Source organism: Schistocerca gregaria, unplaced genomic scaffold (assembly GCF_023897955.1).
Source record: "Schistocerca gregaria isolate iqSchGreg1 unplaced genomic scaffold, iqSchGreg1.2 ptg000156l, whole genome shotgun sequence".
Lineage (NCBI taxonomy): Eukaryota > Metazoa > Arthropoda > Insecta > Orthoptera > Acrididae > Schistocerca > Schistocerca gregaria.
This window is the reverse complement of record NW_026061720.1, coordinates 6,499,155-6,571,243: the sequence shown is the minus strand read 5'-3', so window position 1 is coordinate 6,571,243 and position 72,089 is coordinate 6,499,155.

Below are 72,089 nucleotides of genomic sequence, written 5' to 3'. Positions count from 1 at the left end.
GATGAAACACAGAAGTCGCTTCGGGATTGAATACAACAGTCACCATGCGCACTTTCCTCCATGGGACTAATGTCTCAAACAGTCTACGCTTTGATCTTTCCCTGGAAGACCAGTAGCAGTTTCCGATGCACATCTGGAAGCATTCTGTAATCTGTGTACTATCAGAGTGTTGATGCAACACAGAAATTGCATCGGGATTGAATACAAAAGTCACCATGCGCACTTTCCTCCATGGGAGTAATGTCTCAAACTGTTTACGTTTTAATCGTTCCCTGGAAGACCAGTAGTAGTTTTCGATGCACATCTGCGGACATTCTGAAATGTGTGGACTATCAGAGTGTTGATGAAACACAGAAATTGCATCAAGATTGAATACAACAGTCACCATGCGCACTTTCCTCCAAGGGAGTAATGACTCAATCAGTTTACGACTTGATCGTTAACTGGAAGACCAGTAGTAGTTTCCGATGCCCATCTATGGGCATTCTATAATGTGTGGACTATCAGAGTGTTGACGAAACACAGAAATTGCATCGGGATTGAGTACAACAGTCACCATGCGCACTTTCCTCCATGGGAGTAAAGTCTCAAACAGTCTACGTTTTGATCGTTCCCTGCAAGACCAGTAGTAGTTTCCGATGCACATCTTTAGGCATTCTGTAATCTGTGGACTATCAGAGTGTTGTTGAAACACAGAAATTGCGTCGGGATTGAATACAACAGTCACCATGCGCACTTTCCTCCATGGGAGAAATGTCTAAATCTGTTTACGTTTTGATCGTTCCGTGCAAGACCAGTAGTAGTTTCCGATGCACATCTTTAGGCATTCTGTAATCTGTGGACTTTCAAAGTGTTGATGAAACACAGAAATGCATCGGGAGTGAATACAACAGTCACCATGCGAACTTTCCTCCATGGGAGTAATGTCTAAAACTGTCTACGATTTGATCGTTACCTGGAAGACCAGTACTAGTTTCCGATGCACATCTGGTAGCAATCTGTAATCTGTGGACTTTCAAAGTGTTGATGAAACACAGAAATTGTTTCGGGAGTGAATACAACAGTAACCATGCGCACTTTCCTCCATAGGAGTAAGGTCTCAAACAGTCTACGCTTTGATCGTTCCCTAGAAGACCAGTAGTAGTTTCCGATGCACATCTGGAGGCATTCTGTAATGTGTGGACTATCAGAGTGTTGATGAAACACAGAAATTGCCTCGGGATTGAATACAACAGTCACCATGTGCACTTCCGTCCATGGGAGTAATGTCTCAAACTGTCTACGCTTTGATCGTTTACTGGAAGACCAGTAGTAGTTTCCGATGCACATCTGGGGACATTCTGTAATCTGTGGACTATCAGAGTGTTGATGAAACACAGAAATTGCATCGGGAGTGAATACAACAGTCACCATGCGCACTTTCCTCCATGGGAGTAATGTCTCAAACAGTCTACGCTTTGATCGTTCCCTAAAAGACCACTAGTAGTTTCCGATGCATATCTGGGGGCAATCTGTGATGTGTGGACTATAAGAGTGTTGATGAAACACAGAAATTGCATCGGGATTGGATACAACAGTCACCATGCGCACTTTATTCCATGGGAGTTATGTCTCAATCAGTTTACGCTTCGATCGTTCGCTGGAAGACCAGTACTTGTTTCCGCTGCACATCTGGGGACATTCTGCAATCTGTGGACTATCAGAGTGTTGATGAAACACAGAAATTGCATCGGGATTGAATACAAGAGTCACCATGCGCACTTTCCTCCAAGGGAGTAATGTCTCAAACAGTTTACGCTTTGATCTTTCCCTTGGAGACCAGTAGTAGTTTCCGATGCACATCTGTGGGCATTCTGTAATGTGTGGACTATCAGAGTGTTGATGAAACACAGAAATTGCATCGGGATTGAATACAACAGTCACCATGCGCACTTTCCTCCATGGGAGTAATGTCTCAAACTGTCTACGATTTGATCGTTTCCTGGAAGACCAGTAAAAGTTTCCAATGCACATCTGGAGGCATTCTGCAATCTGTGAACCTTCAAAGTGTTGAGGAAACACAGAAATTGCATCGGGATTGAATACAACAGTCATCATGCGCACTTTCCTCCATGGGAGTAGTGTCTCAAAGAGATTACGCTTTGATCGTTTCCTGGAAGACCAGTAGTAGTTTCCGATGCACATCTTTAGGCATTCTGTAATCTGTGGACTATCAGAGTGTTGATGAAACACAGAAACTGCCTCGGGATTGAATACAACATTCACCATGCGCACTTAACTCCATGCGAGTAATGTCTCAAACAGTCTACGCTTTGATCGTTTCCTGGAAGACCAGTAGTAGTTTCCGATGCACATCTGGAGGCATTCTGTAATCTGTGGACTTTCAAAGTGTTGATGAAACACAGAAATTGCATCGGGAGTGAATACAACAGTCACCATGCGCACTTTCCTCCATGGGAGTAATGTCTCAAACAGTTTACACTTTGATCTTTCCCTGGAAGACCAGTAGTGGTTTCCGATGCACATCTGTGGGCATTCTGTAATTTGTGGACTATCAGAGTGTTGATGAAACACAGAAATAGCACCGGGATTGAGTACAACAGTCACCATGCGCACTTTCCTCCATGGGAGTAATGTCTCAAACAGTTTACGCTTTATCGTTCCCTGCAAGACCAGTAGTAGTTTCCGATGAACATGTTTAGGCATTCTGTGAATCTGTGGACTATCAGAGTGTTGATGAAACACAGAAATTGCCTCGGGATTGAATACAACAGTCACCATGCGCACTTCCCTCCATGGAAGTAATGTCTCAAACAGTTTACGCTTTGATCGTTCCCTGGAAGACCAGTACTTGTTTCCGATCAAGATCTGGGTTCATTCTGTAATGTGTGGACCATCAGAGTGTTGTTGAAACACAGACATTGCATCGGGATTGAATACAACAGTCAACATGCGCACTTTCCTCGAAGGGAGTAATGTCTTAAACAGTTTACGCTTTGATCTTTCCCTTGAAGACCAGTATTAGTTTCCGATGCACATCTGTGGGCATTCGGTAATGTGTGGACTATCAGAGTGTCGATGAAACACAGAAATTGCATCGGGATTGAATACAACAGTCACCATGCGCACTTTCCTCCAATGGAGTAATGTCTCAAACAATTTATGCTTTGATCGTTCCCTGGAAGACCAGTAGTAGTTTCCGATGCACATCTGTCTGCATTCTGTAATTTGAGGACTATCTGAGTGTGGATGAAACACAGAAATTGCGTCGGGATTGAGTACAACAGTCACTATGCGCACTGTCCTCCATAGGAGTAATGTCTCAAACAGTCTACGCTTTGATCGTTCCCTGCAAGACCAGTAGTAGTTTCCGATGCACATCTGGAGTCATTCTGTAATGTGTGGACCTTCAAAGTGTTGATGAAACACAGAAATTGCATCGGGATTGAATACAACAGTCACCATGCGCACTTTCCTCCATGGGAGTAATGTCTCAAACAGTCTACGCTTTGATCGTTCCCTGGAAGACCAGTAGTAGTTTTCGATGCACATCTGGAGGCATTCTGTAATCTGTGGACTTTCAGAGTGTTGATGAAACACAGAAATTGCATCGGGATTGAATACAAGAGTCACCAAGCGCACTTTCCTCCATGGGAGTAGTGTCCCAAACAGTTTACGCTTTGATCGTTTCCTGGAAGACCAGTAGTAGTTTCCGATGCACATCTGGTTGCATACTGTAATCTGTGGCCTTTAGAAGTGTTGATGAAACACAGAGATTGCATCGGGAGTAAATACAACAGTAACCATGCGCACTTTCCTCCATAGGAGTAATATCTCAAACAGTCTACGCTTTGATCGTTCCCTAGAAGACCAGTAGTAGTTTCCGATGCACATCTGGGGGCATTCTGTAATGTGTGGACTATCAGAGTGTTGATGAAACACAGAAATTGCATCGAGATTGAATACAAGAGTCACCATGCGCACTTTCCTCCATGGGAGTAATTTCTGAAATCAGTCTAGGCTTTGATCGTTCCCTGGAAGACCAGTAGTAGTTTCCGATGCACATCTTTAGGCATTCTGTAATCTGTGGACTATCAGAGTGTTAATGAAACACAGAAATTGAATCGGGATTGAATACAACAGTCACCATGCGCACTTCCCTCCATGGGAGTAATGTCTCTAACAGTCTACGCTTTGATCGTTTCCTGGAAGACCAGTAGTAGTTTCCGATGCACATCTGGGGACATTCTGCAATCTGTGGACTATCAGAGTGTTAATGAAACACAGAAATTGAATCGGGATTGAATACAACAGTCACCATGCGCACTTTCCTCCATGGGAGTAATGTCTCAAACTGTCTACGATTTGATCGTTTCCTGGAAGACCAGTAAAAGTTTCCAATGCACATCTGGAGGCATTCTGCAATCTGTGAACCTTCAAAGTGTTGAGGAAACACAGAAATTGCATCGGGATTGAATACAACAGTCATCATGCGCACTTTCCTCCATGGGAGTAGTGTCTCAAAGAGATTACGCTTTGATCGTTTCCTGGAAGACCAGTAGTAGTTTCCGATGCACATCTTTAGGCATTCTGTAATCTGTGGACTATCAGAGTGTTGATGAAACACAGAAACTGCCTCGGGATTGAATACAACATTCACCATGCGCACTTAACTCCATGCGAGTAATGTCTCAAACAGTCTACGCTTTGATCGTTTCCTGGAAGACCAGTAGTAGTTTGCGATGCACATCTGGAGGCATTCTGTAATCTGTGGACTTTCAAAGTGTTGATGAAACACAGAAATTGCACCGGGAGTGAATACAACAGTCACCATGCGCACTTTCCTCCATGGGAGTAATGTCTCAAACAGTTTACACTTTGATCTTTCCCTGGAAGACCAGTAGTGGTTTCCGATGCACATCTGTGGGCATTCTGTAATTTGTGGACTATCAGAGTGTTGATGAAACACAGAAATAGCACCGGGATTGAGTACAACAGTCACCATGCGCACTTTCCTCCATGGGAGTAATGTCTCAAACAGTTTACGCTTTATCGTTCCCTGCAAGACCAGTAGTAGTTTCCGATGAACATGTTTAGGCATTCTGTGAATCTGTGGACTATCAGAGTGTTGATGAAACACAGAAATTGCCTCGGGATTGAATACAACAGTCACCATGCGCACTTCCCTCCATGGAAGTAATGTCTCAAACAGTTTACGCTTTGATCGTTCCCTGGAAGACCAGTACTTGTTTCCGATCAAGATCTGAGTTCATTCTGTAATGTGTGGACTATCAGAGTGTTGTTGAAACACAGACATTGCATCGGGATTGAATACAACAGTCAACATGCGCACTTTCCTCGAAGGGAGTAATGTCTTAAACAGTTTACGCTTTGATCTTTCCCTTGAAGACCAGTATTAGTTTCCGATGCACATCTGTGGGCATTCGGTAATGTGTGGACTATCAGAGTGTCGATGAAACACAGAAATTGCATCGGGATTGAATACAACAGTCACCATGCGCACTTTCCTCCAATGGAGTAATGTCTCAAACAATTTATGCTTTGATCGTTCCCTGGAAGACCAGTAGTAGTTTCCGATGCACATCTGTCTGCATTCTGTAATTTGAGGACTATCAGAGTGTTGATGAAACACAGAAATTGCGTCGGGATTGAGTACAACAGTCACCATGCGCACTTTCCTCCATGGGAGTAATGTCTCAAACAGTCTACGCTTTGATCGTTCCCTGCAAGACCAGTAGTAGTTTCCGATGCACATCTGGAGTCATTCTGTAATGTGTGGACCTTCAAAGTGTTGATGAAACACCGAAATTGCATCGGGATTGAATACAACAGTCACCATGCGCACTTTCCTCCATGGGAGTAATGTCTCAAACAGTCTACGCTTTGATCGTTCCCTGGAAGACCAGTAGTAGTTTTCGATGCACATCTGGAGGCATTCTGTAATCTGTGGACTTTCAGAGTGTTGATGAAACACAGAAATTGCATCGGGATTGAATACAACAGTCACCATGCGCACTTTCCCCCATGGTAGTAATGTCTCAAACAGTTTACGCTTTGATCGTTCCCTGGAAGACCAGTAATAGTTTCCGATGCACATCTGGGCTCATTCTGTAATCTGTGTACTATCAGAGTGTTGATGAAACACAGAAATTGCATCGGGATTGAATACAACAGTCACGATGCGCACTTTCCTCCATGGGAGTAATTTCTCAAATCAGTCTAGGATTTAATCGCTCTCTGGAAAACCAGTAGTAGTTTCCGATTCCCATCTTTAGGCATTCTGTAATCTGTGGACTATCAGAGTGTTGATGAAACACAGAAATTGCATCGGGATTGAATACAACAGTCACCATGCGCACTTTATTCCATGGGAGTAATGTCTCAAACAGTTTCCGCTTTGATCGTTCCCTGGAAGACCAATACTTGTTTCCGATGAACATCTATGTTCATTCTGTAATGTGTGGTCTATCAGTGTTGTTGAAACACAGATATTGCATCGGGATTGAATACAACAGTCACCATGCGCACTTTCCTCCAAGGGAGTAATGTCTCAAAGAGTTAACGCTTTGATCTTTCCATTGAGGACCAGTAGTAGTTTCCGATGCACATCTGTGGGCATTCTGTAATGTGTGGACTATCAGAGTGTTGATGAAACACAGAAATTGCATCGGGATTGAATACAACAGTCACCATGCGCACTTTCCTCTATGGGAGTAATGTCTCAAACTGTCTACGCTTTGATCGTTTCCTGGAAGACCAGTAAATGTTTCAGATGCAAATCTGGAGGCATTCTGCAATCTGTGGACCTTCAAAGTGTTGATGATAGACAGGAATTGCATGGGGATTGAATACAACAGTGACATTCCGCACTTTCCTCCAAGGGAGTAATGTCTCAAACAGTTTACGCTTTGATCTTTCCCTTGAAGACCAGTAGTAGTTTCCGATGCACATCTGTGGGCATTCTGTAATGTGTGGACTATCAGAGTGTTGACGAAACACAGAAATTGCACCGTGATTGAATACAACAGTCACCATGCGCGCTTTCCTTCATGGGAGTAATGTCTCAAACAGTTTGCACATTGATCGTTCCATGGAAGACCAGTAGTAGTTTCCGATGCACATCTGGGAACATTCTGTAATGTTGTGGACTATCAGAGTGTTGATGAAACACAGAAATTGCATCAGGATTGAATACAACAGTCTCCATGCGCACTTTCCTCCAAGGGACTAATGTCTCAAACAGTTTACGCTTTGATTGTTCCCTGGAAGACCAGTAGTAGTTTCCGATGCACATCTGTGGGCATTCTGTAATGTGTGGACTATCAGAGTGTTGATGAAACACAAAAATTGCATCGGGATTGAGTACAACTGTCACTATGCGCACTTTCCCACATGGGAGTAATGTCTCAAACAGTCTACGCTTTGAACGTTCCCTGCAAGACCAGTAGTAGTTTCCGATGCACATCGGGAGTCATTCTGTAATCTGTGGACCTTCAAAGTGTTGATGAAACACAGAAATTGCATCGGGGTTGAATACAACAGTCACCATGCGCACTTTCCTCCATGGGAGTAATTTCTCAAATCAGTCTAGGCTTTGATCGTTCCCTGGAAGACCAGTAGTAGTTTCCGATGCACATCTTTAGGCATTCTGTAATCTGTGGACTATCAGTGTGTTGGTGAAACACAGAAATTGCCTCGGGATTGAATACAACAGTAACCAAGCGCACTTTCCTCCATGGGAGTAATGTCTCTAACAGTCTACGCTTTGATCGTTTCCCGGAAGACCAGCAGTAGTTTCTGATGCACATCTGGGGTCATTCTGTAATCTGTGGACGATCAGAGTGTTGATGAAAAACAGAAATTGCATCGGGATTAAATACAACAGTCACCATGCGCACTTTCCTCCATGGGAGTAACGTCTCAAACAGTTTACGCTTTGATCGTTCCCTGGAAGACCAGTACTTGTTTCCGATGCACATCTGTGGGCATTCTGTAATTTGAGGACTATCAGAGTGTTGATGAAACACAGAAATTGCATTGGGATTGAGTACAACAGTCACCATGCGCACTTTCCTCCATGGGAGTATTGTCTCAAACAGTCTACGCTTTGATCGTTCCCTGCAAGGCCAGTAGTAGTTTCCGATGCACATCTGGAGTCATTCTGTTCTCTGTGGACCTTCAAAGTGTTGATGAAACACAGAAATTGCATCGGGATTGAACACAACAGTCACCATTCGCACTTTCCTCCATGGGAGTAATGTCTCAAACAGTCTACGCCTTGATCGCTTCTTGGAAGACAGTAGTAGTTTCCGATGCACATCTGGGGACATTCTGTAATCTGTGGACTATCAGAGTGTTGATGAAACACAGAAATTGCATCGGGATTGAATACAAGAGTCACCATGCGCACTTTCCTCCATGGGAGTAATGTCTCAAAGAGTCTACGCTTTGATCGTTTCCTAGATGACCACTAGTAGTTTCCATTGCACATCTGGGGGCATTCTGTAATGTGTGGACTATCAGAGTGTTGATGAAACACAGAAATTGCATCGGGATTGAATACAACTGTCACCATGCGCACTTTATTCCATGGGAGTAATGTCTGAAACAGTTTACGCTTTGATCGTTCCCTGGAAGACCGGTACTAGTTTCCGATGAACATCTGGGTTCCTTATGTAATGTGTGGACTATCAGAGTGTTGTTGAAACACAGAAATTTTATTGAGATTGAATACAACAGTCACCATGCGCACTTTCCTCCAAGGGAGTAATGTCTCAAACAGTTTACGCTTTGATCGTTCCCTGGAAGACCAGTAGCAGTTTTCGATGCACATCTGGAGGCATTCTGTAATCTGTGGACTATCAGAGTGTTGATGAAACACAGAAATTGCATCGCGATTGAATACAACAGTCGCCATGCGCACTTTCCTCCATGGGAGTAATGTCTCAAACAGTTTACGCTTTGATCGTTCCCTGGAAGACCAGTAGTAGTTTCCGATGCACATCTGTGGTCATTCTGTAATATGTGGACTATCAGAGTGTTGATGAAACACAGAAAGTGCATCGGGATTGAATACAACATTCACCATGCGCACTTTCCTCCATGGGAGTAATGTCTCATGCAGTTTACGATTTAATCGTTAGCTGGAATACCAGTAGTAATTTCCGATGCACATCTGGGAGCATTCTGTCGTGTGTGGACTATCAGAGTGTTGATAAAACACAGAAATTGCATTGGGATTGAGTACAACAGTCACCATGCGCACTTTCCTCCATGGGAGTATTGTCTCAAACAGTCTACGCTTTGATCGTTCCCTGCAAGGCCAGTAGTAGTTTCCGATGCACATGTGGAGTCATTCTGTGCTCTGTGGACCTTCAAAGTGTTGATGAAACACAGAAATTGCATCGGGATTGAATACAACAGTCACCATGCGCACTTTCCTCCAAGGGAGGAATGTCTCAAACAGTTTATGCTTTGATCGTTCCCTGGAAGACCAGTAGTAGTTTCCGATGCACATCTGTGGGCATTCTGTAGTTTGAGGACTATCAGAGTGTTGATGAAACACAGAAATTGCATTGGGATTGAGTACAACGGTCACCATGCGCAGTTTCCTCCATGGGAGTATTGTCTCAAACAGTCTACGCTTTGATCGTTTCATGCAAGGCCAGTAGTAGTTTCCGATGCACATCTGGAGTCATTCTGTGCTCTGTGGACCTTCAAAGTGTTGATGAAACACAGAAATTGCATCGGGCTTGAATACAACAGTCACCATTCGCACTTTCCTCCATGGGAGTAATGTCTCATGCAGTTTACGATTTAATCGTTTCCTGGAAGACCAGTAGTAGTTTCCGATGCACATCTTTAGGCATTCTGTAATCTGTGGACTATCAGAGTGTTCATGAAACACAGAAATTGCCTCGGGATTGAATACAACAGTCATCATGCGCACTTTCCTCCATGGGAGTAATGTCTCAAACAGTCTACGCTTTGATCGTTTGCTGGAAGACAGTAGTAGTTTCCGATGCACATCTGGGGACATTCTGTAATCTGTGGACTATCAGAGTGTTGATGAAACACAGAAATTGCATCGGGATTGAATACAAGAGTCACCATGCGCACTTTCCTCCATCGGAGTAATGTCTCAAAGAGTCTACGCTTTGATCGTTCCCTAGAAGACCAGTACTTGTTTCCGATGAACATCTGGGTTCCTTCTGTAATGTGTGGACTATCAGAGTGTAGTTGAAACACAGAAATTGCATCGGGATTGAATACAACAGTCACCATGCGCACTTTCCTCCAAGGGAGTAATGTCTCAAACAGTTTACGCTATGATCGTTCCCTGGAAGACCAGTAGCAGTTTTCGTTGCACATCTGGAGGCATTCTGTAATCTGTGGACTATCCGAGTGTTGATGAAACACAGAAATTGCATCGGGATTGAATACAATAGTCACCATGCGCACTTTCTTCCTTGGGAGTAATGTCTCATGCAGTTTACGATTTAATCGTTTCCTGGAAGACCAGTAGTAGTTTCCGATGCACATCTTTAGGCATTCTGTAATCTGTGGACTATCATAGTGTTCATGAAACACAGAAATTGCTTCGGGATTGAATACAACAGTCATCATGCGCAATTTTCCTCCATGGGAGTAATGTCTCAAACAGTCTACGCTTTGATCGTTTCTTGGAAGACAGTAGTAGTTTCCGATGCACATCTGGGGTCATTCTGTAATCTGTGGACTATCAGAGTGTTGATGAAACACAGAAATTGCATCGGGATTGAAGAGTCACCATGCGCACTTTCCCCCATGGGAGTAATGTCTCAAAGAGTCTACGCTTTGATCGTTTCCTAGAAGACCACTAGTAGTTTCCATTGCACATCTGGGGGCATTCTGTAATGTGTGGACTATCAGAGTGTTGATGAAACACAGAAATATCATCGGGATTGAATACAACAGTCACCATGCGCACTTTCCTCCATGGGAGTAATGTCTCAAACAGTTTGCGCTTTGATCGTTCCCTCGAAGACCAGTAGTAGTTTGCGATGCACAACTGGGGACATTCTGTAACATGTGGACTATCAGAGTGTTGATGAAACACAGAAATTGCATCAGGATTGAATACAACAGTCACCATGTGCACTTTCCTCCAAGGGAGGAATGTCTCAAACAGTTTATGCTTTGATCGTTCCCTGGAAGACCAGTAGTAGTTTCCGATGCACATCTGTGGTCATTCTGTAATGTGTGGACTGTCAGAGTGTTGATGAAACACAGAAAGTGCATCGGGATTGAATACAACATTCACCATGCGCACTTTCCTCCATGGGAGTAATTTCTCAAATCAGTCTAGGCTTTGATCGTTCCCTGGAAGACCAGTAGTAGTTTCCGATGCACATCTGTGGGCATTCTGTAATTTGAGGACTATCAGAGTGTTGATGAAACACAGAAATTGCATTGGGATTGAGTACAACGGTCACCATGCGCAGTTTCCTCCATGGGAGTATTGTCTCAAACAGTCTACGCTTTGATCGTTCCCTGCAAGGCCAGTAGTAGTTTCCGATGCACATCTGGAGTCATTCTGTGCTCTGTGGACCTTCAAAGTGTTGATGAAACACAGAAATTGCATCGGGATTGAATACAACAGTCACCATTCGCACTTTCCTCCATGGGAGTAATGTCTCATGCAGTTTACGCATTAATCGTTTCCTGGAAGACCAGTAGTAGTTTCCGATGGACATCTTTAGGCATTCTGTAATCTGTGGACTATCAGAGTGTTCATGAAACACAGAAATTGCCTCGGGATTGAATACAACAGTCATCATGCGCACTTTCCTCCATGGGAGTAATGTCTCAAACAGTCTACGCTTTGATCGTTTCCTGGAAGACAGTAGTAGTTTCCGATGCACATCTGGGGACATTCTGTAATCTGTGGACTATCAGAGTGTTGATGAAACACAGAAATTGCATCGGGATTGAATACAAGAGTCACCATGCGCACTTTCCTCCATCGGAGTAATGTCTCAAAGAGTCTACGCTTTGATCGTTCCCTGGAAGACCAGTAGTAGTTTCCGATGCACATCTGTGGTCATTCTGTAATCTGTGGACGATCAGAGTGTTCATGAAACACAGAAATTGTATCGGGATTGAATACAACAGTCATCATGCGCACTTTCCTCCATGGGAGTAATGTCTCAAACAGTCTACGCTTTGATCGTTCCCTACAAGGCCAGTAGTAGTTTCCGATGCACATCTGCAGTCATTCTGTGCTCTGTGGACCTTCTAAGTGTTGATGAAACACAGAAATTGCATCGGGATTGAATACAACAGTCACCATTCGCACTTTCTTCCATGGGAGTAATGTCTCATGCAGTTTACGATTTAATCGTTAGCTGGAATACCAGTAGTAATTTCCGATGCACATCTGGGAGCATTCTGTCGTGTGTGGACTATCAGAGTGTTGATAAAACACAGAAATTGCATTGGGATTGAGTACAACAGTCACCATGCGCACTTTCCTCCATGGGAGTATTGTCTCAAACAGTCTACGCTTTGATCGTTCCCTGCAAGGCCAGTAGTAGTTTCCGATGCACATGTGGAGTCATTCTGTGCTCTGTGGACCTTCAAAGTGTTGATGAAACACAGAAATTGCATCGGGATTGAATACAACAGTCACCATGCGCACTTTCCTCCAAGGGAGGAATGTCTCAAACAGTTTATGCTTTGATCGTTCCCTGGAAGACCAGTAGTAGTTTCCGATGCACATCTGTTGGCATTCTGTAGTTTGAGGACTATCAGAGTGTTGATGAAACACAGAAATTGCATTGGGATTGAGTACAACGGTCACCATGCGCAGTTTCCTCCATGGGAGTATTGTCTCAAACAGTCTACGCTTTGATCGTTTCATGCAAGGCCAGTAGTAGTTTCCGATGCACATCTGGAGTCATTCTGTGCTCTGTGGACCTTCAAAGTGTTGATGAAACACAGAAATTGCATCGGGATTGAATACAAGAGTCACCATGCGCACTTTCCTCCATCGGAGTAATGTCTCAAAGAGTCTACGCTTTGATCGTTCCCTAGAAGACCAGTACTTGTTTCCGATGAACATCTGGGTTCCTTCTGTAATGTGTGGACTATCAGAGTGTTGTTGAAACACAGAAATTGCATCGGGATTGAATACAACAGTCACCATGCGCACTTTCCTCCAAGGGAGTAATGTCTCAAACAGTTTACGCTATGATCGTTCCCTGGAAGACCAGTAGCAGTTTTCGATGCACATCTGGAGGCATTCTGTAATCTGTGGACTATCCGAGTGTTGATGAAACACAGAAATTGCATCGGGATTGAATACAATAGTCACCATGCGCACTTTCTTCCTTGGGAGTAATGTCTCATGCAGTTTACGATTTAATCGTTTCCTGGGAGACCAGTAGTAGTTTCCGATGCACATCTTTAGGCATTCTGTAATCTGTATACTATCATAGTGTTCATGAAACACAGAAATTGCTTCGGGATTGAATACAACAGTCATCATGCGCAATTTTCCTCCATGGGAGTAATGTCTCAAACAGTCTACGCTTTGATCGTTTCTTGGAAGACAGTAGTAGTTTCCGATGCACATCTGGGGTCATTCTGTAATCTGTGGACTATCAGAGTGTTGATGAAACACAGAAATTGCATCGGGATTGAAGAGTCACCATGCGCACTTTCCCCCATGGGAGTAATGTCTCAAAGAGTCTACGCTTTGATCGTTTCCTAGAAGACCACTAGTAGTTTCCATTGCACATCTGGGGGCATTCTGTAATGTGTGGACTATCAGAGTGTTGATGAAACACAGAATTTGCATCAGGATTGAATACAACAGTCACCATGCGCACTTTCCTCCATGGGAGTAATTTCTCAAATCAGTCTAGGCTTTGATCGTTTCCTGGAAGACCAGTAGTAGTTTCCGATGCACATCTGTGGTCATTCTGTAATGTGTGGACTGTCAGAGTGTTGATGAAACACAGAAAGTGCATCGGGATTGAATACAACATTCACCATGCGCACTTTCCTCCATGGGAGTAATTTCTCAAATCAGTCTAGGCTTTGATCGTTCCCTGGAAGACCAGTAGTAGTTTCCGATGCACATCTGTGGGCATTCTGTAATTTGAGGACTATCAGAGTGTTGATGAAACACAGAAATTGCATTGGGATTGAGTACAACGGTCACCATGCGCAGTTTCCTCCATGGGAGTATTGTCTCAAACAGTCTACGCTTTGATCGTTCCCTGCAAGGCCAGTAGTAGTTTCCGATGCACATCTGGAGTCATTCTGTGCTCTGTGGACCTTCAAAGTGTTGATGAAACACAGAAATTGCATCGGGATTGAATACAACAGTCACCATTCGCACTTTCCTCCATGGGAGTAATGTCTCATGCAGTTTACGCATTAATCGTTTCCTGGAAGACCAGTAGTAGTTTCCGATGGACATCTTTAGGCATTCTGTAATCTGTGGACTATCAGAGTGTTCAAGAAACACAGAAATTGCCTCGGGATTGAATACAACAGTCATCATGCGCACTTTCCTCCATGGGAGTAATGTCTCAAACAGTCTACGCTTTGATCGTTTCCTGGAAGACAGTAGTAGTTTCCGATGCACATCTGGGGACATTCTGTAATCTGTGGACTATCAGAGTGTTGATGAAACACAGAAATTGCATCGGGATTGAATACAAGAGTCACCATGCGCACTTTCCTCCATCGGAGTAATGTCTCAAAGAGTCTACGCTTTGATCGTTCCCTGGAAGACCAGTAGTAGTTTCCGATGCACATCTGCAGTCATTCTGTGCTCTGTGGACCTTCTAAGTGTTGATGAAACACAGAAATTGCATCGGGATTGAATACAACAGTCACCATTCGCACTTTCTTCCATGGGAGTAATGTCTCATGCAGTTTACGATTTAATCGTTAGCTGGAATACCAGTAGTAATTTCCGATGCACATCTGGGAGCATTCTGTCGTGTGTGGACTATCAGAGTGTTGATAAAACACAGAAATTGCATTGGGATTGAGTACAACAGTCACCATGCGCACTTTCCTCCATGGGAGTATTGTCTCAAACAGTCTACGCTTTGATCGTTCGCTGCAAGGCCAGTAGTAGTTTCCGATGCACATGTGGAGTCATTCTGTTCTCTGTGGACCTTCAAAGTGTTGATGAAACACAGAAATTGCATCGGGATTGAACACAACAGTCACCATGCGCACTTTCCTCCATGGGAGTAATGTCTCATGCAGTTTACGTTTAATCGTTCCCTGGAATACCAGTAGTAATTTCCGATGCACATCTGGGAGCATTCTGACATGTGTGGACTATCAGAGTGTTGATGAAACACAGAAATTGCATCGCGATTGAATACAACAGTCACCATGCGCACTTTCCTCCATGGGAGTAATGTCTCAAACAGTTTACGCTTTGATCGTTCCCTGGAAGACCAGTAGTAGTTTCCGATGCACATCTGTGGTCATTCTGTAATATGTGGACTATCAGAGTGTTGATGAAACACAGAAAGTGCATCGGGATTGAATACAACATTCACCATGCGCACTTTCCTCCATGGGAGTAATTTCTCAAATCAGTCTAGGCTTTGATCGTTCCCTGGAAGACCAGTAGTAGTTTCCGATGCACATCTGTTTGTCATTCTGTAATGTGTGGACTATCAGAGTGTTGATGAAACACAGAAATTGCATCGGGATTGAATACAACAGTCACCATGCGCACTTTCCTCCATAGGAGTAATGTCTCAAACAGTTTGCGCTTTGATCGTTCCCTCGAAGACCAGTAGTAGTTTCCGATGCACATCTGTGGTCATTCTGTAATCTGTGGACGATCAGAGTGTTCATGAAACACAGAAATAGTATCGGGATTGAATACAACAGTCACCATGCGCACTTTCCTCCATGGGAGTAATGTCTCAAACAGTCTACGCTTTGATCGTTCCCTACAAGGCCAGTAGTAGTTTCCGATGCACATCTGCAGTCATTCTGTGCTCTGTGGACCTTCTAAGTGTTGATGAAACACAGAAATTGCATCGGGATTGAATACAACAGTCACCATTCGCACTTTCTTCCATGCGAGTAATGTCTCATGCAGTTTACGATTTAATCGTTAGCTGGAATACCAGTAGTAATTTCCGATGCACATCTGGGAGCATTCTGTCGTGTGTGGACTATCAGAGTGTTGATAAAACACAGAAATTGCATTGGGATTGAGTACAACAGTCACCATGCGCACTTTCCTCCATGGGAGTATTGTCTCAAACAGTCTACGCTTTGATCGTTCCCTGCAAGGCCAGTAGTAGTTTCCGAAGCACATGTGGAGTCATTCTGTGCTCTGTGGACCTTCAAAGTGTTGATGAAACACAGAAATTGCATCGGGATTGAATGCAACAGTCACCATGCGCACTTTCCTCCAAGGGAGGAATGTCTCAAACAGTTTATGCTTTGATCGTTCCCTGGAAGACCAGTAGTAGTTTCCGATGCACATCTGTGGGCATTCTGTAGTTTGAGGACTATCAGAGTGTTGATGAAACACAGAAATTGCATTGGGATTGAGTACAACGGTCACCATGCGCAGTTTCCTCCATGGGAGTATTGTCTCAAACAGTCTACGCTTTGATCGTTTCATGCAAGGCCAGTAGTAGTTTCCGATGCACATCTGGAGTCATTCTGTGCTCTGTGGACCTTCAAAGTGTTGATGAAACACAGAAATTGCATCGGGATTGAATACAACAGTCACCATTCGCACTTTCCTCCATGGGAGTAATGTCTCATGCAGTTTACGATTTAATCGTTTCCTGGAAGACCAGTAGTAGTTTCCGATGCACATCTTTAGGCATTCTGTAATCTGTGGACTATCAGAGTGTTCATGAATCACAGAAATTGCCTCGGGATTGAATACAACAGTCATCATACGCACTTTCCTCCATGGGAGTAATGTCTCAAACAGTCTACGCTTTGATCGTTTGCTGGAAGACAGTAGTAGTTTCCGATGCACATCATGGGACATTCTGTAATCTGTGGACTATCAGAGTGTTGATGAAACACAGAAATTGCATCGGGATTGAATACAAGAGTCACCATGCGCACTTTCCTCCATCGGAGTAATGTCTCAAAGAGTCTACGCTTTGATCGTTCCCTAGAAGACCAGTACTTGTTTCCGATGAACATCTGGGTTCCTTCTGTAATGTGTGGACTATCAGAGTGTTGTTGAAACACAGAAATTGCATCGGGATTGAATACAACAGTCACCATGCGCACTTTCCTCCAAGGGAGTAATGTCTCAAACAGTTTACGCTATGATCGTTCCCTGGAAGACCAGTAGCAGTTTTCGATGCACATCTGGAGGCATTCTGTAATCTGTGGACTATCCGAGTGTTGATGAAACACAGAAATTGCATCGGGATTGAATACAATAGTCACCATGCGCACTTTCTTCCTTGGGAGTAATGTCTCATGCAGTTTACGATTTAATCGTTTCCTGGAAGACCAGTAGTAGTTTCCGATGCACATCTTTAGGCATTCTGTAATCTGTGGACTATCATAGTGTTCATGAAACACAGAAATTGCTTCGGGATTGAATACAACAGTCATCATGCGCAATTTTCCTCCATGGGAGTAATGTCTCAAACAGTCTACGCTTTGATCGTTTCTTGGAAGACAGTAGTAGTTTCCGATGCACATCTGGGGTCATTCTGTAATCTGTGGACTATCAGAGTGTTGATGAAACAAAGAAATTGCCTCGGGATTGAATACAACAGTCATCATTCGCCTTTACCTCTATGGGAGTAATGTCTCAACCAGTCTACGCTTTGATCGTTCCCTGAGAGACCAGTAGTAGTTTCCGAAGCACATCTGGAGGCATTCTGTAATCTGTAAACTATCCGAATGTAGTTCAAACACAGAAATTGCACCGGGAATGGATACAACAGTCACCATGCGCACTTTCCCCAACGGGAGTAATGTCTCAAACAGTTTACGTTTTGATCTTTCCCTTGAAGACCAGTAGTAGTTTCCGATGCACATCTGTGGGCATTCTGTAATGTGTGGACTATCAGAGTGTTGATGAAACACAGAAATATCATCGGGATTGAATACAACAGTCACCATGCGCACTTTCCTCCATGGGAGTAATGTCTCAAACAGTTTGCGCTTTGATCGTTCCCTCGAAGACCAGTAGTAGTTTGCGATGCACAACTGGGGACATTCTGTAACATGTGGACTATCAGAGTGTTGATGAAACACAGAAATTGCATCAGGATTGAATACAACAGTCACCATGTGCACTTTCCTCCAAGGGAGGAATGTCTCAAACAGTTTATGCTTTGATCGTTCCCTGGAAGACCAGTAGTAGTTTCCGATGCACATCTGTGGTCATTCTGTAATGTGTGGACTGTCAGAGTGTTGATGAAACACAGAAAGTGCATCGGGATTGAATACAACATTCACCATGCGCACTTTCCTCCATGGGAGTAATTTCTCAAATCAGTCTAGGCTTTGATCGTTCCCTGGAAGACCAGTAGTAGTTTCCGATGCACATCTGTGGGCATTCTGTAATTTGAGGACTATCAGAGTGTTGATGAAACACAGAAATTGCATTGGGATTGAGTACAACGGTCACCATGCGCAGTTTCCTCCATGGGAGTATTGTCTCAAACAGTCTACGCTTTGATCGTTCCCTGCAAGGCCAGTAGTAGTTTCCGATGCACATCTGGAGTCATTCTGTGCTCTGTGGACCTTCAAAGTGTTGATGAAACACAGAAATTGCATCGGGATTGAATACAACAGTCACCATTCGCACTTTCCTCCATGGGAGTAATGTCTCATGCAGTTTCCGCATTAATCGTTTCCTGGAAGACCAGTAGTAGTTTCCGATGGACATCTTTAGGCATTCTGTAATCTGTGGACTATCAGAGTGTTCATGAAACACAGAAATTGCCTCGGGATTGAATACAACAGTCATCATGCGCACTTTCCTCCATGGGAGTAATGTCTCAAACAGTCTACGCTTTGATCGTTTCCTGGAAGACAGTAGTAGTTTCCGATGCACATCTGGGGACATTCTGTAATCTGTGGACTATCAGAGTGTTGATGAAACACAGAAATTTCATCGGGATTGAATACAAGAGTCACCATGCGCACTTTCCTCCATCGGAGTAATGTCTCAAAGAGTCTACGCTTTGATCGTTCCCTGGAAGACCAGTAGTAGTTTCCGATGCACATCTGCAGTCATTCTGTGCTCTGTGGACCTTCTAAGTGTTGATGAAACACAGAAATTGCATCGGGATTGAATACAACAGTCACCATTCGCACTTTCTTCCATGGGAGTAATGTCTCATGCAGTTTACGATTTAATCGTTAGCTGGAATACCAGTAGTAATTTCCGATGCACATCTGGGAGCATTCTGTCGTGTGTGGACTATCAGAGTGTTGATAAAACACAGAAATTGCATTGGGATTGAGTACAACAGTCACCATGCGCACTTTCCTCCATGGGAGTATTGTCTCAAACAGTCTACGCTTTGATCGTTCCCTGCAAGGCCAGTAGTAGTTTCCGATGCACATGTGGAGTCATTCTGTTCTCTGTGGACCTTCAAAGTGTTGATGAAACACAGAAATTGCATCGGGATTGAACACAACAGTCACCATGCGCACTTTCCTCCATGGGAGTAATGTCTCATGCAGTTTACGTTTAATCGTTCCCTGGAATACCAGTAGTAATTTTCGATGCACATCTGGGAGCATTCTGACATGTGTGGACTATCAGAGTGTTGATGAAACACAGAAATTGCATCGCGATTGAATACAACAGTCACCATGCGCACTTTCCTCCATGGGAGTAATGTCTCAAACAGTTTACGCTTTGATCGTTCCCTGGAAGACCAGTAGTAGTTTCCGATGCACATCTGTGGTCATTCTGTAATATGTGGACTATCAGAGTGTTGATGAAACACAGAAAGTGCATCGGGATTGAATACAACATTCACCATGCGCACTTTCCTCCATGGGAGTAATTTCTCAAATCAGTCTAGGCTTTGATCGTTCCCTGGAAGACCAGTAGTAGTTTCCGATGCACATCTGTTTGTCATTCTGTAATGTGTGGACTATCAGAGTGTTGATGAAACACAGAAATTGCATCGGGATTGAATACAACAGTCACCATGCGCACTTTCCTCCATAGGAGTAATGTCTCAAACAGTTTGCGCTTTGATCGTTCCCTCGAAGACCAGTAGTAGTTTGCGATGCACAACTGGGGACATTCTGTAATATGTGGACTATCAGAATGTTGATGAAACACAGATATTGCATCAGCATTGAATACAACAGTCACCATGCGCACTTTCCTCCAAGGGAGGAATGTCTCAAACAGTTTATGCTTTGATCGTTCCCTGGAAGACCAGTAGTAGTTTCCGATGCACATCTATGGGCATTCTGTAATTTGAGGACTATCAGAGTGTTGATGAAACACAGAAATTGCATTGGGATTGAGTACAACGGTCACCATGCGCAGTTTCCTCCATGGGAGTATTGTCTCAAACAGTCTACACTTTGATCGTTCCATGCAAGACCAGTAGTAGTTTCCGATGCACATCTGGAGTCATTCTGTGCTCTGTGGACCTTCAAAGTGTTGATGAAACACAGAAATTGCATCGGGATTGAATACAACAGTCACCATTCGCACTTTCCTCCATGGGAGTAATGTCTCATGCAGTTTACGATTTAATCGTTTCCTGGAAGACCAGTAGTAGTTTCCGATGCACATCTTTAGGCATTCTGTAATCTGTGGACTATCAGAGTGTTCATGAAACACAGAAATTGCATTGGGATTGAATACAACAGTCATCATGCGCACTTTCCTCCATGGGAGTAATGTCTCAAACAGTCTACGCTTTGATCGTTTCCTGGAAGACAGTAGTAGTTTCCGATGCACATCTGGGGACATTCTGTAATCTGTGGACTATCAGAGTGTTGATGAAACACAGAAATTGCATCGGGATTGAATACAAGAGTCACCATGCGCACTTTCCTCCATCGGAGTAATGTCTCAAAGAGTCTACGCTTTGATCGTTACCTAGAAGATCACTAGTACTTTCCGATGCACATCTGGGGGCATTCTGTAATGTGTGGACTATCAGAGTGTTGATGAAACACAGAAATTGCATCGGGATTGAATGCAACAGTCACCATGCGCACTTTATTCCATGGGAGTAATGTCTCAAACAGTTTACGCTTTGATCGTTCCCTGGAAGACCAGTACTTGTTTACGATGAACATCTGGGTTCCTTCTGTAATGTGTGGACTATCAGAGTGTTGTTGAAACACAGAAATTGCATCGGGATTGAATACAACAGTCACCATGCGCACTTTCCTCCAAGGGAGTAATGTCTCAAACAGTTTACGCTATGATCGTTAGCTGGAAGACCAGTAGCAGTTTTCGATGCACATCTGGAGGCATTCTGTAATCTGTGGACTATCAGAGTGTTGATGAAACACAGAAATTGCATCGGGATTGAATACAATAGTCACCATGCGCACTTTCTTCCTTGGGAGTAATGTCTCATGCAGTTTACGATTTAATCGTTTCCTGGAAGACCAGTAGTAGTTTCCGATGCACATCTTTAGGCATTCTGTAATCTGTGGACTATCATAGTGTTCATGAAACACAGAAATTGCCTCGGGATTGAATACAACAGTCATCATGCGCAATTTTCCTCCATGGGAGTAATGTCTCAAACAGTCTACGCTTTGGTCGTTTCTTGGAAGACAGTAGTAGTTTCCGATGCACATCTGGGGTCATTCTGTAATCTGTGGACTATCAGAGTGTTGATGAAACTCAGAAATTGCATCGGGATTGAATACAAGAGTCACCATGCGCACTTTCCTCCATGGGAGTAATGTCTCAAAGAGTCTACGCTTTGATCGTTTCCTAGAAGACCACTAGTAGTTTCCATTGCACATCTGGGGGCATTCTGTAATGTGTGGACTATCAGAGTGTTGATGAAACACAGAAAGTGCATCGGGATTGAATACAACATTCACCATGCGCACTTTCCTCCATGGGAGTAATTTCTCAAAGCAGTCTATGCTTTGATCGTTCCCTGGAAGACCAGTAGTATTTTCCGATGCACATCCTTAGGCATTCTGTAATCTGTGGACTATCAGTGTGTTGATGAAACACAGAAATTGCCTCGGGATTGAATACAACAGTCACCATGCGCACTTCTTTCCATGGGAGTAATGTCTCAAGCAGTGTACGGTTTGATCGTATCCTGGAAGACCAGTAGTAGTCTCCGATGCACATCTGGATGCATTCTGTAATCTTTGGACTTTCAAAGAGTTGATGAAACACAGAAATTGCATCGGGATTCAATACAACAGTCACCATGCGCAATTTCCTCCATGGGAGTAATGTCTCTATCAGTCTACGTTTTGATCGTTCCCTGGTAGGCCAGTAGTAGTTTCCGATGCAAATCGGGAGGCATTCTGTATTCTGTAGACCTTTAAAGTTTTGATGAAACAAAGAAATTGCCTCGGGATTGAAAACAACAGTCATCATTCGCCTTTACCTCTATGGGAGTAATGTCTCAAACAGTTTACGCTTTGATCGTTCCCTGAGAGACCAGTAGTAGTTTCCGAAGCACATCTGGAGGCATTCTGTAATCTGTAAACTATCAGAGTGTAGTTCAAACACAGAAATTGCACCGGGAATGGATACAACAGTCACCATGCGCACTTTCCCCAAAGGGAGTAATGTCTCAAACAGTTTACGCTTTGATCTTTCCCTTGAAGACCAGTAGTAGTTTCCGATGCACGTCTGTGGGCATTCTGTAATGTGTGGACTATCAGAGTGTTGATGAAACACAGAAATTGCATCGGGATTGAATACAACAGTCACCATGCGCACTTTCCTCCATGGGAGTAATGTCTCAAACAGCTTGCGCTTTGATCGTTCCCTCGAAGACCAGTAGTAGTTTGCGATGCACAACTGGGGACATTCTGTAACATGTGGACTATCAGAGTGTTGATGAAACACAGAAATTGCCTCGGGATTGAATACAACAGTCATCATGCGTACTTTCCTCCATGGGAGTAATGTCTCAAACAGTCTACGCTTTGATCGTTTCCTGGAAGATAGTAGTAGTTTCCGATGCACATCTGGGGACATTCTGTAATCTGTGGGCTATCAGAGTGTTGATGAAACTCAGAAATTGCATCGGGATTGAATACAAGAGTCACCATGCGCACTTTCCTCCATCGGGGTAATGTCTCAAAGAGTCTACGCTATGATCGTTCCCTGGAAGACCAGTATTAGTTTCCGATGCACATCTGTGGTCATTCTGTAATCTGTGGACTATCAGAGTGTTCATGAAACACAGAAATTGCCTCGGGATTGAATACAACAGTCATCATGCGCACTTTCCTCCATGGGAGTAATGTCCTAAACAGTCTACGCTTTGATCGTTCCCTGCAAGGCCAGTAGTAGTTTCCGATGCACATCTGGAGTTATTCTGTGCTCTGTGGACCTTCTAAGTGTTGATGAAACACAGAAATTGCATCGGGATTGAACACAACAGTCACCATGCGCACTTTCCTCCATGGGAGTAATGTCTCATGCAGTTTACGTTTAATCGTTCCCTGGAATACCAGTAGTAATTTCCGATGCACATCTGGGAGCATTCTGACATGTGTGGACTATCAGAGTGTTGATGAAACACAGAAATTGCATCGCGATTGAATACAACAGTCACCATGCGCACCTTCCTCCATGGGAGTAATGTCTCAAACAGTTTACGCTTTGATCGTTCCCTGGAAGACCAGTAGTAGTTTCCGATGCACATCTGTGGTCATTCTGTAATATGTGGACTATCAGAGTGTTGATGAAACACAGAAATTGCATCGGGATTGAATACAAGAGTCACCATGCGCACTTTCCTCCATCGGAGTAATGTCTCAAATAGTCTACGCTTTGATCGTTACCTAGAAGACCACTAGTACTTTCCGATGCACATCTGGGGGCATTCTGTAATGTGTGGACTATCAGAGTGTTGATGAAACACAGAAATTGCATCGGGATTGAATACAACAGTCACCATGCGCACTTTCCCCAAAGGGAGTAATGTCTCAAACAGTTTACGCTTTGATCTTTCCCTTGAAGACCAGTAGTAGTTTCCGATGCACGTCTGTGGGCATTCTGTAATGTGTGGACTATCAGAGTGTTGATGAAACACAGAAATTGCATCGGGATTGAATACAACAGTCACCATGCGCACTTTCCTCCATGGGAGTAATGTCTCAAACAGCTTGCGCTTTGATCGTTCCCTCGAAGACCAGTAGTAGTTTGCGATGCACAACTGGGGACATTCTGTAACATGTGGACTATCAGAGTGTTGATGAAACACAGAAATTGCATCGCGATTGAATACAACAGTCACCATGCGCACCTTCCTCCATGGGAGTAATGTCTCAAACAGTTTACGCTTTGATCGTTCCCTGGAAGACCAGTAGTAGTTTCCGATGCACATCTGTGGTCATTCTGTAATATGTGGACTATCAGAGTGTTGATGAAACACAGAAAGTGCATCGGGATTGAATACAACATTCACCATGCGCACTTTCCTCCATGGGAGTAATTTCTCAAATCAGTCTAGGCTTTGATCGTTCCCTGGAAGACCAGTAGTAGTTTCCGATGCACATCTGTTTGTCATTCTGTAATGTGTGGACTATCAGAGTGTTGATGAAACACAGAAATTGCATCGGGATTGAATACAACAGTCACCATGCGCACTTTCCTCCATAGGAGTAATGTCTCAAACAGTTTGCGCTTTGATCGTTCCCTCGAAGACCAGTAGTAGTTTGCGATGCACAACTGGGGACATTCTGTAATATGTGGACTATCAGAATGTTGATGAAACACAGATATTGCATCAGGATTGAATACAACAGTCACCATGCGCACTTTCCTCCAAGGGAGGAATGTCTCAAACAGTTTATGCTTTGATCGTTCCCTGGAAGACCAGTAGTAGTTTCCGATGCACATCTATGGGCATTCTGTAATTTGAGGACTATCAGAGTGTTGATGAAACACAGAAATTGCATTGGGATTGAGTACAACGGTCACCATGCGCAGTTTCCTCCATGGGAGTATTGTCTCAAACAGTCTACACTTTGATCGTTCCATGCAAGACCAGTAGTAGTTTCCGATGCACATCTGGAGTCATTCTGTGCTCTGTGGACCTTCAAAGTGTTGATGAAACACAGAAATTGCATCGGGATTGAATACAACAGTCACCATTCGCACTTTCCTCCATGGGAGTAATGTCTCATGCAGTTTACGATTTAATCGTTTCCTGGAAGACCAGTAGTAGTTTCCGATGCACATCTTTAGGCATTCTGTAATCTGTGGACTATCAGATTGTTCATGAAACACAGAAATTGCCTCGGGATTGAATACAACAGTCATCATGCGCACTTTCCTCCATGGGAGTAATGTCTCAAACAGTCTACGCTTTGATCGTTTCCTGGAAGACAGTAGTAGTTTCCGATGCACATCTGGGGACATTCTGTAATCTGTGGACTATCAGAGTGTTGATGAAACACAGAAATTGCATCGGGATTGAATACAAGAGTCACCATGCGCACTTTCCTCCATCGGAGTAATGTCTCAAATAGTCTACGCTTTGATCGTTACCTAGAAGACCACTAGTACTCTCCGATGCACATCTGGGGGCATTCTGTAATGTGTGGACTATCAGAGTGTTGATGAAACACAGAAATTGCATCGGGATTGAATACAACAGTCACCATGCGCACTTTATTCCAAGGGAGTAATGTCTCAAACAGTTTACGCTTTGATCGTTCCCTGGAAGACCAGTACTTGTTTACGATGAACATCTGGGTTCCTTCTGTAATGTGTGGACTATCAGAGTGTTGTTGAAACACAGAAATTGCATCGGGATTGAATACAACAGTCACCATGCGCACTTTCCTCCAAGGGAGTAATGTCTCAAACAGTTTACGCTATGATCGTTAGCTGGAAGACCAGTAGCAGTTTTCGATGCACATCTGGAGGCATTCTGTAATCTGTGGACTATCAGAGTGTTGATGAAACACAGAAATTGCATCGGGATTGAATACAATAGTCACCATGCGCACTTTCTTCCTTGGGAGTAATGTCTCATGCAGTTTACGATTTAATCGTTTCCTGGAAGACCAGTAGTAGTTTCCGATGCACATCTTTAGGCATTCTGTAATCTGTGGACTATCATAGTGTTCATGAAACACAGATATTGCCTCGGGATTGAATACAACAGTCATCATGCGCAATTTTCCTCCATGGGAGTAATGTCTCAAACAGTCTACGCTTAGGTCGTTTCTTGGAAGACAGTAGTAGTTTCCGATGCACTTCTTTGGTCATTCTGTAATCTGTGGACTATCAGAGTGTTGATGAAACACAGAAATTGCATCGGGATTGAATACAAGAGTCACCATGCGCACTTTCCTCCATGGGAGTAATGTCTCAAAGAGTCTACGCTTTGATCGTTTCCTAGAAGACCACTAGTAGTTTCCATTGCACATCTGGGGGCATTCTGTAATGTGTGGACTATCAGAGTGTTGATGAAACACAGAAAGTGCATCGGGATTGAATACAACATTCACCATGCGCACTTTCCTCCATGGGAGTAATTTCTCAAAGCAGTCTATGCTTTGATCGTTCCCTGGAAGACCAGTAGTATTTTCCGATGCACATCCTTAGGCATTCTGTAATCTGTGGACTATCAGTGTGTTGATGAAACACAGAAATTGCCTCGGGATTGAATACAACAGTCACCATGCGCACTTCTTTCCATGGGAGTAATGTCTCAAGCAGTGTACGGTTTGATCGTATCCTGGAAGACCAGTAGTAGTCTCCGATGCACATCTGGATGCATTCTGTAATCTTTGGACTTTCAAAGAGTTGATGAAACACAGAAATTGCATCGGGATTCAATACAACAGTCACCATGCGCAATTTCCTCCATGGGAGTAATGTCTCTATCAGTCTACGCTTTGATCGTTCCCTGGTAGGCCAGTAGTAGTTTCCGATGCAAATCGGGAGGCATTCTGTATTCTGTAGACCTTTAAAGTTTTGATGAAACAAAGAAATTGCCTCGGGATTGAAAACAACAGTCATCATTCGCCTTTACCTCTATGGGAGTAATGTCTGAAACAGTTTACGCTTTGATCGTTCCCTGAGAGACCAGTAGTAGTTTCCGAAGCACATCTGGAGGCATTCTGTAATCTGTAAACTATCAGAGTGTAGTTCAAACACAGAAATTGCACCGGGAATGGATACAACAGTCACCATGCGCACTTTCCCCAAAGGGAGTAATGTCTCAAACAGTTTACGCTTTGATCTTTCCCTTGAAGACCAGTAGTAGTTTCCGATGCACGTCTGTGGGCATTCTGTAATGTGTGGACTATCAGAGTGTTGATGAAACACAGAAATTGCATCGGGATTGAATACAACAGTCACCATGAGCACTTTCCTCCATGGGAGTAATGTCTCAAACAGCTTGCGCTTTGATCGTTCCCTCGAAGACCAGTAGTAGTTTGCGATGCACAACTGGGGACATTCTGTAACATGTGGACTATCAGAGTGTTGATGAAACACAGAAATTGCCTCGGGATTGAATACAACAGTCATCATGCGTACTTTCCTCCATGGGAGTAATGTCTCAAACAGTCTACGCTTTGATCGTTTCCTGGAAGATAGTAGTAGTTTCCGATGCACATCTGGGGACATTCTGTAATCTGTGGGCTATCAGAGTGTTGATGAAACTCAGAAATTGCATCGGGATTGAATACAAGAGTCACCATGCGCACTTTCCTCCATCGGAGTAATGTCTCAAAGAGTCTACGCTATGATCGTTCCCTGGAAGACCAGTAGTAGTTTCCGATGCACATCTGTGGTCATTCTGTAATCTGTGGACTATCAGAGTGTTCATGAAACACAGAAATTGCCTCGGGATTGAATACAACAGTCATCATGCGCACTTTCCTCCATGGGAGTAATGTCCTAAACAGTCTACGCTTTGATCGTTCCCTGCAAGGCCAGTAGTAGTTTCCGATGCACATCTGGAGTCATTCTGTGCTCTGTGGACCTTCTAAGTGTTGATGAAACACAGAAATTGCATCGGGATTGAATACAACAGTCATCATGCGCACTTTCCTCCATGGGAGTAATGTCTCAAACAGTTTACGCTTTGATCGTTCCCTGGAAGACCAGTAGTAGTTTCCGATGCACATCTGTGGTCATTCTGTAACGTGTGGACTATCAGAGTGTTGATGAAACACAGAAAGTGCATCGGGATTAAATACAACATTCACCATGCGCACTTTCCTTCATGGGAGTAATTTCTCAAATCAGTCTAGGCTTTGATCGTTCCCTGGATGACCAGTAGTAGTTACCGATGCACATCTTTAGGCATTCTGTAATCTGTGGACTATCAGTGTGTTGATGAAACACAGAAATTGCCTCGGGATTGAATACAACATTCACCATGCGCACTTTCCTCCATGGGAGTAATGTCTCAAACAGTGTACGCTTTGATCGTTTCCTGGAAGACCAGTAGTAGTCTCCGATGCACATCTGGAAGCATTCTGTAATCTTTGGACTTTCAAAGAGTTGATGAAACACAGAAATTGCATCGGGATTCAATACAACAGTCACCATGCGCACTTTCCTCCATGGGAGTAATGTCTCAAACAGTTTACGCTTTGATCGTTCCCTGGAAGACCAGTAGTAGTTTCCGATGCACATCTGTGGTCTTTCTGTAATGTGTGGACTATCAGAGTGTTGATGAAAAACAGAATGTGCATCGGGATTGAGTACAGCATTCACCATGCGCACTTTCCTCCATGGGAGTAATTTCTCAAATCAGTCTAGGCTTTGATCGTTCCCTGGAAGACCAGTAGTAGTTTCCGATGCACATCTTTAGTCATTCTGTAATCTGTGGACTATCAGTGTGTTGATGAAACACAGAAATTGCATCGGGATTGGAATACAACAGTCACCATGCGCACTTTCCTCCATGGGAGTAATGTCTCAAACAGTGTATGGTTTGATCGTTTCCTGGAAGACCAGTAGTAGTCTCCGATGCACATCTGGATGCATTCTGTAATCTTTGGACTTTCAAAGAGTTGATGAAACACAGAAATTGCATCGGGATTCAATACAACAGTCACCATGCGCACTTTCCTCCATGGGAGTAATGTCTCTAACAGCCTACGCTATGAACGTTCCCTGGAAGGCCAGTAGTAGTTTCCGATGCACATCTGGAGGCATTCTGTAATCTGTGGAAATTCAAAGTGTTGATGAAACACAGAAATTGAATCGGGAGTGAATAGAACAGTCACTATGCGCACTTTCCACCTTGGGAGTAATGTCTCAAACAGTTTACGCTCTGATCGTTCCCTGGAAGACCAGTAGTTGTTTCCGATGAACACCTGGGGGCAGTCTGTAATGTGTGGTCTATCAGAGTGTTGATGAAACACAGAAATTGCATCGGGATTGAATACAACAGTCACCCTGCGCTCTTTCCTCCATGGGAGTAATGTCTCAAACAGTTTATGCTTTGATCGCTCCCTGTAAGACCAGTAGTAGTTTCGGATGCACATCTGGTGTCATTCTGTAGTCTGTGGACTACCAGAGTGTTGATGATACACAGAAATTCCATCGGGATTGAATACAAGAGTCACCATGCGCACTTTCCTCCATCGGAGTAATGTCTCAAAGAGTCTACGCTTTGATCGTTCCCTAGAAGACCACTAGTAGTTTCCGTTGCACATCTGGGGGCATTCTGTAATGTGTGGACTATCAGAGTGTTTATGAAACACAGAAATTGCATCGGGATTGAATACAACAGTCACCATGCGCACTTTATTCCATGGGAGTAATGTCTCAAACAGTTTACGCTTTGATCGTTCCCTGGAAGACCAGTACTTGTTTCCGATGAACATCTGGGTTCCTTCTTTAATGTGTGGACTATCAGAGTGTTGTTGAAACACAGGAATTGCATCGGGATTGAATACAACCGTCACCATGCGCACTTTCCTCCAAGGGAGTAATGTCTCAAACAGTTTACGCTTTGATCGTTCCCTGGAAGTCCAGTAGCAGTTTTCGATGCACATCTGGAGGCATTCTGTAATCTTTGGACTATCAGAGTGTTGATGAAACACAGAAATTGCATCGGGATTGAATACAAAAGTCACCATGCGCACTTTCTTCCATGGGAGTAATGTCTCATGCAGTTTACGATTTAATCGTTAGCTGGAATACCGGTAGTAATTTCCGATGCACATCTGGGAGCATTCTGTCATGTGTGGACTATCAGAGTGTTGATGAAACACAGAAATTGCATCGCGATTGAATACAACAGTCACCATGCGCACTTTCTTCAATGGGAGTAATGTCTCAAACAGTTTACGCTTTGATCGTTCCCTGGAAGACCAGTAGTAGTTTCCGATGCACATCTGTGGTCATTCTGTAACGTGTGGTAGTAATTTCCGATGCACATCTGTGGGCATTCTGTAATGTGTGGACTATCAGAGTGTTGATGAAACACAGAAATTACATCGGGATTGAATACAACAGTCATCATGCGCACTTTCCTACATGGGAGTAATGTCTCAAACAGTTTGCGATTTGATCGTTCCCTGAAAGACCAGTAGTATTTTCCGATGCACATCTTTAGGCATTCTGTAATCTGTGGATTATCAGAGTGTTGATGAAACACAGAAATTGCCTCGGGATTGAATATAACAGTCACCATGCGCACTTTCCTTCATGGGAGTAATGTCTCAATCAGTCTACGCTTTGATCGTTCCCTGGAAGTCCAGTAGTAGTTTCCGATGCACATCTGTGGTCTTTCTGTAATGTGTGGACTATCAGAGTGTTGATGAAACACAGAAAGTGCATCGGGATTGAGTACAACATTCACCATGTGCACTTTCCTCCATGGGAGTAATTTCTCAAATCAGTCTAGGCTTTGATCGTTCCCTGGATGACCAGTAGTAGTTTCCGATGCACATCTTTAGGCATTCTGTAATCTGTGGACTATCAGTGTGTTGATGAAACACAGAAATTGCCTCGGGATTGAATACAACATTCACCATGCGCACTTTCCTCCATGGGAGTAATGTCTCAAACAGTGTACGCTTTGATCGTTTCCTGGAAGACCAGTAGTAGTCTCCGATGCACATCTGGATGCATTCTGTTATCTTTGGACTTTCAAAGAGTTGATGAAACACAGAAATTGCATCGGGATTCAATACAACAGTCACCATGCGCACTTTCCTCCATGGGAGTAATGTCTCTAACAGTCTACGCTTTGATCGTTTCATGGTAGGCCAGTAGTAGTTTCCGATGCAAATCGGGAGGCATTCTGTATTCTGTAGTCCTTTAAAGTGTTGATGAAACAAAGAAATTGCCTCGGGATTGAATACAACAGTCATCATTCGCACTTTCCTCCATGGGAGTAATGTCTCATGCAGTTTACGATTTATTCGTTTCCTGGAAGACCAGTAGTAGTTTCCGATGGACATCTTTAGGCATTCTGTAATCTGTGGACTATCAGAGTGTTCATGAAACACAGAAATTGCATCGGGATTGAGTACAACAGTCACCATGCACACTTTCCTCCATGGGAGTAATGTCTTAAAGAGTCTACGGTTTGATCGTTCCCTAGAAGACCACTAGTAGTTTCCGATGCACATCTGGGGGCATTCTGTAATGTGTGGACGATCAGAGTGTTGATGAAACACAGAAATTGCATCGGGTTTGAATACAACAGTCACCATGCGTACTTTATTCCATGGTAGTAATGTCTCAAACAGTTTACGCTTTGATCGTTCCCTGGAAGACCAGTACTTGTTTCCGATGAACATCTGGGTTCCTTCTGTAATGTGTGGACTATCAGAGTGTTGTTGAAACACAGAAATTGCATCGGGATTGAATACAACAGTCACCATGCGCACTTTCCTCCATGGGAGTAATGTCTCAAAGAGTCTACGCTTTGATCGTTCCCTAGAAGACCACTAGTAGTTTCCGATGCACATCTGGGAGCATTCTGTCATGTGTGGACTATCAGAGTGTTGATGAAACACAGAAATTGCATCGCGATTGAATACAACAGTCACCATGCGCACTTTCCTCCATGGGAGTAATGTCTCAAACAGTTTACCCTTTGATCGTTCCCTGGAAGACCAGTAGTAGTTTCCGATGCACATCTGTGGTCTTTCTGTAATGTGTGGACTATCAGAGTGTTGATGAAACACAGAAAGTGCATCGGGATTGAGTACAGCATTCACCATGCGCACTTTCCTCCATGGGAGTAATTTCTCAAATCAGTCTAGGCTTTGATCGTTCCCTGGTAGACCAGTAGTAGTTTCCGATGCACATCTTTAGGCATTCTGTAATCTGTGGACTATCAGTGTGTTGATGAAACACAGAAATTGCATCGGGATTGGAATACAACAGTCACCATGCGCACTTTCCTCCATGGGAGTAATGTCTCAAACAGTGTACGGTTTGATCGTTTCCTGGTAGACCAGTAGTAGTCTCCGATGCACATCTGGATGCATTCTGTAATCTTTGGACTTTCAAAGAGTTGATGAAACACAGAAATTGCATCGGGATTCAATACAACAGTCACCATGCGCACTTTCCTCCATGGGAGTAATGTCTCTAACAGCCTACGCTTTGATCGTTCCCTGGAAGGCCAGTAGTAGTTTCCGATGCAAATCGGGAGGCATTCTGTACTCTGTAGACCTTTAAAGTGTTGATGAAACACAGAAATTGCCTCGGGATTCAATGCAACAGTCACCATGCGCACTTTCCTCAATGGGAGTAATGTCTCAAACAGTGTACGCTTTGATCGTTCCCTGCAAGACCAGTAGTAGTTTCCGATGCACATCTGGAGGCATTCTGTAATCTGTGGAAATTCAAAGTGTTGATGAAACACAGAAATTGAATCGGGAGTGAATAGAACAGTCACTATGCGCACTTTCCACCTTGGGAGTAATGTCTCAAACAGTTTACGCTCTGATCGTTCCCTGGAAGACCAGTAGTTGTTTCCGATGAACACCTGGGGGCAGTCTGTAATGTGTGGTCTATCAGAGTGTTGATGAAACATAGAAATTGCATCGGGATTGAATACAACAGTCACCCTGCGCTCTTTCCTCCATGGGAGTAATGTCTCAAACAGTTTATGCTTTGATCGCTCCCTGTAAGACCAGTAGTAGTTTCCGATGCACATCTGGTGTCATTCTGTAGTCTGTGGACTACCAGAGTGTTGATGATACACAGAAATTGCATCGGGATTGAATACAAGAGTCACCATGCGCACTTTCCTCCATCGGAGTAATGTCTCAAAGAGACTACGCTTTGATCGTTCCCTAGAAGACCACTAGTAGTTTCCGATGCACATCTGGGGGCATTCTGTAATGTGTGGACTATCAGAGTGTTTATGAAACACAGAAATTGCATCGGGATTGAATACAACAGTCACCATGCGCACTTTATTCCATGGGAGTAATGTCTCAAACAGTTTACGCTTTGATCGTTCCCTGGAAGACCAGTACTTGTTTCCGATGAACATCTGGGTTCCTTCTTTAATGTGTGGACTATCAGAGTGTTGTTGAAACACAGGAATTGCATCGGGATTGAATACAACCGTCACCATGCGCACTTTCCTCCAAGGGAGTAATGTCTCAAACAGTTTACGCTTTGATCGTTCCCTGGAAGACCAGTAGCAGTTTTCGATGCACATCTGGAGGCATTCTGTAATCTTTGGACTATCAGAGTGTTGATGAAACACAGAAATTGCATCGGGATTGAATACAAACGTCACCATGCGCACTTTCTTCCATGGGAGTAATGTCTCATGCAGTTTACGATTTAATCGTTAGCTGGAATACCGGTAGTAATTTCCGATGCACATCTGGGAGCATTCTGTCATCTGTGGACTATCAGAGTGTTGATGAAACACAGAAATTGCATCGCGATTGAATACAACAGTCACCATGCGCACTTTCTTCCATGGGAGTAATGTCTCAAACAGTTTACGCTTTGATCGTTCCCTGGAAGACCAGTAGTAGTTTCCGATGCACATCTGTGGTCATTCTGTAACGTGTGGTAGTAATTTCCGATGCACATCTGTGGGCATTCTGTAATGTGTGGACTATCAGAGTGTTGATGAAACACAGAAATTACATCGGGATTGAATACAACAGTCATCATGCGCACTTTCCTACATGGGAGTAATGTCTCAAACAGTTTGCGATTTGATCGTTCCCTGAAAGACCAGTAGTAGTTTCCGATGCACATCTTTAGGCATTCTGTAATCTGTGGACTATCAGAGTGTTGATGAAACACAGAAATTGCCTCGGGATTGAATATAACAGTCACCATGCGCACTTTCCTTCATGGGAGTAATGTCTCAATCAGTCTACGCTTTGATCGTTCTCTGGAAGTCCAGTAGTAGTTTCCGATGCACATCTGTGGTCTTTCTGTAATGTGTGGACTATCAGAGTGTTGATGAAACACAGAAAGTGCATCGGGATTGAGTACAACATTCACCATGTGCACTTTCCTCCATGGGAGTAATTTCTCAAATCAGTCTAGGCTTTGATCGTTCCCTGGATGACCAGTAGTAGTTTCCGATGCACATCTTTAGGCATTCTGTAATCTGTGGACTATCAGTGTGTTGATGAAACACAGAAATTGCCTCGGGATTGAATACAACATTCACCATGCGCACTTTCCTCCATGGGAGTAATGTCTCAAACAGTGTACGCTTTGATCGTTTCCTGGAAGACCAGTAGTAGTCTCCGATGCACATCTGGATGCATTCTGTAATCTTTGGACTTTCAAAGAGTTGATGAAACACAGAAATTGCATCGGGATTCAATACAACAGTCACCATGCGCACTTTCCTCCATGGGAGTAATGTCTCTAACAGTCTACGCTTTGATCGTTTCATGGTAGGTCAGTAGTAGTTTCCGATGCAAATCGGGAGGCATTCTGTATTCTGTAGTCCTTTAAAGTGTTGATGAAACAAAGAAATTGCCTCGGGATTGAATACAACAGTCATCATTCGCACTTTCCTCCATGGGAGTAATGTCTCATGCAGTTTACGATTTAATCGTTTCCTGGAAGACCAGTAGTAGTTTCCGATGGACATCTTTAGGCATTCTGTAATCTGTGGACTATCAGAGTGTTCATGAAACACAGAAATTGCATCGGGATTGAATACAACAGTCACCATGCACACTTTCCTCCATGGGAGTAATGTCTCAAAGAGTCTACGGTTTGATCGTTCCCTAGAAGACCACTAGTAGTTTCCGATGCACATCTGGGGGCATTCTGTAATGTGTGGACGATCAGAGTGTTGATGAAACACAGAAATTGCATCGGGTTTGAATACAACAGTCACCATGCGTACTTTATTCCATGGTAGTAATGTCTCAAACAGTTTACGCTTTGATCGTTCCCTGGAAGACCAGTACTTGTTTCCGATGAACATCTGGGTTCCTTCTGTAATGTGTGGACTATCAGAGTGTTGTTGAAACACAGAAATTGCATCGGGATTGAATACAACAGTCACCATGCGCACTTTCCTCCATGGGAGTAATGTCTCAAAGAGTCTACGCTTTGATCGTTCCCTAGAAGACCACTAGTAGTTTCCGATGCACATCTGGGAGCATTCTGTCATGTGTGGACTATCAGAGTGTTGTTGAAACACAGAAATTGCATCGCGATTGAATACAACAGTCACCATGCGCACTTTCCTCCATGGGAGTAATGTCTCAAACAGTTTACCCTTTGATCGTTCCCTGGAAGACCAGTAGTAGTTTCCGATGCACATCTGTGGTCTTTCTGTAATGTGTGGACTATCAGAGTGTTGATGAAACACAGAAAGTGCATCGGGATTGAGTACAGCATTCACCATGCGCACTTTCCTCCATGGGAGTAATTTCTCAAATCAGTCTAGGCTTTGATCGTTCCCTGGTAGACCAGTAGTAGTTTCCGATGCACATCTTTAGGCATTCTGTAATCTGTGGACTATCAGTGTGTTGATGAAACACAGAAATTGCATCGGGATTGGAATACAACAGTCACCATGCGCACTTTCCTCCATGGGAGTAATGTCTCAAACAGTGTACGCTTTGATCGTTTCCTGGAAGACCAGTAGTAGTCTCCGATGCAAATCGGGAGGCATTCTGTACTCTGTAGACCTTTAAAGTGTTGATGAAACACAGAAATTGCCTCGGGATTCAATGCAACAGTCACCATGCGCACTTTCCTCAATGGGAGTAATGTCTCAAACAGTGTACGCTTTGATCGTTCCCTGCAAGACCAGTAGTAGTTTCCGATGCACATCTGGAGGCATTCTGTAATCTGTGGAAATTCAAAGTGTTGATGAAACACAGAAATTGAATCGGGAGTGAATAGAACAGTCACTATGCGCACTTTCCACCTTGGGAGTAATGTCTCAAACAGTTTACGCTCTGATCGTTCCCTGGAAGACCAGTAGTTGTTTCCGATGAACACCTGGGGGAAGTCTGTAATGTGTGGTCTATCAGAGTGTTGATGAAACACAGAAATTGCATCGGGATTGAATACAACAGTCACCCTGCGCTCTTTCCTCCATGGGAGTAATGTCTCAAACAGTTTATGCTTTGATCGCTCCCTGTAAGACCAGTAGTAGTTTCCGATGCACATCTGGTGTCATTCTGTAATCTGCGGACTACCAGAGTGTTGATGATACACAGAAATTGCATCGGGATTGAATACAAGAGTCACCATGCGCACTTTCCTCCATCGGAGTAATGTCTCAAAGAGTCTACGCTTTGATCGTTCCCTAGAAGACCACTAGTAGTTTCCGATGCACATCTGGGGGCATTCTGTAATGTGTGGACTATCACAGTGTTTATGAAACACAGAAATTGCATCGGGATTGAATACAACAGTCACCATGCGCACTTTATTCCATGGGAGTAATGTCTCAAACAGTTTACGCTTTGATCGTTCCCTGGACGACCAGTACTTGTTTCCGATGAACATCTGGGTTCCTTCTTTAATGTGTGGACTATCAGAGTGTTGTTGAAACACAGGAATTGCATCGGGATTGAATACAACAGTCACCATGCGCACTTTCCTCCAAGGGAGTAATGTCTCAAACAGTTTACGCTTTGATCGTTCCCTGGAAGACCAGTAGCAGTTTTCGATGCACATCTGGAGGCATTCTGTAATCTTTGGACTATCAGAGTGTTGATGAAACACAGAAATTGCATCGGGATTGAATACAAAAGTCAGCATGCGCACTTTCTTACATGGGAGTAATGTCTCATGCAGTTTACGATTTAATCGTTAGCTGGAATACCGGTAGTAATTTCCGATGCACATCTGGGAGCATTCTGTCATGTGTGGACTATCAGAGTGTTGATGAAACACAGAAATTGCATCGCGATTGAATACAACAGTCACCATGCGCACTTTCTTCCATGGTAGTAATGTCTCAAACAGTTTACGCTTTGATCGTTCCCTGGAAGACCAGTAGTAGTTTCCGATGCACATCTGTGGTCATTCTGTAACGTGTGGTAGTAATTTCCGATGCACATCTGGGAGCATTCTGTCATGTGTGGACTATCAGAGTGTTGATGAAACACAGAAATTGCATCGCGATTGAATACAACAGTCACCATGCGCACTTTCCTCCATGGGTGTAATGTCTCAAACAGTTTACGCTTTGATCGTTCCCTGGAAGACCAGTAGTAGTTTCCGATGCACATCGGTGGTCTTTCTGTAATGTGTGGACTATCAGAGTGTTGATGAAACACAGAAAGTGCATCGGGATTGAGTACAACATTCACCGTGTGCACTTTCCTCCATGGGAGTAATTTCTCAAATCAGTCTAGGCTTTGATCGTTCCCTGGATGACCAGTAGTAGTTTCCGATGCACATCTTTAGGCATTCTGTAATCTGTGGACTATCAGTGTGTTGATGAAACACAGAAATTGCCTCGGGATTGAATACAACATTCACCATGCGCACTTTCCTCCATGGGAGTAATGTCTCAAACAGTGTACGCTTTGATTTTTTCCTGGAAGACCAGTAGTAGTCTCCGATGCACATCTGGATGCATTCTGTAATCTTTGGACTTTCAAAGAGTTGATGAAACACAGAAATTGCATCGGGATTCAATACAACAGTCACCATGCGCACTTTCCTCCATGGGAGTAATGTCTCTAACAGTCTACGCTTTAATCGTTTCCTGGTAGGCCAGTAGTAGTTTCCGATGCAAATCGGGAGGCATTCTGTATTCTGTAGTCCGTTAAAGTTTTGATGAAACAAAGAAATTGCCTCGGGATTGAATACAACAGTCATCATTCGCCTTTACCTCTATAGGAGTAATGTCTCAAACAGTCTACGCTTTGATCGTTTCCTGAAACACCAGTAGTAGTTTCCGAAGCACATCTGGAGGCATTCTGTAATCTGTAAACTATCATAGTGTAGTTCAAACACAGAAATTGCATCGGGATTGAATACAACAGTCACCATGCGCACTTTCCTCCATGGGAGTAATGTCTCAAACAGTTTACACTTTGATCGTTCCCTGGAAGACCAGTACTTGTTTCCGATGAACATCTGGATTCATTCTGAAATGTGTGGACTACCGGAGTGTTGTTGAAACACAGAAATTGCTTCGGGATTGAATACAACAGTCACCATGCGCATATTCCTCAAAGGGAGTAATGTCTCAAACAGTTTACGCTTTGATCTTTCCCTTGAAGACCAGTAGTAGTTTCCGATGCACATCTGTGGGCATTCTGTAATGTGTGGACTATCAGTGTGTTGATGAAACACAGAAATTGCATTGGGATTGAATACAACAGTCACCATGCGCACTTTCCTCCATGGGAGTAATGTCTCAAACAGTTTGCGCTATGATCGATCCCTCGAAGACCAGTAGTAGTTTGCGATGCACATCTGGGGACATTCTGTAATATGTGGACTATCAGAGAGTTGATGAAACACAGAAATTGCATCAGGATTGAATACAACAGTCACCATGCGCACTTTCCTCCAAGGGAGGAATGTCTCAAACAGATATGCTTTGATCGTTCCCTGGAAGACCAGTAGTAGTTTCCGATGCACATCTGTGGGCATTCTGTAATTTGAGGACTATCAAAGTGTTGATGAAACACAGAAATTGCATCGGGATTGAATACAACAGTCACCATGCGCACTTTATTCCATGGTAGTAATGTCTCAAACAGTTTACGCTTTGATCGTTCCCTGGAAGACCAGTACTTGTTTCCGATGAACATCTGGGTTCCTTCTGTAATGTGTGGACTATCAGAGTGTTGTTGAAACACAGAAATTGCATCGGGATTGAATACAACAGTCACCATGCGCAGTTTCCTCCATGGGAGTAATGTCTCAAAGATTCTACGCTTTGATCGTTCCCTAGAAGACCACTAGTAGTTTCCGATGCACATCTGGGAGCATTCTGTCATGTGTGGACTATCAGAGTGTTGATGAAACACAGAAATTGCATCGCGATTGAATACAACAGTCACCATGCGCACTTTCCTCCATGGGAGTAATGTCTCAAACAGTTTACCCTTTGATCGTTCCCTGGAAGACCAGTAGTACTTTTTCCGATGTACATCTGGGGGCATTCTGTAATGTGTGGGCTATCAGAGTGTTGATGAAGCACAGAAATTGCATCGGGATTGAATACAACAGTCACCATGCGCACTTTCCTCCATTAGAGTAATGTCTCTAACAGTCTACGCTTTGATCGTTCCCTGGAAGTCCAGTAGTAGTTTTAGATGCACATCTGGAGGCATTCTGTAATGTGTGGACTATCAGAGTGTGGATGAAACACAGAAATTGTATCGGGATTGAATACAACATTCACCATGCGCACTTCCTCCATGGGAGTAATGTCTCATGCAGTTTACGATTTAATCGTTCCCTGGAAGACCAGTAGTAGTTTCCGATGCACATCTTTAGGCATTCTGTAATCTGTGGACTACCAGAGTGTTGATGAAACACAGAAATTGCATCGGGATTGAATACAACAGTCACCATGCGCACTTTCCTCCATGGGAGTAATTTCTAAAATCAGTCTAGGCTTTGATCGTTCCCTGGAAGACCAGTAGTAGTTTCCGATGCACATCTTTAGGCATTCTGTAATCTGTGGACTATCAGTGTGTTGATGAAACACAGAAATTGCATCGGGATTGAATACAACAGTCACCATGCGCACTTTCCTCCATGGGAGTAATGTCTCAAACAGTGTACGGTTTGATCGTTTCCTGGAAGACCAGTAGTAGTCTCCGATGCACATCTGGATGCATTCTGTAATCTTTGGACTTTCAAAGAGTTGATGAAACACAGAAATTGCATCGGCATTCAATACAACAGTCACCATGCGCACTTTCCTCCATGGGAGTAATGTCTCTAAAAGTCTACGCTTTGATCGTTCCCTGGAAGGCCAGTAGTAGTTTCCGATGCAAATCGGGAGGCATTCTGTACTCTGTAGACCTTTAAGGTGTTGATGAAACACAGAAATTGCCTCGGGATTCAATGCAACAGTCACCATGCGCACTTTCCTCAATGGGAGTAATGTCTCAAACAGTGTACGCTTTGATCGTTCCCTGCAAGACCAGTAGTAGTTTCCGATGCACATCTGGAGGCATTCTGTAATCTGTGGAAATTCAAAGTGTTGATGAAACACAGAAATTGAATCGGGAGTGAATAGAACAGTCACTCTGCGCACTTTCCACCTTGGGAGTAATGTCTCAAACAGTTTACGCTCTGATCGTTCCCTGGAAGACCAGTAGTTGTTTCCGATGAACACCTGGCGGCAGTCTGTAATGTGTGGTCTATCAGAGTGTTGATGAAACACAGAAATTGCATCGGGATTGAATACAACAGTCACCCTGCGCTCTTTCCTCCATGGGAGTAATGTCTCAAACAGTTTATGCTTTGATCGCTCCCTGTAAGACCAGTAGTAGTTTCCGATGCACATCAGGAGGCATTCTGTAATCTGTGGACCATCAAAGTTTTGATGAAACACAGAAATTGCCTCGGGATAGAATACAACAGTCATCATACGCCTTATCCTCAATGGGAGTAATGTCTCAAACAGTCTACGCTTCGATCGATCCCTGGAAGACCAGTATTAGTTTCCGATGCACATCTGGATGCATTCTGTAATCTGTAAACTATCAGAGTGTAGTTCAAACACAGAAATTGCATCGGGATTGAATACAACAGTCACCATGCGCACTTTCCTCCATGGGAGTAATGCCTCTAACAGTTTACGCTTTGATCGTTCCCTGGAAGACCAGTAGTACTTTTTCCGATGTACATCTGGGGGCATTCTGTAATGTGTGGGCTATCAGAGTGTTGATGAAGCACAGAAATTGCATCGGCATTGAATACAACAGTCACCATGCGCACTTTCCTCCATGGGAGTAATGTCTCAAACAGTTTACGCTTTGATCGTTCCCTGGAAGACCAGTCCTTGATTCCGATGGACATCTGGGTTCATTCAGTAATGTGTGGACTATCAGAGTGTTGTTGAAACACAGAAATTGCATCGGGGATTGAATACAACAGTCACCATGCACAATTTTCCTAAATGGGAGTAATGTCTCAAACAGTCTACGCTTTGATCGTTTCCTGGAAGACCATTAGTAGTTTCGATATTGAATACAACAGTCACAATGCGCACTTTCCTCCATGGGAGTAATGTCCCAAAGAGTCTACGCTTTGATCGTTCCCTAGAAGACCACTAGTAGTTTCCCATGCACATCTGGGGGCATTCTGTAATGTGTGGACTATCAGAGTGTTGATGAAACACAGAAATTGCATCGGGATTGAATACAACAGTCACCATGCGCACTTTCCTCCATTAGAGTAATGTCTCTAACAGTCTACGCTATGATCGTTCCCTGGAAGTCCAGTAGTAGTTTTAGATGCACATCTGGAGGCATTCTGTAATGTGTGGACTATCAGAGTGTGGATGAAACACAGAAATTGCATCGGGATTGAATACAACATTCACCATGCGCACTTTCCTCCATGGGAGTAATGTCTCATGCAGTTTACGATTTAATCGTTCCCTGGAAGACCAGTAGTAGTTTCCGATGCACATCTTTAGGCATTCTGTAATCTGTGGACTACCAGAGTGTTGATGAAACACAGAAATTGCATCGGGATTGAATACAACAGTCACCATGCACACTTTCCTCCATGGGAGTAATGTCTCAAAGAGTCTACGCCTTGATCGTTCCCTAGAAGACCACTAGTAGTTTCCGATGCACATCTGGGGGCATTCTGTAATGTGTGGACTATCAGAGTGTTGGTGAAAAACAGACATTGCATCGGGATTGAATACAACAGTCACCATGCGCACTTTCCTCCATGGGAGTAATGTCTCTAACAGTCTACGCTTTGATCGTTCCCTGGAAGACCAATTGTAGTTTTAGATGCACATCTGAAGACATTCTGTAATCTGTGGACTATCAGAGTGTTGATGAAACACAGAAATTGCATCGGGATTGAATACAACAGTCACCATGCGCACTTTCCTCCAAGGGAGTAATGTCTCAAACAGTTTACGCTTTGATCGTTCCCTTGAAGACCAGTAGTAGTTTCCGATGCACATCTGTGGGCATTCTGTAATGTGTGGCCTATCAGAGTGTTGATGAAACACAGATATTACATCGGGATTGAGTACAACAGTCACCATGCGCACTTTATTCCATGGGAGTAATCTCCCGAACAGTTTACGATTTGATCGTTCCCTGAAAGACCAGTACTTGTTTCCGATGAACATCTGGGTTCATTCTGTAATGTGTGGACTATCAGAGTGTTGTTGAAACACAGAAATTGCATCGGGATTGAATACAACAGTCACCATGCGCACTTTCCTACATGGGAGTAATGTCTCAAACAGTTTGCGATTTGATCGTTCCCTGAAAGACCAGTAGTAGTTTCCGATGCACATCTTTAGGCATTCTGTAATCTGTGGACTATCAGAGTGTTGATGAAACACAGAAATTGCCTCGGGATTGAATATAACAGTCACCATGCGCACTTTCCTTCAAGGGAGTAATGTCTCAATCAGTCTACGCTTTGATCGTTCCCTGGAAGTCCAGTAGTAGTTTTAGATGCACATCTGGAGGCATTCTGTAATGTGTGGACTATCAGAGTGTGGATGAAACACAGAAATTGCAGCGGGATTGAATACAACATTCACCATGCGCACATTCCTCCATGGGAGTAATGTCTCATGCAGTTTACGATTTAATCGTTCCCTGGAAGACCAGTAGTAGTTTCCGACGCACATCTTTAGGCATTCTGTAATCTGTGGACTACCAGAGTGTTGATGAAACACAGAAATTGCATCGGGATTGAATACAACAGTCACCATGCACACTTTCCTCCATGGGAGTAATGTCTCAAAAAGTCTACGCCTTGATCGTTCCCTAGAAGACCACTAGTAGTTTCCGATGCACATCTGGGGGCATTCTGTAATGTGTGGACTATCAGAGTGTTGGTGAAAAACAGAAATTGCATCGGGATTGAATACAACAGTCACTATGCGCACTTTCCTCCATGGGAGTAATCTCTCAAACAGTTTACGATTTGATCGTTCCCTGAAAGACCAGTACTTGTTTCCGATGAACATCTGGGTTCATTCTGTAATGTGTGGACTATCAGAGTGTTGTTGAAACACCGAAATTGCATCGGGATTGAATACAACAGTCACCATGCGCACTTTCCTCCAAGGGAGTAATGTCTCAAACAGTTTACGCTTTGATCTTTCCCTTGAAGACCAGTAGTAGTTTCCGATGCACATCTGTGGGCATTCTGTAATGTATGGACTATCAGAGTGTTGATGAAACACAGAAATTACATCGGGATTGAATACAACAGTCATCATGCGCACTTTCCCACATGGGAGTAATGTCTCAAACAGTTTGCGATTTGATCGTTCCCTGAAAGACCAGTAGTAGTTTCCGATGCACATCTTTAGGCATTCTGTAATCTGTGGACTATCAGAGTGTTGATGAAACACAGAAATTGCCTCGGGATTGAATACAACAGTCACCATGCACAATTTTCCTAAATGGGAGTAATGTCTCAAACAGTCTACGCTTTGATCGTTTCCTGGAAGACCATTAGTAGTTTCCGATGCACATCTGGGGTCATTCTGTAATCTGTGGACTATCAGAATGTTGATGAAACACAGAAATTGCATCGGGATTGAATACAACAGTCACAATGCGCACTTTCCTCCATGGGAGTAATGTCCCAAAGAGTCTACGCTTTGATCGTTCCCTAGAAGACCACTAGTAGTTTCCCATGCACATCTGGGGGCATTCTGTAATGTGTGGACTATCAGAGTGTTGATGAAACACAGAAATTGCATCGGGATTGAATACAACAGTCACCATGCGCACTTTCCTCCATTAGAGTAATGTCTCTAACAGTCTACGCTTTGATCGTTCCCTGGAAGTCCAGTAGTAGTTTTAGATGCACATCTGGAGGCATTCTGTAATGTGTGGACTATCAGAGTGTGGATGAAACACAGAAATTGCATCGGGATTGAATACAACATTCACCATGCGCACTTTCCTCCATGGGAGTAATGTCTCATGCAGTTTACGATTTAATCGTTCCCTGGAAGACCAGTAATAGTTTCCGATGCACATCTTTAGGCATTCTGTAATCTGTGGACTACCAGAGTGTTGATGAAGCACAGAAATTGCATCGGGATTGAATACAACAGTCACCATGCACACTTTCCTCCATGGGAGTAATGCCTCAAAGAGTCTACGCCTTGATCGTTCCCTAGAAGACCACTAGTAGTTTCCGATGCACATCTGGGGGCATTCTGTAATGTGTGGACTATCAGAGTGTTGGTGAAAAACAGAAATTGCATCGGGATTGAATACAACAGTCACCATGCGCACTTTCCTCCATGGGAGTAATGTCTCTAACAGTCTACGCTTTGATCGTTCCCTGGAAGACCAATTGTAGTTTTAGATGCACATCTGGAGGCATTCTGTAATCTGTGGACTATCAGAGTGTTGATGAAACACAGAAATTGCAAAGGGATTGAATACAACAGTCACCATGCGCACTTTCCTCCATGGGAGTAATGTCTCATTCAGTTTACGATTTAATCGTTCCCTGGAAGGCCTGTAGTAGTTTCCAATGCACATCTTTAGGCATTCTGTAATCTGTGGACTATCAGAGTGTTGATGAAACACAGAAATTTCATCGGGATTGAATACAACAGTCACCATGCGCACTTTCCTCCAAGGGAGTAATGTCTCAAACAGTTTACGCTTTGATCGTTCCCTTGAAGACCAGTAGTAGTTTCCGATGCACATCTGTGGGCATTCTGTAATGTGTGGACTATCAGAGTGTTGATGAAACACAGATGTTACATCGGGATTGAGTACAACAGTCACCATGCGCACTTTATTCCATGGGAGTAATCTCCCAAACAGTTTACGATTTGATCGTTCCCTGAAAGACCAGTACTTGTTTCCGATGAACATCTGGGTTCATTCTGTAATGTGTGGACTATCAGAGTGTTGTTGAAACACAGAAATTGCATCGGGATTGAATACAACAGTCACCATGCGCACTTTCCTCCAAGGGAGTAATGTCTCAAACAGTTTACGCTTTGATCTTTCCCTTGAAGACCAGTAGTAGTTTCCGATGCACATCTGTGGGCATTCTGTAATGTATGGACTATCAGAGTGTTGATGAAACACAGAAATTACATCGGGATTGAATACAACAGTCATCATGCGCACTTTCCCACATGGGAGTAATGTCTCAAACAGTTTGCGATTTGATCGTTCCCTGAAAGACCAGTAGTAGTTTCCGATGCACATCTTTAGGCATTCTGTAATCTGTGGACTATCAGAGTGTTGATGAAACACAGAAATTGCCTCGGGATTGAATACAACAGTCACCATGCACAATTTTCCTAAATGGGAGTAATGTCTCAAACAGTCTACGCTTTGATCGTTTCCTGGAAGACCATTAGTAGTTTCCGATGCACATCTGGGGTCATTCTGTAATCTGTGGACTATCAGAATGTTGATGAAACACAGAAATTGCATCGGGATTGAATACAACAGTCACAATGCGCACTTTCCTCCATGGGAGTAATGTCCCAAAGAGTCTACGCTTTGATCGTTCCCTAGAAGACCACTAGTAGTTTCCCATGCACATCTGGGGGCATTCTGTAATGTGTGGACTATCAGAGTGTTGATGAAACACAGAAATTGCATCGGGATTGAATACAACAGTCACCATGCGCACTTTCCTCCATTAGAGTAATGTCTCTAACAGTCTACGCTTTGATCGTTCCCTGGAAGTCCAGTAGTAGTTTTAGATGCACATCTGGAGGCATTCTGTAATGTGTGGACTATCAGAGTGTGGATGAAACACAGAAATTGCATCGGGATTGAATACAACATTCACCATGCGCACTTTCCTCCATGGGAGTAATGTCTCATGCAGTTTACGATTTAATCGTTCCCTGGAAGACCAGTAGTAGTTTCCGATGCACATCTTTAGGCATTCTGTAATCTGTGGACTACCAGAGTGTTGATGAAGCACAGAAATTGCATCGGGATTGAATACAACAGTCACCATGCACACTTTCCTCCATGGGAGTAATGTCTCAAAGAGTCTACGCCTTGATCGTTCCCTAGAAGACCACTAGTAGTTTCCGATGCACATCTGGGGGCATTCTGTAATGTGTGGACTATCAGAGTGTTGGTGAAAAACAGAAATTGCATCGGGATTGAATACAACAGTCACCATGCGCACTTTCCTCCATGGGAGTAATGTCTCTAACAGTCTACGCTTTGATCGTTCCCTGGAAGACCAATTGTAGTTTTAGATGCACATCTGGAGGCATTCTGTAATCTGTGGACTATCAGAGTGTTGTTGAAACACAGAAATTGCATCGGGATTGAATACAACAGTCACCATGCGCACTTTCCTCCAAGGGAGTAATGTCTCAAACAGTTTACGCTTTGATCTTCCCCTTAAAGACCAGTAGTAGTTTACGATGCACATCTGTGAGCATTCTGTAATGTGTGGACTATCAGAGTGTTGATGAAACACAGAAATTACATCGGGATTGAATACAACAGTCATCATGCGCACTTTCCTACATGGGAGTAATGTCTCAAACAGTTTGCGATTTGATCGTTCCCTGAAAGACCAGTAGTAGTTTCCGATGCACATCTTTAGGCATTCTGTAATCTGTGGACTATCAGAGTGTTGATGAAACACAGAAATTGCCTCGGGATTGAATATAACAGTCACCATGCGCACTTTCCTTCATGGGAGTAATGTCTCAATCAGTCTACGCTTTGATCGTTCCCTGGAAGTCCAGTAGTAGTTTTAGATGCACATCTGGAGGCATTCTGTAATGTGTGGACTATCAGAGTGTGGATGAAACACAGAAATTGCAGCGGGATTGAATACAACATTCACCATGCGCACTTTCCTCCATGGGAGTAATGTCTCATGCAGTTTACGAATTAATCGTTCCCTGGAAGACCAGTAGTAGTTTCCGATGCACATCTTTAGGCATTCTGTAATCTGTGGACTACCAGAGTGTTGATGAAACACAGAAATTGCATCGGGATTGAATACAACAGTCACCATGCACACTTTCCTCCATGGGAGTAATGTCTCAAAGAGTCTACGTCTTGATCGTTCCCTAGAAGACCACTAGTAGTTTCCAATGCACATCTGGGGGCATTCTGTAATGTGTGGACTATCAGAGTGTTGGTGAAAAACAGAAATTGCATCGGGATTGAATACAACAGTCACCATGCGCACTTTCCTCCATGGGAGTAATGTCTCTAACAGTCTACGCTTTGTTCGTTCCCTGGAAGACCAATTGTAGTTTTAGATGCACATCTGGAGGCATTCTGTAATCTGTGGACTATCAGAGTGTTGATGAAACACAGAAATTGCAAAGGGATAGAATACAACAGTCACCATGCGCACTCTCCTACATGGGAGTAATGTCTCATGCAGTTTACGATTTAATCGTTCCCTGGAAGGCCAGTAGTAGTTTCCGATGCACATCTTTAGGCATTCTGTAATCTGTGGACTATCAGAGTGTTGATGAAACACAGAAATTGCATCGGGATTGAATACAACAGTCACCATGCGCACTTTCCTCCAAGGCAGTAATGTCTCAAACAGTTTACGCTTTGATCGTTCCCTTGAAGACCAGTAGTAGTTTCTGATGCACATCTGTGGGCATTCTGTAATGTGTGGACTATCAGAGTGTTGATGAAACACAGATATTACATCGGGATTAAATACAACAGTCACCATGCGCACTTTATTCCATGGGAGTAATCTCTCAAACAGTTTACGATTTGATCGTTCCCTGAAAGACCAGTACTTGTTTCCGATGAACATCTGGGTTCATTCTGTAATGTGTGGACTATCAGAGTGTTGTTGAAACACAGAAATTGCATCGGGATTGAATACAACAGTCACCATGCGCACTTTCCTCCAAGGGAGTAATGTCTCAAACAGTTTACGCTTTGATCTTTCCCTTGAAGACCAGTAGTAGTTTCCGATGCACATCTGTGGGCATTCTGTAATGTGTGGACTATCAGAGTGTTGATGAAACACAGAAATTACATCGGGATTGAATACAACAGTCATCATGCGCACTCTCCCACATGGAAGTAATGTCTCAAACAGTTTGCGATTTGATCGTTCCCTGAAAGACCAGTAGTAGTTTCCGATGCACATCTTTAGGCATTCTGTAATCTGTGGACTATCAGAGTGTTGATGAAACACAGAAATTGCCTCGGGATTGAATACAACAGTCACCATGCGCACTTTCCTCCATGGGAGTAATGTCTCAATCAGTCTACGCTTTGATCGTTCCCTGAAAGACCAGTAGTAGTTTCCGATGCACATCTGGAGGCATTCTGTAATCTGTGGACCTTCAAAGTGTTGATGAAACACAGATATTGCATCGGGATTGAATACAACAGTCACCATGCGCACTTTCCTCCATGGGAGTAATGTCTCAAACAGTTTACGCTTTGATCGTTCCCTGGACGACCAGTAGTAGTTTCCGATGCACATCTGTTGTCATTCTGTAATGTGTGGACTATCAGAGTGTTGATGAAACACAGAAAGTGCATCGGGATTGAATACAACATTCACCCTGCGCTCTTTCCTCCATGGGAGTAATGACTAAAACAGTTTGCGCTTTGATCGTTCCCTGGAAGACCAGTAGTTGTTTCCGATGATCACCTGAGGGCATTCTGTAATGTGTGGTCTATCAGAGTGTTGATGAAACACAGAAATTGCATCGGGAGCGAATAGAACAGTCACTATGCGCACTTTCCTCCATGGGAGTAATGTCTCAAACAGTTTACGCTTTGATCGTTCCCTGGAAGACCAGTAGTTGTTTCCGATGAAACCCTGGGGGCATTCTGTAATGTGTGGTCTATCAGAGTGTTGATGAAACACAGAAATTGCATCGGGATTGAATACAACAGTCACCTCGCGCTCTTTCCTCCATGGGAGTAATGTCTCAAACAGTTTACGCTTTGATCGTTCCCTGGAAGACCAGTCCTTGATTCCGATGGACATCTGGGTTCATTCTGTAATGTGTGGACTATCAGAGTGTTGTTGAAACACAGAAATTGCATCGGGGATTGAATACAACAGTCACCATGCACAATTTTCCTAAATGGGAGTAATGTCTCAAACAGTCTACGCTTTGATCGTTTCCTGGAAGACCAGTAGTAGTTTCCGATGCACATCTGGGTTCATTCTGTAATCTGTGGACTATCAGAATGTTGATGAAACACAGAAATTGCATCGGGATTGAATACAACAGTCACAATGCGCACTTTCCTAAATGGGAGTAATGTCCCAAAGATTCTACGCTTTGATCGTTCACTAGAAGACCACTAGTAGTTTCCCATGCACATCTGGGGGCATTCTGTAATGTGTGGACTATCAGAGTGTTGATGAAACACAGAAATTGCATCGGGATTGAATACAACAGTCACCATGCGCACTTTCCTCCATTAGAGTAATGTCTCTAACAGTCTACGCTTTGATCGTTCCCTGGAAGTCCAGTAGTAGTTTTAGATGCACATCTGGAGGCATTCTGTAATGTGTGGACTATCAGAGTGTGGATGAAACACAGAAATTGCATCGGGATTGAATACAACATTCACCATGCGCACTTTCCTCCATGGGAGTAATGTCTCATGCAGTTTACGATTTAATCGTTCCCTGGAAGACCAGTAGTAGTTTCCGATGCACATCTTTAGGCACTCTGTAATCTGTGGACTACCAGAGTGTTGATGAAACACAGAAATTGCATCGGGATTGAATACAACAGTCACCATGCACACTTTCCTCCATGGGAGTAATGTCTCAAAGAGTCTACGCCTTGATCGTTCCCTAGAAGACCACTACTAGTTTCCGATGCACATCTGGGGGCATTCAGTAATGTGTGGACTATCAGAGTGTTGGTGAAAAACAGAAATTGCATCGTGATTGAATACAACAGTCACCATGCGCACTTTCCTCCATGGAGGTAATGTCTCTAACAGTTTACGCTTTGATCGTTCCCTGGAAGACCAATAGTAGTTTTAGATGCACATCTGGAGGCATTCTGTAATCTGTGGACTATCAGAGTGTTGATGAAACACAGAAATTGCAAAGGAATTTAATACAACAGTCACCATGCGCACTTTCCTCCATGGGAGTAATGTCTCATGCAGTTTACGATTTAATCGTTCCCTGGAAGGCCAGTAGTAGTTTCCGATGCACATCTTTAGGCATTCTGTAATCTGTGGACTATCAGAGTGTTGATGAAACACAGAAATTGCATCGGGATTGAATACAACAGTCACCATGCGCACTTTCCTCCAAGGGAGTAATGTCTCAAACAGTTTACGCTTTGATCGTTCCCTTGAAGACCAGTAGTAGTTTCCGATGCACATCTGTGGGCATTCTGTAATGTGTGGACTATCAGAGTGTTGATGAAACACAGATATTACATCGTGATTGAATACAACAGTCACCATGCGCACTTTATTCCATGGGAGTAATCTCTCAAACAGTTTAGGATTTGATCGTTCCCTGAAAGACCAGTAGTAGTTTCCGATGCACATCTGGAGGCATTCTGTAATCTGTGGACCTTCAAAGTGTTGATGAAACACAGATATTGCATCGGGATTGAATACAACAGTCACTATGCGTACTTTCCACAACGGGAGTAATGTCTCAAACAGTGTACGGTTTGATCGTTTCCTGGAAGACCAGTACTAGCCACCGATGCACATCTGGATGCATTCTGTAATCTTTGGACCTTCAAAGAGTTGATGAAACACAGAAATTGCATCGGGATTCAATACATGCGCACTTTGCTCCATGGGTGTAATGTCTCTAACAGTCTACGCTTTGACCGTTCCCTGCAAGACCAGTAGTAGCTTCCGATGCACATCTGGAGGTATTCTGTAATCTGTGGACCATTAAAGTGTTGATGAAACACAGAAATTGCCTCTTGATTGAATGCAACAGTCACCATGCGAACTTTCCTCCATGGGAGTAATGTCTCAAACAGTCTACGCTTTGATCGTATCCTGGAAGACCAGTTGTAGCTTCCGATGCACATCTTGGGGCATTCTGTAATCTGTGGACCTTCAAAGTGTTGATGAAACACAGAAATTGCATCGGCAGTGAATAGAACAGTCACTATGCGCACTTTCCTCTATGGGAGTAATGTCTCCAACAGTTTACGCTTTGATCGTTAACTGGAAGACCAGTAGTTGTTTCCGATGAACATCTTTAGGCATTCTGTAATCTGTGGACTATCAGAGTGTTGATGAAACACAGAAATTGCCTCGGGATTGAATACAACAGTCACCATGCGCACTTTCCTCCATGGGAGTAATGTCTCAATCAGTCTACGCTTTGATCGTTCCCTGAAAGACCAGTAGTAGTTTCCGATGCACATCTGGAGGCATTCTGTAATCTGTGGACCTTCAAATTGTTGATGAAACACAGATATTGCATCGGGATTGAATACAACAGTCACCATGCGCACTTTCCTCCATGGGAGTAATGTTTCAAACAGTTTACGCTTTGATCGTTCCCTGGAAGACCAGTGGTAGTTTCCGATGCACATCTGTGGTCATTCTGTAATGTGTGGACTATCAGAGTGTTGATGAAACACAGAAAGTGCATCGGGATTGAATACAACATTCACCATGCGCACTTTCCTCCATGGGAGTAATGTCTCAAACAGTCTACGCTTTGATCGTTCCCTGCAAGTCCAGTACTAGTTTCCGATGCACATCTGGGGTCATTCTGTTATGTGTGGACTATCAGAGTGTTGATGAAACACGGAAAATGCATCGGGATTGAAAGCAACAGTCACCCTGCGCCCTTTCCTCCATGGGAGTAATGACTCAAACAGTTTACGCTTTGATCGTTCCCTGGAAGACCAGTAGTTGTTTCCGATGAACACCTGAGGGCATTCTGTAATGTGTGGTCTATCAGAGTGTTGATGAAACACAGAAATTGCATCGGGATTGAATACATCAGTCACCCTGCGCTCTTTCCTCCATGGGAGTAATGTCTCAAACAGTTTATGCTTTGATCACTCCCTGGAAGACCAGTAGTACTTTCCGATGCACATCTGATGACATTCTGTAATCTTTGGACTTTCAAAGAGTTGATGAAACACAGAAATGGCATCGGGATTCAATACAACAGTCACCATGCGCACTTTCCTCAATGGGAGTAATGTCTCTAACAGTCTACGCTTTGATCGTTCCCTGGAAGGCCAGTAGTAGTTTCCGATGCAAATCTGGAGGAATTCTGTATTCTGTAGACCGTTAAAGTGTTGATGAAACACAGAAATATCCTCGGGATTCAATGCAACAGTCACCATGCGCACTTTCCTCCATGGGAGTAATGTCTCAAACAGTCTACGTTTGATCGTTCCCTGCAAGACCAGTAGTAGTTTCCGATGCAAATCTGGAGGCATTCTGTAATCTGTGGAACTTCAAAGTGTTGATGAAACACAGAAATTGCATCGGGAGCGATTAGAACAGTCACTATGCGCACTTTCCTCCATGGGAGTAATGTCTCAAACAGTTTACGCTTTGATCGTTCCCTGGAAGACCAGTAGTTGTTTCCGATTAAAACCTGGGGGCATTATGTAATGTGTGGTCTATCAGAGTGTTGATGAAACACAGAAATTGCATCGGGATTGAATACAACAGTCACCTTGCGCTCTTTCCTCCATGGGAGTAATGTCTCAAACAGTTTATGCTTTTATCGCTCCCTGGAAGGCCAGTGGTAGTTTCCGATGCACAACTGGTGACATTCTGTAATCTGTGGACTTTCAGAGTGTTGATGAAACACAGAAATTTCCTCAGGATTGAATACATCAGTCAACCTGCGCTCTTAGTTTATGCTTTGATCGCTCCCTGGAAGACCAGTAGTAGTTTCCGATGGACATCTGATGACATTCTGTAATCTTTGGACTTTCCAAGAGTTGATGAAACACAGAAATTGCATCGGGATTGAATACAACAGTCATCATTCGCCTTTTCCTCTATGGGAGTAATGTCTCAAACAGTCTACGCTTCGATTGATCCCTGGAAGAACAGCTGTAGTTTCCGATGCACATCTGGATGCATTCTGTAATCTGTAAACTATCAGAGTGTTGTTCAAACACAGAAATTGCATCGGGATTGAATACAAAAGTCACCATGCGCACTTTCCTAAATGGGAGTAATGTCTCTAACAGTTTACGCTTTGATCGTTCCCTGGAAGACCAGTAGCAGTTTCCGATGTACATCTGGGGGCATTCTGTAATGTGTGGACTATCAGAGTGTTGATGAAACTCAGAAATTGCATCGGGATTGAATACAACAGTCACCATGCGCACTTAACTCCATGGGAGTAATATCTCAAACAGTTAACGCTTTGATCGTTCCCTGGAAGACCAGTAGTAGTTTCCGATGCACAAAGTGGGGCATTCTGCAATGTGTGGACTATCAGAGTGTTGATGAAACACAGAAATTGCATCGGGATTGAATACAACAGTCACTATGCGCACTTTCCACAACGGGAGTAATGTCACAAACAGTGTACGGTTTGATCGTTTCCTGGAAGACCAGTAGTAGCCACCGATGCACATCTGGATGCATTCTGTAATCTTTGGACCTTCAAAGAGTTGATGAAACACAGAAATTGCATCGGGATTCAATACAACAGTCACCATGCGCACTTTGCTCCATGGGTGTAATGTCTCTAACAGTCTACGCTTTGACCGTTCCCTGCAAGACCAGTAGTAGCTTCCGATGCACATCTGGAGGTATTCTGTAATCTGTGGACCTTTAAAGTGTTGATGAAACACAGAAATTGCCTCTTGATTGAATGCAACAGTCACCATGCGAACTTTCCTCCATGGGAGTAATGTCTCAAACAGTCTACGCTTTGATCGTATCCTGGAAGACCAGTTGTAGCTTCCGATGCACATCTTGGGGCATTCTGTAATCTGTGGACCTTCAAAGTGTCGATGAAACACAGAAATTGCATCGGCAGTGAATAGAACAGTCACTATGCGCACTTTCCTCCATGGGAGTAATGTCTCCAACAGTTTACGCTTTGATCGTTCCCTGGAAGACCAGTAGTTGTTTCCGATGAACATCTTTAGGCATTCTGTAATCTGTGGACTATCAGACTGTTGATGAAACAGAAATTGCCTCGGGATTGAATACAACAGTCACCATGCGCACTTTCCTCCATGGGAGTAATGTCTCAATCAGTCTACGCTTTGATCGTTCCCTGAAAGACCAGTAGTAGTTTCCGATGCACATCTGGAGGCATTCTGTAATCTGTGGACCTTCAAAGTGTTGATGAAACACAGATATTGCATCGGGATTGAATACAACATTCACCATGCGCACTTTCCTCCATGGGAGTAATGTCTCAAACAGTCTACGCTTTGATCGTTCCCTGCAAGTCCAGTACTAGTTTCCGATGCACATCTGTGGTCATTCTGTTATGTGTGGACTATCAGAGTGTTGATGAAACACGGAAAATGCATCGGGATTGAATGCAACAGTCACCCTGCGCTCTTCCTCCATGGGAGTAATGACTCAAACAGTTTACGCTTTGATCGTTCCCTGGAAGACCAGTAGTTGTTTCCGATGAACACCTGAGGGCATTCTGTAATGTGTGGACTATCAGAGTGTTGATGAAACACAGAAATTGCATCGGGATTGAATACATCAGTCACCCTGCGCGCTTTCCTCCATGGGAGTAATGTCTCAAACAGTTTATGCTTTGATCGCTCCCTGGAAGACCAGTAGTAGTTTCCGATGCACATCTGATGACATTCTGTAATCTTTGGACTTTCAAAGAGTTGATGAAACACAGAAATTGCATCGGGATTCAATACAACAGTCACCATGCGCACTTTCCTCCATGGGAGTAATGTCTCTAACAGTCTACGATTTGATCGTTCCCTGGAAGGCCAGTAGTAGTTTCCGATGCAAATCTGGAGGCATTCTGTATTCTGTAGACCGTTAAAGTGTTGATGAAACACAGAAATATCCTCGGGATTCAATGCAACAATCACCATGCGCTCTTTCCTCCATGGGAGTAATGTCTCAAACAGTCTACGTTTTGATCGTTCCCTGAAAGACCAGTAGTAGTTTCCGATGCACATCTGGAGGCATTCTGTAATCTGTGGAACTTCAAAGTGTTGATGGAACACAGAAATTGCATCGGGAGCGAATAGAACAGTCACTATGCGCACTTTCCTCCATGGGAGTAATGTCTCCAACAGTTTACGCTTTGATCGTTCCCTGGAAGACTAGTAGTTGTTTCCGATGAACATCTTTAGGCATTCTGTAATCTGTGGACTATCAGAGTGTTGATGAAACACAGAAATTGCCTCGGGATTGAATACAACACTCACCATGCGCACTTTCCTCCATGGGAGTAATGTCTCAATCAGTCTACGCTTTGATCGTTCCCTGAAAGACCAGTAGTAGTTTCCGTTGCACATCTGGAGGCATTCTGTAATCTGTGGACCTTCAAAGTGTTGATGAAACTCAGATATTGCATCGGGATTGAATACAACAGTCACCATGCGCACTTTCCTCCATGGGAGTAATGTCTCAAACAGTTTATGCTTTGATCGCTCCCTGGAAGACCAGTAGTAGTTTCCGATGCACATCTGATGACATTCTGTAATCTTTGGACTTTCAAAGAGTTGATGAAACACAGAAATTGCATCGGGATTGAATACAACAGTCATCATTCGCCTTTTCCTCTATGGGAGTAATGTCTCAAACAGTCTACGCTTCGATCGATCCCTGGAAGACCAGTTGTAGTTTCCGATGCACATCTGGATGCATTCTGTAATCTGTAAACTATCAGAGTGTTGTTCAAACACAGAAATTGCATCGGGATTGAATACAAAAGTCACCATGCGCACTTTCCTAAATGGGAGTAATGTCTCTAACAGTTTACGCTTTGACCGTTCCCTGGAAGACCAGTAGTTGTTTCCGATGAACATCTTTAGGCATTCTGTAATCTGTGGACTATCAGAGTGTTGATGAAACACAGAACATGCCTCGGGATTGAATACAACAGTCACCATGCGCACTTTCCTCCATGGGAGTAATGTCTCAATCAGTCTACGCTTTGATCGTTCCCTGAAAGACCAGTAGTAGTTTCCGATGCACATCTGGAGGCATTCTGTAATCTGTGGACCTTCAAAGTGTTGATGAAACTCAGATATTGCATCGGGATTGAATACAACAGTCACCATGCGCACTTTCCTCCATGGGAGTAATGTCTCAAACAGATTACGCTTTGATCGTTCCCTGGAAGACCAGTAGTAGTTTCCGATGCACATCTGTGGTCATTCTGTAATGTGTGGACTATCAGAGTGTTGATAAAGCACAGAAAGTGCATCGGGATTGAATACAACATTCACCATACGCACTTTCCTCCATGGGAGTAATGTCTCAAACAGTCTACGCTTTGATCGTTCCCTGCAAGACCAGTACTAGTTTCCGATGCACATCTGTGGTCATTCTGGTATGTGTGGACTATCAGAGTGTTGATGAAACACGGAAAATGCATCGGGATTGAATGCAACAGTCACCCTGCGCTCTTTCCTCCATGGGAGTAATGACTCAAACAGTTTACGCTTTGATCGTTCCCTGGAAGGCCAGTCGTAGTTTCCGATGCAAATCTGGAGGCATTCTGTATTCTGTAGACCGTTAAAGTGTTGATGAAACACAGAAATATCCTGGGGATTCAATGCAACAGTCACCATGCGCACTTTCCTCCATGGGAGTAATGTCTGAAACAGTCTACGTTTTGATCGTTCCCTGCAACACCAGTAGTAGTTTCCGATGCACATCTGGAGGCATTCTGTAATCTGTGGAACTTCAAAGTGTTGATGAAACACAGAAATTGCATCGGGAGCGAATAGAACAGTCACTATGCGCACTTTCCTCCATGGGAGTAATGTCTCAAACAGTTTACGCTTTGTTCGATCCCTGGAAGACCAGTAGTTGTTTCCGATGAAAACGTGGGGGCATTCTGTAATGTGTGGTCTATCAGAGTGTTGATGAAACACAGAAATTGCATCGGGATTGAATACAACAGTCACCCTGCGCTCTTTCCTCCATGGGAGTAATGTCTCAAACAGTTTATGCTTTTATCGCTCCCTGGAAGGCCAGTAGTAGTTTCCGATGCACAACTGGTGACATTGTGTAATCTGTGGTCTATCAGAGTGTTGATGAAACACAGAAATTTCCTCGGGATTGAATACATCAGTCACCCTGCGCTCTTAGTTTATGCTTTGATCGCTCCCTGGAAGACCAGTAGTATTTTCCGATGCACATCTGATGACATTCTGTAATCTTTGGACTTTCAAAGAGTTGATGAAACCCAGAAATTGCATCGGGATTGAATACAACAGTCATCATTCGCCTTTTCCTCTATGGGAGTAATGTCTCAAACAGTATACGCTTCGATCGATCCCTGGAAGACCAGTTGTAGTTTCCGATGCACATCTGGATGCATTCTGTAATCTGTAAACTATCAAAGTGTTGTTCAAACACAGAAATTGCATCGGGATTGAATACAAAAGTCACCATGCGCACTTTCCTAAATGGGAGTAATGTCTCTAACAGTTTACGCTTTGATCGTTCCCTGGAAGACCAGTAGTAGTTTCCGATGTACATCTGGGGGCATTCTGTAATGTGTGGACTATCAGAGTGTTGATGAAACTCAGAAATTGCATCGGGATTGAATACAACAGTCACCATGCGCACTTAACTCCATGGGAGTAATGTCTCAAACAGTTTACGCTTTGATCGTTCCCTGGAAGACCAGTAGTAGTTTCCGATGCACAAAGTGAGGCATTCTGCAATGTGTGGACTATCAGAGTGTTGATGAAACACAGAAATTGCAGCGGGATTGAATACAACAGTCACCATTCGCACTTTCCTCCATGGGAGTAATGGCTCAAACAGTCTACGATTTGATTGTTTATTACAAGACCAGTAGTAGTTTCCGATGCACATCTGGGGGCATTCTGTAATATGTGGACTATCAGAGTGTTGATGAAACACAGAAATGGACTCGGGATTGATTACAACAGTCACCATGCGCACTTTCCTCCAAGGGAGTAAAGTCTCAAACAGTTTACGCTTTGATCGTTCCCTACTAGACCAGTCGTATTTTCCGATACACATCTGGAGGCATTCTGTAATCTGTGGACCTTCAAAGTGTTGATGAAAAATAGAAATTGCCGAGGGATATAATACAATAGTCACCATGCGCACTTTCCTCCATGGGAGTAATGTCTCAAACACTCTACGCTTTGATCGTTCCCTGCAAGACCAGTTGTAGTTTCCGATGCACATCTGGAGGCATTCTGTAATCTGTGGACCTTCAAAGTGTTGATGAAACACAGAAATTGACGCGTGATTGAATACAACAGTCACCATGCGCACTCTCCTCCATGGGAGTAATGTCTCAAACAGTCTACGCTTTGATCGTTCCCTGCAAGACCAGTAGTAGTTTCCGATGCACACCTGGAGGCATTAAGTAACCTGTGGACCTTCAAAGTGTTGATGAAACACAGAAAATGCTTCGGGATTTAATACAACAGTCACTATGCGCACTTTCCACAACGGGAGTAATGTCTCAAACAGTGGACGGTTTGATCGTTCCTGGAAGACCAGTAGTAGCCACCGATGCACATCTGGATGCATTCTGTAATCTTTGGACCTTCAAAGAGTTGATGAAACACAGAAATTGCATCGGGATTCAATACAACAGTCACCATGCGCACTTTGCTCCATGGGTGTAATGTCTCTAACAGTCTACGCTTTGACCGTTCCCTGCAAGACCAGTAGTAGCTTCCGATGCACATCTTAAGCCATTCTGTAATCTGTGGACCTTTAAAGTGTTGATGAAACACAGAAATTGCCTCTTGATTGAATGCAACAGTCACCATGCGAACATTCCTCCATGGGAGTAATGTCTCAAACAGTCTACGCTTTGATCGTATCCTGGAAGACCATTAGTAGCTTCCGATGCACATCTTGGGGCATTCTGTAATCTGTGGACCTTCAAAGTGTTGATGAAACACAGAAATTGCATCGGCAGTGAATAAAACAGTCACCATGCGCACTTTCCTCCATGGGAGTAATGTCTCCAACAGTTTACGCTTTGATCGTTCCCTGGAAGACCAGTAGTTGTTTCCGATGAACATCTGGGGGCATTCTGTAATGTGTGGTCTATCAGAGTGTTGGTGAAACACAGAAATTGCATCGGGATTGAATACAACAGTCACCATGCGCACTTTCCTCCATGTTTGTAGTGTCTCAAACTGTCTACGCTTAGGTCGTTTCCTGGAAGACCAGTAGTTGTTTCCGAAACACATCTGGAGGCATTCTGTAGTCTGTGGACCTTCAAATTGTTGATGAAACACAGAAATTGCATCGGGAGTGAATACAACAGTAACCATGCGCACTTTCCTCCATGGGAGTAATGCCTCAATCAGTCGACGTTTTGATCGTTCCCTGAAAGACCAGTAGTAGTTTCCGATGCATATCTGGACTCATTCTGTAAACTGTGGACATTCAAAGTGTTGATGAAACACAGAAATTGCATCGGGATTGAATACTACAGTCACCATGCTCACTTTCCTCCATGGGAGTAATGTCTCAAAGAGTCTACGCTTTGATCGTTCCCTGCGACGCCAGTAGTAGTTTCCGATGCACATCTGGAGGCATTCTGTAATCTGTAGACCTTCAAAGTCTTGATTAAACACAGAAATTGCCTCGGGATTGAATACAACATTCATCATTCGCCTTTTCCTCTATGGGAGTAATGGCTCAAACAGTCTACGCTTCGATCGATCCATGGAGGACCAGTTGTAGATTCCGATGCACATCTGAATCCATTCTGTAATCTGTAAACTATCAGAGTGTTGTTCAAACACAGAAATTGCATCGGGATTGAATACAACAGTCACCATGCGCACTTTCCTCCATGGGAGTAATGTCTCTGACAGTTTACGCTTTGATCGTTCCCTGGAAGACCAGTAGTAGTTTCCGATGTACATCTGGGGGCATTCTGTAATGTGTGGACTATCAGAGTGTTCATGAAACTCAGAAATTGCATCGGGATTGAATACAACAGTCACCATGAGACCTTTCCTCCATGGGTGTAGTGTCTCAAACAGTCTACGCTTTGATCGTTCCCTTGAAGACCAGTAGTAGTTTCCGATGCACATCTGTGGGCATTCTGTAATGTGTGGACTATCAGAGTGTTGATGAAACTCAGAAATTGCATCGGGATTGAATACAACAGTCACCATGCGCACTTTCCTCCATGGGAGTAATGCCTCAATCAGTCGACGTTTTGATCGTTCCCTGAAAGACCAGTAGTAGTTTCCGATGCACATCTGGATGCATTCTGTAATCTGTAAACTATCAAAGTGTTGTTCGAACACAGAAATTGCATCGGGATTGAATACAAAAGTCACCATGCGCACTTTCCTAAATGGGAGTAATGTCTCTAACAGTTTACGCTTTGATCGTTCCCTGGAAGACCAGTAGTAGTTTCCGATGTACATCTGGGGGCATTCTGTAATGTGTGGACTATCAGAGTGTTGATGAAACACAGAAATGGACTCGGGATTGATTACAACAGTAACCATGCGCACTTTCCTCCAAGGGAGTAAAGTCTCAAACAGTTTACGCTTTGATCGTTCCCTACTAGACCAGTCGTATTTTCCGATACACATCTGGAGGCATTCTGTAATCTGTGGACCTTCAAAGTGTTGATGAAAAATAGAAATTGCCGAGGGATATAATACAATAGTCACCATGCGCACTTTCCTCCATGGGAGTAATGTCTCAAACACTCTACGCTTTGATCGTTCCCTGCAAGACCAGTTGTAGTTTCCGATGCACATCTGGAGGCATTCTGTAATCTGTGGACCTTCAAGGTGTTGATGAAACACAGAAATTGACGCGTGATTGAATACAACAGTCACCATGCGCACTCTCCTCCATGGGAGTAATGTCCCAAACAGTCTACGCTTTGATCGTTCCCTGCAAGACCAGTAGTAGTTTCCGATGCACACCTGGAGGCATTAAGTAACCTGTGGACCTTCAAAGTGTTGATGAAACACAGAAAATGCTTCGGGATTTAATACAACAGTCACTATGCGCACTTTCCACAACGGGAGTAATGTCTCAAACAGTGGACGGTTTGATCGTATCCTGGAAGACCAGTAGTAGCCACCGATGCACATCTGGATGCATTCTGTAATCTTTGGACCTTCAAAGAGTTGATGAAACACAGAAATTGCATCGGGATTCAATACAACAGTCACCATGCGCACTTTGCTCCATGGGTGTAATGTCTCTAACAGTCTACGCTTTGACCGTTCCCTGCAAGACCAGTAGTAGCTTCCGATGCACATCTTAAGCCATTCTGTAATCTGTGGACCTTTAAAGTGTTGATGAAACACAGAAATTGCCTCTTGATTGAATGCAACAGTCACCATGCGAACATTCCTCCATGGGAGTAATGTCTCAAACAGTTTACGCTTTGATCGTATCCTGGAAGACCATTAGTAGCTTCCGATGCACATCTTGGGGCATTCTGTAATCTGTGGACCTTCAAAGTGTTGATGAAACACAGAAATTGCATCGGCAGTGAATAAAACAGTCACCATGCGCACTTTCCTCCATGGGAGTAATGTCTCCAACAGTTTACGCTTTGATCGTTCCCTGGAAGACCAGTAGTTGTTTCCGATGAACATCTGGGGGCATTCTGTAATGTGTGGTCTATCAGAGTGTTGGTGAAACACAGAAATTGCATCGGGATTGAATACAACAGTCACCATGCGCACTTTCCTCCATGTTTGTAGTGTCTCAAACTGTCTACGCTTAGGTCGTTTCCTGGAAGACCAGTAGTTGTTTCCGAAACACATCTGGAGGCATTCTGTAGTCTGTGGACCTTCAAATTGTTGATGAAACACAGAAATTGCATCGGGAGTGAATACAACAGTAACCATGCGCACTTTCCTCCATTGGAGTAATGCCTCAATCAGTCGACGTTTTGATCGTTCCCTGAAAGACCAGTAGTAGTTTCCGATGCATATCTGGACTCATTCTGTAAACTGTGGACATTCAAAGTGTTGATGAAACACAGAAATTGCATCGGGATTGAATACAACAGTCACCATGCGCACTTTCCTCCATGGGAGTAATGTCCCAAACAGTTTACGCTTTGATCGCTCCCTGGAAGACCAGTAGTAGTTTCCGATGCACATCTGGTGTCATTCTGTAATCTGTGGACTATCAGAGTGTTGATAAAACACAGAAATTGCATCGGGATTGAATACTACAGTCACCATGCTCACTTTCCTCCATGGGAGTAATGTCTCAAAGAGTCTACGCTTTGATCGTTCCCTGCGACGCCAGTAGTAGTTTCCGATGCACATCTGGAGGCATTCTGTAATCTGTAGACCTTCAAAGTCTTGATTAAACACAGAAATTGCCTCGGGATTGAATACAACATTCATCATTCGCCTTTTCCTCTATGGGAGTAATGGCTCAAACAGTCTACGCTTCGATCGATCCCTGGAGGACCAGTTGTAGTTTCCGATGCACATCTGAATCCATTCTGTAATCTGTAAACTATCAGAGTGTTGTTCAAACACAGAAATTGCATCGGGATTGAATACAACAGTCACCATGCGCACTTTCCTCCATGGGAGTAATGTCTCTGACAGTTTACGCTTTGATCGTTCCCTGGAAGACCAGTAGTAGTTTCCGATGTACATCTGGGGGCATTCTGTAATGTGTGGACTATCAGAGTGTTCATGAAACTCAGAAATTGCATCGGGATTGAATACAACAGTCACCATGAGACCTTTCCTCCATGGGTGTAGTGTCTCAAACAGTCTACGCTTTGATCGTTCCCTTGAAGACCAGTAGTAGTTTCCGATGCACATCTGTGGGCATTCTGTAATGTGTGGACTATCAGAGTGTTGATGAAACACAGAAATATCATCGGCATTGAATACAACAGTCACCATGCGCACTTTCCTCCGTGGGAGTAATGTCTCAAACAGTCTACGCTTTGACGATCCCTGCAAGACCAGTCATAGTTTCCAATGCACATCTGGAGGCGTTCTGTAATCTGTGGACTTTCAAAGTGTTGATGAAACACAGAAATTGCATCGGGATTGAATACACCAGTCACCATGCGCACTTTCCTCCGTGGGAGTAATGTCTCAAACAGTTTACGCTTTGATCGTGCGCTGGAAGACCAGTAGTAGTTTCCGATGTTCATCTGGGATCATTCAGTAATGTGTGGACTATCAGAGTGTTGATGAAACACAGAAATTGCATCGGTATTGAATACAACAGTCACCATGCGCACTTTCCTCCATGGGAGTAATGTTTCAAACAGTCTACGGTTCGATCGTTCCCTGCAAGACCTGTACTAGTTTCCGATGCACATCTGGAGGCATTCTGTAATCTGTGGACCTTCAAAGTGTTGATGAAACACAGAAATTGCCTCAGGATTAAATACAACAGTCACCATGCGCACTTTCCTCCATGGGAGTAATGTCTCAAACAGTCTACTGTTTGATCGTTTCCTGGAAGTCCACTAGTAGCTTCCGATGCACATCTAAAGGCATTATGTAATTATTTGACCTTCAAAGTGTTGATGAAACACAGAATTGCATCGGGATTCAATACAACAGTCACCATGAGCACTTTCCTCCATGGGAGTAATGTCACTAACAATCTACGATTTGATCGTTCCCTGCAAGACCAGTAGTAGTTTCCGATGCACATCTGGAGGCATTCTGTAATCAGCAAACTATCAGAGTGTGGTTCAAACACGGAAATTGCATCGGGATTGAATACAACAGTCACCATGCGCACTTTCCTCCATGGGAGTAATGTCTCTAACAGTTTACTCTTTGATCGTTCCCTGGAAGACCAGTAGTAGTTCCCGATGTACATCTGGGGGCATTCTGTAATGTGTGGACTATCAGAGTGTTGATTAAACACAGAAATTGCATCGGGATTGAATACAACAGTCACCATAAGCACTTTCCTCCATGGGAGTAATGTCTCAAACAGTCTACGCTTTGATCGTTCCCTGTAAGACCAGTAGTACTTTCCGATGCACATCTGGAGGTACTCTGTAATCTGTGGACCTTTAAAGTGTTGATGAAAAACAGAAAATGCCGGGGGATTGAATACAACAGTCACCATGCGCACTTTCCTCCATGGGAGTAATGTCTCAAACAGTCTACGCTTTGATCGTTTCCTGGAAGACCAGTAGTAGTTTCCGATGCACATCTGGAGGCAATCTGTAATCTGTGGACTATCAGAGTGTTGTTGTAACACAGAAATTGCGTAGGGATTTAATAGAACAATTCACCATGCGCACTTTTCTCCGTGGGAATAATGTCTCAAACAGTCTACGCTTTTATCGTTCCCTGCAAGACCAGTAGTAGTTTCCGATGCACATCTGGAGGCATTCTGTAATCTGCGGACCTTCAAAGTGTTGATGAAACATAGAAATTGACTCGGGATTGAATACAACAGTCACCATGCTCACTTTCCTCATTGGGAGTAATGTCTCAAACAGTCTACGGTTTGATCGTTCCCTGGAAGACCAGTAGTAGTTTCCGATGTACATCTGGGGGCATTCTGTAATGTGTGGACTATCAGAGTGTTGATGAAACACAGAAATTGTATCGGGATTGAATACAACAGTCACCATAAGCGCTTTCCTCCATGGGAGTAATGTCTCAAACAGTCCACGCTTTGATCGTTCCCTGTAAGACCAGTAGTACTTTCCGATGCACATCTGGAGGTACTCTGTAATCTGTGGAAATTTAAAGTGTTGATGAAAAACAGAAATTGCCGCGGGATTAAAAACAACAGTCACCATGCGCACTTTCCTCCATGGGAGTAATGTCTCAAACAGTCTACGCTTTGATCGTTTCCTGGAAGACCAGTAGTAGTTTCCGATGCACATCTGGGGACATTCTGTAATGTGTCGACTATCAGAGTGTTGATCAGACACAGAAATTGCATCAGCATTGAATACAACAGTCACCATGCGCACTTTCCTCCAAGGGAGTAAAGTCTCAAACAGTTTACGCTTTGATCGTACCCTGGAAGACCAGTAGTAGTTTCCGATGCACATCTGTGGGCATTCTGTAATGTGTGGACTATCAGAGTGTTGATGAAACACAGAAATATCATCGGCATTGAATACAACAGTCACCATGCGCACTTTCCTCCATGGGAGTAATGTCTCAAACAGTCTACGCCTTGACGTTCCCTGCAAGACCAGTAATAGTTTCCGATGCACATCTGGAGGCATTCTGTAATCTGTGGACCTTCAGAGTGTGGTTCAAACACAGATATTGCATCGGGATTGAATACAACAGTCACCATGCGCACATTCCTCCATGGGAGAATTGTCTCTAACAGTTTACTCTTTGATCGTTCCCTGGAAGACCAGTAGTAGTTTCCGATGTACATCTGGGGGCATTCTGTAATCAGCAAACTATCAGAGTGTGGTTCAAACACAGAAATTGCATCGGGATTGAATACAACAGTCATCATGCGCACTTTCCTCCATGGGAGTAATGTCTCTAACAGTTTACTCTTTGATCGTTCCCTGGAAGACCAGTAGTAGTTTCCGATGCACATCTGGGGGCATTCTGTAATGTGTGGACTATCAGAGTGTTGATTAAACACAGAAACTGCATCGGGATTGAATACAACAGTCACCATAAACACTTTCCTCCATGGGAGTAATGTCTCAAACAGTCTACGCTTTGATCGTTCCCTGTAAGACCAGTAGTACTTTCCGATGCACATCTGGAGGTACTCTGTAATCTGTGGACCTTTACAGTGTTGATGAAAAACAGAAAATGCCGGGGGATTGAATACAACAGTCACCATGCGCACTTTCCTCCATGGGAGTAATGTCTCAAACAGTCTACGCTTTGATCGTTTCCTGGAAGACCAGTAGTAGTTTCCGATGCACATCTGGAGGCAATCTGTAATCTGTGGACTATCAGAGTGTTGTTGTAACACAGAAATTGCGTAGGGATTGAATAGAACAATTCACCATGCGCAGTTTTCTCCATGGGAATAATGTCTCAAACAGTCTACGCTTTTATCGTTCCCTGCAAGACCAGTAGTAGTTTCCGATGCACATCTGGAGGCATTCTGTAATCTGCGGACCTTCAAAGTGTTGATGAAACACAGAAATTGACTCGGGATTGAATACAACAGTCACCATGCTCACTTTCCTCAATGGGAGTAATGTCTCAAACAGTCTACGGTTTGATCGTTCCCTGGAAGACCAGTAGTAGTTTCCGATGTACATCTGGGGGCATTCTGTAATGTGTGGACTATCAGAGTGTTGATGAAACACAGAAATTGCATCGGGATTCAATACAACAGTCACCATGAGCACTTTCCTCCATGGGAGTAATGTCACTAACAATCTACGATTTGATCGTTCCCTGCAAGACCAGTAGTAGTTTCCGATGCACATCTGGAGGCATTCTGTAATCAGCAAACTATCAGAGTGTGGTTCAAAAACAGAAATTGCATCGGGATTGAATACAACAGTCACCATGCGCACTTTCCTCCATGGGAGTAATGTCTCTAACAGTTTACTCTTTGATCGTTCCCTGGAAGACCAGTAGTAGTTTCCGATGTACATCTGGGGGCATTCCGTAATGTGTGGACTATCAGAGTGTTGATGAAACACAGAAATTGTATCGGGATTGAATACAAAAGTCACCATAAGCGCTTTCCTCCATGGGAGTAATGTCTCAAACAGTCTACGCTTTGATCGTTCCCTGTAAGACCAGTAGTACTTTCCGATGCACATCTGGAGGTACTCTGTAATCTGTGGACCTTTAAAGTGTTGATGAAAAACAGAAATTGCCGCGGGATTGAATACAACAGTCACCATGCGCACTTTCCTCCATGGGAGTAATGTCTCAAACTGTCTACGCTTTGATCGTTTCCTGGAAGACCAGTAGTAGTTTCCGATGCACATCTGGGGACATTCTGTAATGTGTCGACTATCAGAGTGTTGATGAGACACAGAAATTGCATCAGCATTGAATACAACAGTCACCATGCGCACTTTCCTCCAAGGGAGTAAAGTCTCAAACAGTTTACGCTTTGATCGTACCCTGGAAGACCAGTAGTAGTTTCCGATGCACATCTGTGGGCATTCTGTAATGTGTGGACTATCAGAGTGTTGATGAAACACAGAAATATCATCGGCATCGAATACAACAATCACCATGCGCACTTTCCTCCATGGGAGTAATGTCTCAAACAGTCTACGCCTTGACGTTCCCTGCAAGACCAGTAATAGTTTCCGATGCACATCTGGAGGCATTCTGTAATCTGTGGACCTTCAGAGTGTGGTTCAAACACAGATATTGCATCGGGATTGAATACAACAGTCACCATGCGCACATTCCTCCATGGGAGAATTGTCTCTAACAGTTTACTCTTTGATCGTTCCCTGGAAGACCAGTAGTAGTTTCCGATGTACATCTGGGGGCATTCTGTAATGTGTGGACTATCAGAGTGTTGATGAAACATAGAAATTTCATCGGGATTGAATACAACAGTCACCATAAGCACTTTCCTCCATGGGAGTAATGTCTCAGACAGTCTACGTTTTTAATCGTTTCCTACAAGACCAGTAGTAGTTTCCGATGCACATCTGGAGGCATTCTGTAATCTGTGGACCTTCAAAGTGTTGATGAAACACAGATATTGACTCGGAATTGAATACAACAGTCTCCATGCTCCCTTTCCTCAATGGGAGTAATGTCTCAAACAGTCTACGGTTTGATCGTTTCCTGGAAGACCAGTAATAGATTCCGATGCACATCTGGAGGAATTCTGTAATCATTGGACCTTCAAAGTGTTGATGAAACACGGAAATTGCATCGGGATTCAATACAACAGTCACCATGAGCACTTCCCTCCATGGGAGTAATGTCTCTAACATTCTACGATTTATCGTTCCCTGCGAGGCCAGTAGTAGTTTCCGATGCACATCTGGAGACATTCTGCAACCTGTGGACCTTCAAAGTTTTGATGGAACACAGAAATTGCCTCGGTATTGAATACAACAGTCACCATAAGCACTTTCCTCCATGGGAGTAATGTCTCAAACAGTCTACGCTTTTATCGTTCCCTGGAAGACCAGTAGTAGTTTCCGATGCACATCTGGAGGCATTCTGTAATCTGTGGAGTATCAGAGTGTTGTTGAAACACAGTAATTGCAACGGGATTGAATACAACAGTCACCATGCGCACTTTCCTCCATGGGAGTAATGTCTCAAACTGTCTACGCTTTGATCGTTTCCTGGAAGACCAGTAGTAGTTTCCGATGCACAACTGGGGACATTCCGTAATGTGTCGACTATCAGAGTGTTGATGAGACACAGATATTGCATCAGCATTGAATACAACAGTCACCATGCGCTCTTTCATCCAAGAGAGTAAAGTCTCAAACAGTTTACGCTTTGATTGTTCCCTGGAAGATCAGTAGTATTTTCCGATGCACATATGTGGGCATTCTGTAATGTGTGGACTATCAGAGTGTTGATGAAACACAGATATATCATCGGCATTGAATACACCAGTCACCATGCGCACTTCCCTCCATGGGAGTAATGTCTCAAACAGTTTACGCTTTGATCGTTCCCTGGATCTCCTGTAGTAGTTTCCGATGCACATCTGGGGGCATTCAGTAATGTGTGGACTACCAGAGTGTTGATGAAACACAGAAATTGCATCGGTATTGAATACAACAGTCACCATGCGCAGTTTCCTCCATGGGAGTAATGTCTCAGACAGTCTACGCTTTGATCGTTTCCTACAAGACCAGTAGTAGTTTCCGATGAACATCTGGAAGCATTCTGTAATCTGTGGATCTTCAAAGTGTTGATGAAACATAGAAATTGCCGCGGGATTGAATACAATAGTCACCATGCGCACTTTCCTCCATGGGAGTAATGTCTCAAACAGTCTACGCTTTGATCGTTCCCTGCAAGACCAGTAGTAGTTTCCGATGCACATCTAGAGGCAATCAGTAATATGTGGACCTTTAAAGTGGTGATGAAACACAGAAATTGCTCGGGATTGAATACAACAGTCACCATGCGCACTTTCCTCCATGGGAGTAATGTCTCAAACAGTCTACGGTTTGATCGTTTCCTGGAAGTCCACTAGTAGCTTCCGATGCACATCTGAAGGCATTCTGTAATCATTTGACCTTCAAAGTGTTGATGAAACACAGAAATTGCATCGGGATTCAATACAACAGTCACCATGAGCACTTTCCTCCATGGGAGTAATGTCTCTAACTATTTACGATTTGATCGTTCCCTGCAAGACCAGTAGTAGTTTCCGATGCACATCTGGATTCATTCTGTAATCTGTAAACTATCAGAGTGTTGTTCAAACACAGAAAATGCATCGGGATTGTATACAACAGTCACCATGCGCCTTTTCCTCCATGGGAGTAATGTCTCTAACAGTCTACGATTTGATCGTTCCCTGGAAGACCAGTAGTAGTTTCCGATGTAAATCTGGTTGTATTCTGTAATCTGTGGACTATCAGAGTGTTGATGAAACACAGAAATTGCATCGGGATTGAATACAACAGTCACCATGCGCACTTTGCTCCATGGGAGTAATGTCTAAAACAGTCTACGTTTTGATCGTTCCCTGCAAGACCAGTAGTTGTTTCCGATGCCCATCTGGAGGCATTCTGCAATCTGTGGACCTTCAAAGTGTTGATGAAACTCAGAAATGGCCTCGGAATTGAATACCACAGTCACCATGAGCACTTTCCCCCATGGGAGTAATGTCTCAAACAGTCTACGCTTTGATCGTTCCCTGGAGGACCAGTAGTAGTTTCCGATGCACATCTGGAGGCATTCTGTAATCTGTAAGCTATCAGAGTGTTGTTCAAACACAGAAATTGCATCGGGATTGAATACAACAGTCACCATGCGCTCTTTCCTCCAGGGGAGTAATGTCTCAAACAGTTTACGCTTTGATCGTTCAATGGAAGACCAGTAGTTGTTTCCGATGAACATCTGGGTCCATTCTGTAATGTGTGGACTATCAGAGTGTTGTTGAAACACAGAAATTGCATCGGGTTGAATACAACAGTCACCATTCGCACTTTCCTCCATGGGAGTAATGACTCTAACAGTCTACGATTTGATCGTGCCCTGGAAGACCAGTAGTAGTTTCCGATGCACATCTGGAGGCATTCTGTACTCTGTGGAATCTCAAAGTGTTGATGAAACACAGAAATTGCATCGGGATTGAATACAACAGTCACCATGCGCACTTTCCCCCATGGGAGTAATGTCTTAAAAGGTCTACGCTTTGATCGATTCCTGGAAGACTAGTAGTAGTTTCCGATGCACATCTGAAGGCATTCTGTAATCTGTGGACCTTCAAAGTGTTGATGAAACACAGAAATTACCTCGGGATTGAATACAACAGACATCATGCGCATTTTCCTCCATGGGATTAATGTCTCAAACAGTCTCCGCTTTGATCGTTCCCTGGAGGATCAGTAGTAGTTTCCGATGCACATCTCGAGGCATTCTGTAATCTGTGGACCTTCAAAGTGTTGATGAAACACAGAAATTGCTCGGGATTAAATACAACAGTCACCATGCGCACTTTCCTCCATGGGAGTAATGTCTCAAACAGTCTACCGTTTGATCGTTTCCTGGAAGTCCACTAGTAGCTTCCGATGCACATCTGAATTCATTCTGTAATTATTTGACCTTCAAAGTGTTGATGAAACACAGAAATTGCATCGGGATTCAATACAACAGTCACCATGAGCACTTTCCTCCATGGGAGTAATGACTCTAACAATCTACGATTTGATCGTTCCCTGCAAGACCAGTAGTAGTTTCCGATGCACATCTAGAGGCATTCTGTAATCTGTAAACTATCAGAGTGTTGTTCAAACACAGAAAATGCAACGGGATTGGATACAACAGTCACCATGTGCACTTTCCTCCATGGGAGTAATGTCTTCAACAGTCTACGAATTGATCGTTCCCTGGAAGACCAGTAGTGGTTTCCGATGTACATCTGGGGGCATTCTGTAATCTGTGGACTATCAGAGTGTTGATGAAACACAGAAATTGCATCGGGATTGAATACAACAGTCACCATGCGCACTTTGATCCATGGGAGTAATGTCTCAAACAGTCTACGCTTTGATCGTT